Raw genomic sequence first — 72,089 nt, 5'->3', positions numbered from 1 at the left:
ATCACTAAATTGATCACTAACATTTTGCATGTGCTCTGCTGCTGCAGTACAGTCATATCTGACTAAGATCATAAAATGGTGTCAGAAGTACTTCAAACTCATTAAATACAATACAGGAGAGATTATTTAACATAAATAATAATGTTCCTTGAGATTTGTCTGAATTTAGTGACTAAAAGTAGTTAACAGCTAACTGCTCTCATGTCTCTTCATTGACGAGAGCTGCCTAAGCAGAGCCGTTGCTATGGATACTCACAGAGCCGCCATGAGCAAAGCGCATGCAGAGCGAGCTGCACGCAGGGAGTGAGTGACAGACAGACAGAGAGGAGCAGTAATTTCGGGTTTCGGGCAGGACCAGGCTTTAAATTTGTCAGAAGCAATCAGGCCTTGGTAGGGTAAGGCGTGAATGACTCGGGCATGGGTAGGGTAAGGCCTGAATGACTCAGGCATGGGTAGGGTAAGGCCTGAATGACTCAGACATGGGTAGGGTAAGGCCTGAATGACTCAGACATGGGTAGGGTAAGGCCTGAATGACTCAGGCATGGGTAGGGTAAGGCCTGAATGACTCAGACATGGGTAGGGTAAGGACTGAATGACTCGGGCATGGGTAGGTTAAGGCCGGAATGACTCAGGCATGGGTAGGTTAAGGCCTGAATGACTCAGACATGGGTAGGGTAAGGCCTGAATGACTCGGGCATGGGTAGGATAAGGACTGAATGACTCGGGCATGGGTAGGGTAAGGCCTGAATGACTCGGGCATGGGTAGGGTAGGGCCTGAATGACTCGGGCATGGGTAGGGTAAGGCCTGAATGACTCGGGCATGGGTAGGGTAATGCCTGAATGACTCGGGCATGGGTAGGGTAAGGCCTGAATGACTCGGGCATGGGTAGGGTATGACCTGAATGACTCGGGCATGGGTAGGGTAAGGCCTGAATGACTCGGGCATGGGTAGGGTAAGGCCTGAATGACTCGGGCATGGGTAGGGTAAGGCCTGAATGACTCGGGCATGGGTAGGGTAAGAGGCCTGAATGACTCGGGCATGGGTAGGTTAAGGCCTGAATGACTCGGGCATGGGTAGGGTAAGGCCTGAATGACTCGGGCATGGGTAGGGTAAGGCCTGAATGACTCGGGCATGGGTAGGGTAAGGCCTGAATGACTCGGGCATGGGTAGGGTAAGGCCTGAATGACTCGGGCATGGGTAGGCCTCATGCCCATGCAGGGCAGTAGATCAGAGAGTGTAGAGTCAGTAAGTAGGTTACTGTGGTTCTCTATCACCATTCAGTTGATCCAACATTGGAACATTTCATGATATACAACAAGCATATTAATGTCTATACTGTAGTTTTACAGAGAATCACATTTGGATTTGAACATTTGGATTGGTTTAGTCTTAATGTGCGGCAATATTCAAGTCAAATTTTCTGCATTTTGGCATGCTAAACTGCAAAGATCAAACATACAGTGTGTTACTCCACCACGGTCATTACTATTCTCTAAAATGGAACGTTAACTCATGTTGTAAATAGTCTGGATACATATTTAAATACCTTGGCTGTACATGTTCCATGTGCCCTAACTTTGACTTACAAATAACAAGCCCATGCTCACATACGCTCACACACACATCCCCCTGTCCCCTACAAAGTTTCTCCTACATATACACACACACACATATGTGAGAACAAAATGCACACACGCATGCACACACACACATACACACACACACACACACACACAAACACACACACACACACACACACAAATGAGTCTCTCATGTTTGGAGTATGTTAAAGGGATACTTCAGGATGTTGGCAATGAGAGCCTTTATTTACTTCCCCAGAGTCAGATGAACTCGTGGATACCATTTATATATCTCTGCGTGCAGTCTGAAGGAAGTTGCTAAGTAGTGCAATTGCTTGCAGATAGTGCAATGACTGAAAGTCTCTGGGTAATGCTAGTTAGCATTGGCTCACAATACAACCTCTAGCTTCATTCATACTGGACACAGAGACATAAAAATAGTATTCACAAAAATAGTATCCACAAGTTCATCTGACTCTGGGGAAGTAGATAAAAGGGCCTCATTTCCAAAATCCCGAAGTATCCCTTTAAGCGTTGTGACACAAGCCTGGCTACCGCCGCCGCCGTAGAGCTCTCCATGTGTATTTCATTACCAGTCCGGGCAAAATATTACAGGGATACAAAGGCATTACACGTTCTCCATCACAACCCAAAGCTTCTGTCTGGTCAATTACACTCAGGGCTCCCCATGCAAGGCAGAGCAGTAGGGTTGAGGGTACAGGGGCTGGATAGAATAGGAGGAGGGCAATTGAAGATTGAAGACCAGACCTTATATCACTGAACCCGATATTTTAATCTTTTTCTTCTGGTAACGAGACGCATTGCAGTCAAGCCCTTTGATTTATAATACCTGCTAAAGCCAAACACTAATAATTTATTATATTCCCTGTGTGCCAAGACGCTTTCGCACAAAACGTCGGCGTATGATTAATCTTATGATATACATCTTAAGGTATTACTCTCAAGGTTTTTTAGAGCTTTGAACGTTAAACTCCGTGTTTGGACTTTCAACCACGTAGCCTGAGGAATATCCACATAGTGCTCTCTAGTGTGGCCAGTCAGTGTTTCTCCTAAATGTCTGCAGGAGACATAGAGTACAGTATACTGAACCTAAACAGCAGTATGTCTGGGGATCACATGACATCATGATAAGTTTAATCAAGTGCTGGGTTAGATCTAAAATATCTTCCACTGTGGGTTAACAGGAGCTGAGAAAACCCTGAATGGTTTGAGATACTCTTAGCCATTTGTGACATCTATAACTCACTCTACTTAACCAAGACCGTTACAAATATATATACTGTTTACAGAAATTGGGAAGAACATCCAACTGAGTTAAAGCAGGTCAGCAGAAATGTTTGCCGCAATAGAGATCATGATATGTACAGTGCCTTCAAAAAGTATTCAGACCCATTGCCTTTTCCACAATTTTGTTACGTTACAGCCTTATTCTAAAATTTATGAAATAACAAAAAATCCTCAGCAATCTACACAAAATAACCCAAAATGACAAAGCAAAAATAAAATAAAATAAAATAACTTATTTACTTAAGTATTCAGACAGTTTGCTATGAGATTCGAAATGGAGCTCAGGTTCATCCGGTTTCCATTGATCATCTTTGAGCTGTATCTACAACGTGATTGGAGTCCACCTGTGGTAAATTACATTGATTGGACATTATTTGGAAAGGCACACAATTATCTATATAAGGTTCCACAGTTGACAGTGCATGTCAGAGCATAAACCAAGCCGTGAGGTCAAAGGAATTGTCCGTAGAACTCCGAGACAACATTGTGTCCAGGTACAGATCTGGGGAAGGGTACTAAAAATGTTGAAGAACTTTGGAACCACCAAGACTCTTCCTAGAGCTGGCCACCCGGCCAAACTGAGCAATTGGGGAAGAAGGGCCTTGGTCAGGGAGGTGAACAAGAACCCAATGGCCACCCTGACAGAATTCTAGAGTTCCTCTGTGGAGATGGGAGAACATTCCAGAAGGACAACCATCTCTGCAGCACTCAACCACTCAGGCCTTTATGAGGAGTGGCCAGACGAGTGGCCAGACGAAAGCCACAGAATGGGAGAAACTCTCCAAAAACCGGTGTGCCAAGCATGTAGGGTCATACCCAAGAACAATTGATGCTGTAATCGCTGCCAAAGGTGCTTCAACAATGTACTGAGTATAGGGTCTGAATACTTACAGTACCAGTCAAAAGTTTGGACACACCTACTCAATCAAGGGTTTTTCTTAATTTTTTACTATTTTATACATTGTAGAATAATATTGAAGACATCAAAACTCTGAAATAACACATATGGAATCATGTAGTAACCAAAAAAGTGTTAACCAGCATGGCTACCACAGCATTCTACAGTGATACGCCATCCTATCTGGTTTTCCCTTAGTGGGATTATCATTTGTTTTTCAACAGGACAATGACCAAACACACCTCCGGGCTGTATAAAGGCTATTTGTCCAAGAAGGATTGTGTGCTGCATTGTGTGCTGCATCAGATGACCTGGCCTCCACAATCACCCAACCTCAAACCAATTGAGATGGTTTGGGATGAGTTAGACCGCAGAGTGAAAGAAAATCATCCAACAAGTGCTCAGCATATGTGGGAACTCCTTCAAGATTGTTGGAAAAGCATTCCAGGTGAAGCAGGTTGAGAGAATGCCAAGAGTGTGCAAAGCTGTCATCAAGGCAAAGGGTGGCTACTATGAAGAATGTAAAATCCCCAAAATATTTTGATTTGTTTAAGACTTTTTTGGTTGCTACATGATTCCATATGTGTTATTTCATAGTTTTGAAGTCTTCACTATAATTCTACAATGTAGAAAATAGTAAAAATAAAATAAAAACCCTTGAATCACTAGGTGTGTCCAAACCTTGACTTGTACTGTATGTAAATGTCAAATTCCAGTTTTGCATTCTAAAAAAACTGTTTTTCCTTTGTCATTATGGGGTTTTGTGTGTAAAGCTATGAGGGGGAAAAAAAACAATTGAATCAATTTTAGAATAAGTCTGTTACGTAACAAAATGTGGAAAAAGTTAAGGCGTCTGAATACTTTCCGAAGGCACTGTATATATGCCATTTAGCAGCCGCTTTTATCCATAGCGACTTACAGTAGTCACGTGTTCATGCATTATACGTATGGGTTGTATCAAACCTACTATCCTGGCGTTGCAAGCGCCAAGCTCTACCAACTGAGCTACAGATGATCACTATCACAAGTTATGTCAAACATGAGTCAGATAGATTGAGATGTGCCTCTTCTTTTATTGTGATAGAAAGTGACGAGTGATATAAAAAGCAGAGATCGCTTCCACAGATCACAAATGAACTGACAGAGCTTGCAAATGTCGCACAAAGCTTGCAATGTGTTCACGCACTTCTTGTCAGATCCATGACATGCAGTCATAATTGATGCAGTCATGAAGTGATGGTGAAAAAGCCACATGCCATTTTGGTTCCCGCTGTTCCATAAACAGGCTGTACTTGATCACAGTGGTGGTTCTTACTGGAGTTGTGGATGTGTGTGTTGGGTGTGTGTGTGTGCGTGCATATGTGCGCGAACGTGCATTTGTGTGTGTGTGTGTGTGTGCCAGCGTACCAGCATCTAGTACTATATGCACCCTAATCAGAACCAGCAAAATACCTCTTCTGTGTGTCTACAACATGGCAGTCTACAGCCAAACACACTCTGTGCCTCTCATACATACTGCTAGAAAACAACACATTTACATTTAAGTCATTTAGCAGACACTCTTATCCAGAGCAACTTACAATAGAGTGCATACATTTTTATTACATTTTTACATACTGGCCCCCCATGGGAATCAAACCCACAACCCTGGCATTGCAAGCACCATGCTCTACCAACTGAGCTACAGTGGGACACATTCCATCAGAGAACACTGGAATGCTTCTAGGTAAGTCCTCAAAACAAAGGGCAGCGAGGTCAAAGAGTCCAAGTATCACCTCATGAAAAAGAGGGCAGCGAGGTCAAAGAGTCCGAGTATCACCTCATGAAAAAGAGCGCAGTGAGGTCAAAGAGTCCAAGTATCACATCATGAAAAAGAGGGCAGCGAGGTCAAAGAGTCCGAGTATCACCTCATGAAAAAGAGCGCAGTGAGGTCAAAGAGTCCAAGTATCACCTCATGAAAAAGAGGGCAGCGAGGTCAAAGAGGGATAAAAGAGACACTCTCAATGAGAGAGGGTACGCGTCAATCGGACGTCCATCTGGGGCCATTGTGTGAACCGTTGACAGATACTGCTCAACATCATCGCAGTGGTTTCAAATAGGCTTATAAACAGTATATGAAATGCGGCGTGGCTTGGGAAGGACTTAATTAGGAATTAGTAGGGCCTCAGAGACCAAATCACTCAAAGGAACCGAGATTTTGTAATAATATTTTGGTTAATCAAACAAACAGTCAAATAGTCCAATCAAACGGCCACAAATCAAAAGACCCCTAATCAAAGCCACGTGTCATATCATTGATCATCTTAACCTTTTTTTTTCAACCTATCATTACATGGCCATACGGGCCTCTTTGTCTGCAGGTGTTGCTTCTCCTGTTATAGGTTACATGACTGAACCAATTGAAAAAACAATGAATCGCAATACGCCTAAGTGGCTTCCTTTCTATTGGCCCACCACCTTAACCTCACTCTACAGACTGGATAGTTACACTACCTTAACCTCACTCTACAGACTGGATAGATACACTACCTTAACCTCACTCTACAGACTGGATAGATACACTACCTTACCCTCAATCTACAGACTGGATAGATACACTACCTTAACCTCACTCTACAGACTGGATAGATACACTACCTTAACCTCACTCTACAGACTGGATAGATACACTACCTTAACCTCACTCTACAGACTGGATAGATACACTACCTTAACCTCACTCTACAGACTGGATAGATGCACAACCTTAACCTCACTCTACAGACTGGATAGAGGGACACTACCTTAACCTCACCCTACAGACTGGATAGAGGGACACTACCTTAACCTCACTCTACAGACTGGATAGAGATACACTACCTTAACCTCACTCTACAGACTGGATAGATATACACTACCTTAACCTCACACAACAGACTGGATAGATACACTACCTTAACCTCACTCTACAGACTGCATAGATACACTACCTTAACCTCACTCTACAGACTGGATAGAGGGACACTACCTTAACCTCACTCTACAGACTGGATAGAGATACACTACCTTAACCTCACTCTACAGACTGGATAGATATACACTACCTTAACCTCACACTACAGACCGGATAGATACACTACCTTAACCTCACTCTACAGAATGGATACAGGGACACTACCTTAACCTCACTCTACAGACTGGATAGATACACTACCTTAACCTCACTCTACAGACTGGATAGATACACTACCTTAACCTCACTCTACAGACTGGATAGATACACTACCTTAACCTCACTCTACAGACTGGATAGATACACTACCTTAACCTCACTCTACAGACTGGATAGATACACTACCTTAACCTCACTCTAAAGACTGGATAGATACACCACCTTAACCTCACTCTAGAGATTGGATAGATACACTACCTTAACCTCACCCTACAGACTGGATAGATACACTACCTTAACCTCACTCTACAGACTGGATAGATACACTACCTTAACCTCACTCTACAGACTGGATAGATACACTACCTTAACCTCACTCTACAGACTGGATAGATACACTACCTTAACCTCACTCTAGAGACTGGATAGATACACTACCTTAACCTCAAACTACAGAGTGGATAGATACACTACCTTAACCTCACTCTACAGACTGGATAGATACTCTAGCTTAACCTCACTCTAAAGACTGGATAGATACACCACCTTAACCTCACTCTAGAGATTGGATAGATACACTACCTTACCCTCACTCTACAGACTGGATAGATACACTACCTTAACCTCACTCTACAGACTGGATAGAGGGACACTACCTTAACCTCACTCTACAGACTGGATAGATACACTACCTTAACCTCAGTCTACAGACTGGATAGATACACTACCTTAACCTCACTCTACAGACTGGATAGATACACTACCTTAACCTCACTCTACAGACTGGATAGATACACCACCTTAACCTCACTCTACAGACTGGATAGATACACTACCTTAACCTCACTCTACAGACTGGATAGAGGGACAATACCTTAACCTCACTCTACAGACTGGATAGATACACTACCTTAACCTCACTCTACAGACTGGATAGATACACCACCTTAACCTCACTCTACAGACTGGATAGATACACTACCTTAACCTCACTCTACAGACTGGATAGATACAATACCTTAACCTCACTCTACAGACTGGATAGATACAGTAGCTTAACCTCACTCTACAGACTGGATAGATACACTACCTTAACCTCACTCTACAGACTGGATAGATACACTAACTTAACCTCACTCTACAGACTGGATAGATACACTACCTTAACCTCACTCTAAAGACTGGATAGAGGGACACTACCTTAACCTCACTCTACAGACTGGATAGAGATACACTACCTTAACCTCACACTACAGACTGGATAGATACACTACCTTAACCTCACTCTACAGACTGGATACAGGTACACTACCTTAACCTCACACTACAGACTGGATAGATACACTACCTTAACCTCACTCTACAGACTGGATAGATACACTACCTTAACCTCACTCTACAGACTGGATAGATACACTACCTTAACCTCACTCTACAGACTGGATACAGGGACACTACCTTAACCTCACACTACAGACTGGATACAGGGACACTACCTTAACCTCACTCTACAGACTGGATAGATACACTACCTTAACCTCACTCTACAGACTGGATAGATACACTACCTTAACCTCACTCTACAGACTGGATAGATACACTACCTTAACCTCACTCTAGAGACTGGATAGATACACTACCTTAACCTCACTCTACAGACTGGATAGATACACTACCTTAACCTCACTCTACAGACTGGATAGAGATACACTACCTTAACCTCACTCTACAGACTGGATAGATATACACTACCTTAACCTCACTCTACAGACTGGATAGATACACTACCTTAACCTCACTCTACAGACTGGATAGATACACTACCTTAATCTCACTCTACAGACTGGATAGATTCACTACCTTAACCTCACTCTCAAGACTGGATAGATACACCACCTTAACCTCACTCTACAGACTGGATAGAGGGACACTACCTTAACCTCACTCTACAGACTGGATAGATACACTACCTTAACCTCACTCTACAGACTGGATAGATACACTACCTTAACCTCACTCTACAGACTGGATAGATACACTACCTTAACCTCAATCTACAGACTGGATACAGGGACACTACCTTAACCTCACACTACAGACTGGATACAGGGACACTACCTTAACCTCACTCTACAGACTGGATACAGGGACACTACCTTAACCTCACTCTACAGACTGGATAGATACACTACCTTAACCTCACTCTACAGACTGGATAGATACACTACCTTAACCTCACTCTACAGACTGGATAGATACACTACCTTAACCTCACTCTAGAGACTGGATAGATACACTACCTTAACCTCACTCTACAGACTGGATAGATACACTACCTTAACCTCACTCTACAGACTGGATAGAGATACACTACCTTAACCTCACTCTACAGACTGGATAGATATACACTACCTTAACCTCACTCTACAGACTGGATAGATACACTACCTTAACCTCACTCTACAGACTGGATAGATACACTACCTTAATCTCACTCTACAGACTGGATAGATTCACTACCTTAACCTCACTCTCAAGACTGGATAGATACACCACCTTAACCTCACTCTACAGACTGGATAGAGGGACACTACCTTAACCTCACTCTACAGACTGGATAGATACACTACCTTAACCTCACTCTACAGACTGGATAGATACACTACCTTAACCTCACTCGAAAGTCCGGATAGAGGGACACTACCTTAACCTCACTCTACAGACTGGATAGATATACACTACCTTAACCTCACTCTACAGACTGGATAGATACACTACCTTAACCTCACTCTACAGACTGGATAGATATACACTACCTTAACCTCACTCTACAGACTGGATAGATACACTACCTTAACCTCACTCTACAGACTGGATAGAGGGACACTACCTTAACCTCACTCTACAGACTGGATAGAGGGACACTACCTTAACCTCACTCTACAGACTGGATAGATATACACTACCTTAACCTCACTCTACAGACTGGATAGATACACTACCTTAACCTCACTCTACAGACTGGATAGATACACTACCTTAACCTCACTCTAGAGACTGGATAGATACACTACCTTAACCTCACTCTACAGACTGGATAGATACACTACCTTAACCTCACTCTACAGACTGGATAGAGATACACTACCTTAACCTCACTCTACAGACTGGATAGATATACACTACCTTAACCTCACTCTACAGACTGGATAGAGGGACACTACCTTAACCTCACTCTACAGACTGGATAGATACACCACCTTAACCTCACTCTACAGACTGGATAGAGGGACACTACCTTAACCTCACTCTACAGACTGGATAGATACACTACCTTAACCTCACTCTACAGACTGGATAGATACACTACCTTAACCTCACTCTACAGACTGGATAGATACACTACCTTAACCTCACTCTACAGACTGGATACAGGGACACTACCTTAACCTCACACTACAGACTGGATACAGGGACACTACCTTAACCTCACTCTACAGACTGGATACAGGGACACTACCTTAACCTCACTCTACAGACTGGATAGATACACTACCTTAACCTCACTCTACAGACTGGATAGATACACTACCTTAACCTCACTCTACAGACTGGATAGATACACTACCTTAACCTCACTCTAGAGACTGGATAGATACACTACCTTAACCTCACTCTACAGACTGGATAGATACACTACCTTAACCTCACTCTACAGACTGGATAGAGATACACTACCTTAACCTCACTCTACAGACTGGATAGATATACACTACCTTAACCTCACTCTACAGACTGGATAGATACACTACCTTAACCTCACTCTACAGACTGGATAGATACACTACCTTAACCTCACTCTACAGACTGGATAGATTCACTACCTTAACCTCACTCTAGAGACTGGATAGATACACTACCTTAACCTCACTCTACAGACTGGATAGAGGGACACTACCTTAACCTCACTCTACAGACTGGATAGAGATACACTACCTTAACCTCACTCTACAGACTGGATAGATACACTACCTTAACCTCACTCGAAAGTCCGGATAGAGGGACACTACCTTAACCTCACTCTACAGACTGGATAGATATACACTACCTTAACCTCACTCTACAGACTGGATAGATACACTACCTTAACCTCACTCTACAGACTGGATAGATTCACCACCTTAACCTCACTCTCCAGACTGGATAGATACACTACCTTAACCTCACTCTACAGACTGGATAGAGGGACACTACCTTAACCTCACTCTACAGACTGGATAGATACACTACCTTAACCTCACTCTACAGACTGGATAGATACACTACCTTAACCTCACTCGAAAGTCCGGATAGAGGGACACTACCTTAACCTCACTCTACAGACTGGATAGATATACACTACCTTAACCTCACTCTACAGACTGGATAGATACACTACCTTAACCTCACTCTACAGACTGGATAGATATACACTACCTTAACCTCACTCTACAGACTGGATAGATACACTACCTTAACCTCACTCTACAGACTGGATAGAGGGACACTACCTTAACCTCACTCTACAGACTGGATAGAGGGACACTACCTTAACCTCACTCTACAGACTGGATAGATATACACTACCTTAACCTCACTCTACAGACTGGATAGATACACTACCTTAACCTCACTCTACAGACTGGATAGATATACACTACCTTAACCTCACTCTACAGACTGGATAGATATACACTACCTTAACCTCACTCTACAGACTGGATACAGGGACACTACCTTAACCTCACTCTACAGACTGGATAGATACACTACCTTAACCTCACTCTACAGACTGGATAGATACACTACCTTAACCTCACTCTACAGACTGGATAGATACACTACCTTAACCTCACTCTAGAGACTGGATAGATACACTACCTTAACCTCACTCTACAGACTGGATAGATACACTACCTTAACCTCACTCTACAGACTGGATAGAGATACACTACCTTAACCTCACTCTACAGACTGGATAGATATACACTACCTTAACCTCACTCTACAGACTGGATAGATACACTACCTTAACCTCACTCTACAGACTGGATAGATACACTACCTTAACCTCACTCTACAGACTGGATAGAGGGACACTACCTTAACCTCACTCTACAGACTGGATAGATACACTACCTTAACCTCACTCTACAGACTGGATAGATACACTACCTTAACCTCACTCGAAAGTCCGGATAGAGGGACACTACCTTAACCTCACTCTACAGACTGGATAGATATACACTACCTTAACCTCACTCTACAGACTGGATAGATACACTACCTTAACCTCACTCTACAGACTGGATAGATATACACTACCTTAACCTCACTCTACAGACTGGATAGATACACTACCTTAACCTCACTCTACAGACTGGATAGAGGGACACTACCTTAACCTCACTCTACAGACTGGATAGAGGGACACTACCTTAACCTCACTCTACAGACTGGATAGATATACACTACCTTAACCTCACTCTACAGACTGGATAGATACACTACCTTAACCTCACTCTACAGACTGGATAGATATACACTACCTTAACCTCACTCTACAGACTGGATAGATATACACTACCTTAACCTCACTCTACAGACTGGATAGAGGGACAATACCTTAACCTCACTCTACAGACTGGATAGATACACTACCTTAACCTCACTCTACAGACTGGATAGGTACACCACCTTAACCTCACTCTACAGACTGGATAGAGATACACTACCTTAACCTCACTCTACAGACTGGATAGATACACTACCTTAACCTCACTCTACAGACTGGATAGATACACTACCTTAACCTCACTCTACAGACTGGATAGAGGGACACTACCTTAACCTCACTCTACAGACTGGATAGATATACACTACCTTAACCTCACTCTACAGACTGGATAGATACACTACCTTAACCTCACTCTACAGACTGGATAGATACACTACCTTAACCTCACTCTACAGACTGGATAGATACACTACCTTAACCTCACTTTACAGACTGGATAGATACACTACCTTAACCTTATGGATTACGGACGTCTCAAGAACAGACTGTCAAAACTAACATAGAAAAAAGGAAAGATATTAAGAATGTAATTAAGAAAAAAATGAGGCAGAAGGTTCATCTCATTTTTCTCAAAATCCTTCCTTGAATAAACCTGCTTGAACCTCATCATCCAACATATTTTGGACAGTTCCTGAGAGCTTAAATATTTAGGGAGAAAGACGGCTGTTAAGTGGTCATGACATGCTATTCTTGGTTGCGCTCCCATGTCTGATCATTTTGATTTAATGATAGCTAAATTGAATCTTATTTATACTGCGTCCCTGCGCCACAATTCATTCTAACATGTTTCTTTGTAATGATCCTGTATGATAAAATGCAATCTCCCATGTAGACACACTCCAGAGAAATCTTCCTTGAAATTTCACAAGGAGTCAAGGCCCTTAAAAGCCTGCTGCGATAGACCATTTTAATAAAACTTCATTTAGAACTGTCGGAATCTCTGGTTTCATTGGATAATTGCCTATGGGACAAAACGAGCACTCTCTGGAAGACTCTGAAGACCATGCTGTAAAGTGTACGCTCTAGCTTCAATGACCCCCACACCCCCCCCCCCCCATGTGTGCTCCTGCCCCCCCCCCCCGTGTGCTCCTGCCCCCCCCACGTGTGCTCCTGCCCCCCCCCGTGTGCTCCTGCCCCCCTCCCCATGTGCTCCTGCCCCCCCCCGTGTGCTCCTGCCCCCCCCCGTGTGCTCCTGCCCCCCCCCGTGTGCTCCTGCATGTAAGACATTTAATTAAAGATGAATACTTTCAACAATGCATCAGAGTATTCTCCAAATTCCTTCTTTGAACCTTTAATTTGAAACGAGTTCTCTGTGGAAGCTAATACGTACTGAGATGTTTAAATGTGGACATGCTCCTTTCATATTCATTCTGTTCATTCCTTTTTCCCGAAAAAAAATAGACAAGAGTGAACAGTTACAATGCTTTTCCTTTATCCCTCCAAATCATCACAGAAAGACCTCCTATGAAATAATGATTCATAAGACAGCTGCATCTGCTGGAAACATTGAAAAGGATGTTGGTAGTAGTATCCGGTGGGTCATAACTTCTGAAGCCAATACAACTCAATAGTACTATCTGCACATGTACCTGTACAGCCCAGAACAGCCCAGTACGGTCCAGCACAGAACAGCACGGTCCAGCACGGTCCAGCACAGAACAGCACAGAACAACACGGTCCAGCAAGGTCCAGCACAGAACAGCACGGTCCAGCAAGGTCCAGCAAGGTCCAGCAAGGTCCAGCACAGCTCAGCACGGTCCAGCACAGAACAGCACGGTCCAGCAAGGTCCAGCAAGGTCCAGCAAGGTCCAGCACAGCTCAGCACGGTCCAGCACGGTCCAGCACAGAACAGCACGGTCCAGCACGGTCCAGCAAGGTCCAGCAAGGTCCAGCAAGGTCCAGCACGGTCCAGCACAGAACAGCACTGTCCAGCACGGTCCAGCACAGAACAGCACGGTCCAGTAGAGCCCAGCACGGTCCAGCACAGAACAGCACAGTCCAGCACGGTCCAGCACAGAACAGCCCAGCACGGTCCAGCACGGTCCAGCAAGGTCCAGCACAGAACAGCACTGTCCAGCACGGTCCAGCACAGAACAGCCCAGCACGGTCCAGCACGGTCCAGCACAGAACAGCACGGTCCAGCAAGGTCCAGCACAGAACAGCACTGTCCAGCACGGTCCAGCACAGAACAGCATGGTCCAGCACGGTCCAGCACAGAACAGCCCAGCACGGTCCAGCACAGAAGAGCCCAGTACAGCCCAGTACAGCCCAGCCCAGTACAATCATTTCAGTTTTAGTTAACAAGCCAAACCAATTTACAAATCAATTTATGTCGGTCCCGTAAAAGCAATAGGGTAATTCTATCTCAGCTAATTTAATCAATCTTTTGAATTGATTTTGAACCTCAAATCTAATCATGGTAGCTCCTGGTAAGGATATATCCAGGTATATTCAGGAGTGATAATGTCAACATAGAAGGGCACTTTGTTCCCACTTACCAAACCATTAGCGCACATGCTAGTTCACATAAAGCACAAAGGCTTCTGGTTTTATAATGTTCACACACTGAAAATGTTCAGAAAGCCCCCTTTCCACAACATGATAAACACACACACAGACACACACACACACACACACACACACACACACACACACACACACACACACACACACACACACACACACACACACACACACACACACACAGCTGAAATACTCATCAACGGGTCCCCAATGACCAACAAGATATCACAGTCTCACTTCAGTATTCAACATTTGTCCATGGGGGGGGGGGGGGGGGGGGGGGGGGGGGGGGGTTCCTTTTGAATTAATGGTATGTCCAAACTTGATGGTTAAGTTTAAGGTGTTACAGTTATTTTTTTTCTCATTTCTTTGCTGTTATAGCACAGTCTCTCTAGCTCTCTCTCGCTCTAGCTCTCTCTCTCTAGCTCTCTCTCTCTAGCTCTCTCTCTCTCTAGCTCTCTCTCTCTCTAGCTTTCTCTCTAGCTCTCTCTCTCTAGCTCTCTCTCGCTCTAGCTCTCTCTCTAGCTCTCTCTCTCTAGCTCTCTCTCTCTCTAGCTCTCTCTCTAGCTCTCTCTCTCTAGCTCTCTCTCTCTAGCTCTCTCTCTAGCTCTCTCTCTCTAGCTCTCTCTCTAGCTCTCTCTCTCTCTAGCTCTCTCTCACAAGCTCTCTCTAGCTCTCTCTAGCTCTCTCTCTCTCTAGCTCTCTCTCTCTAGCTCTCTCTCTCTAGCTCTCTCTCTCTCCCTTTCTCTAGCTCTCTCTAGCTCTTTCTCGCTCTCTCTAGCTCTCTCTCTAGCTCTCTCTTTCTCTCTCTCTCTAGCTCTCTCTCTTTCTTTCTCTCTCTCTCTCTCTAGCTCTCTCTCTTTCTCTCTCTCTCTCTCTCTCTCTCTCTCTCTAGCTCTCTCAATCTTTTTTCAATTCAATTCAATTCACTTTATTGGCATGTCGTAACAATGTACACATTGCCAAAGCTTATTTTGGATATTTACAATATAAAAATAAATAAAAATGAGAATCAAAATTGTCAACGAGACAACAGTAACAACAATAACCAAGGGTCAAAATAACCATACATTTAACAATAACAATAAGCATACAGTTGAGGACATGTGCAGGTTGACTGGTCTGTCAGACACTGTCCCTCACCTTATGGCAGGCAGCAATGTGGTGCGCTGCCAACCCACAGCTCTCTGTGTCCTCCCCCAACAGGACGGGTAGCCTATCCTCATCAGAGAGGTCTTTGAAACCTTGAATAAGGGTTTCAAATTTGGGAAAATGACACTCTCTAATTGTTTTATATTTTTGACATTTTGTCAGGAAATGCAGCTCCGTCTCAGGTTCTGCTGTTGTGCAGTGGTTGCACAGCCTTTCCTCTACAGGAAGTCAGGTTTTTCTGTGTCTACCCTTCTCAATGGCAAGGCTGTGCTCACTGAGCCTGTACTTTGTCAAAGCTTTTCTAAGATTTTGATCAGTAACCATGGTCAAGTAGTTTGCCACGATGTACTGTCGATTTAGGGCCAGATAACACTGCATTTTGCCTTGTGTTTGTGCTTGTGTTTCCCAATAAGCAATGTAGTTTTGTTTTGACTGTTGTAATTTGGTTTATTCTGATTGATTGGATGTTCTGGTCCTGAGGCTTCAGTGTGTTAGTAGAACAGGTTTGTGAACTCAGCACCAGGACCAGCTGGATGAGGGGACTCTTTTCTTTGCTCAGCTCTTGGCATTGCAGGGCTTGGTAATGATATGAGAGGGGATCACTGTATTTTAGATGTTTCCAAAACTTAATTGCTCTTTTTTTAGTTTTTATTATTAGTGGATATTGGCCTAATTCTGACCTGCATGCATTGTTTGTAGTTTTCCTCTGGACATGTAGGAGAATCTTACAGAACTCTGCATGCAGGGTTTCAATGAGGTGTTTGTCCCATTTGATGAAATCTTGTGTTGCAAGTGGACCCCACACCTCGCTGCCATAAAGTGCAATTGGTTCAACGACATATTCAATTAGTTTTAGCCAAATTTTAATATGTATTTCACTTTGAATTTGGCTCTCTTTGTCTCTCTCTCTCTCTCTCTCTCTCTCTCTCTCTCTCTCTCTCTCTCTCTCTCTCTCTCTCTCTCTCTCTCTCTAGCTCTCTCTCTGTCTCTCTCTAGCTCTCTCTCTCTAGTTCTCTCTCTCTCTAGCTCTCTCTCTCTCTAGCTCTCTCTCTCTAGTTCTCTCTCTCTCTCTAGCTCTCTCTCTCTCTCTCTAGCTCTCTCTCTCTAGCTCTCTCACTCTCTCTCTAGCTCTCTCTCTCTCTAGCTCTCTCTCTCTAGTTCTCTCTCTCTCTCTAGCTCTCTCTCTCTCTCTCTAGCTCTCTCTCTCTAGCTCTCTCACTCTCTCTCTAGCTCTCTCTCTCTCTTTCTAGCTCTCTCTCTAGCTCTCTCTCTCTTTCTAGCTCTCTCTCTCTCTTTCTCTCTAGCTCTCTCTCTAGCTCACTCTCTCTCTAGCTCTCTCTCTAGCTCTCTCTCTTTCTCTCTCTCTTTCTCTCTAGCTCTCTCTCTAGCTCTCTCTCTAGCTCTCTCTCTAGCTCTCTCTCTCTCTCCAGCTCTCTCTCTAGCTCTCTCTAGCTCTCTCTCTCTCCAGCTCTCTCTCTAGCTCTCTCTCTAGCTCTCTCTCTCACACACACAAAAACACACACATATATATATATATATATATATAATACACCACACCAACACCACTTCTGCAAAATAGCAACGCCAACACATTAACATATTTGTTTCATGACATTGTTCTTGTGGAGAAATTGACACTGAATCTGACTTATAAGTGCCAGGGAGCTAAAATAACACTTCTCCCCCTCCAAGAGCCTGCTTCAGAGCTAATTCGTTTATAGTCCGCAGTCATGATCAAGTCCTCCTATAATCTAATCATGAACTTGTTTTGGGAGGTGGGTGGGTGGGGGGAGAAAGCTAAGAACGCTACACCATAAAGGATTTGTTGGATTCCGTTACACTGGAGCACCATGGGAAGCAGCACAGGCCTACAATTGAACCTTTTTCAAAAAAATGTTTTTACTTTAATCATATTTGAATTGCTTGATAATTTAATTGTATCAGGCTGCGATTAGGGTTATTCGGTTATTAACATAGACTAATCCTTGTTCAGCTTGCTTTCAACGATGGCAGCAGACCTTACGGCTTGAGCATTTCTGATATGATCAAACATTTGTTTTATGACCACACATCACATGTAATAAAGACATTCACAGTAGACATGGATGGAAGTTGAAATTTACATTCCTGGTGAAATGTTTATCATGGTTGACCAGGGGTGTTCATCATGGTTGACCAGGGGTGTTTATCATGGTTGACCAGGGGTGTTCATCATGGTTGACCAGGGGGGTTTATCATGGTTGACCTGGGGTGTTCATCATGGTTGACCAGGGGTGTTCATCATGGTTGACCAGGGGTGTTTATCATGGTTGACCAGGGGTGTTCATCATGGTTGACCAGGGGGGTTTATCATGGTTGACCTGGGGTGTTCATCATGGTTGACCAGGGGTGTTCATCATGGTTGACCAGGGGTGTTCATCATGGTTGACCAGGGGTGTTCATCATGGTTGACCAGGGGGGTTTATCATGGTTGACCTGGGGTGTTCATCATGGTTGACCAGGGGTGTTCATCATGGTTGACCAGGGGTGTTTATCATGGTTGACCAGGGGTGTTTATCATGGTTGACCAGGGGTGTTCATCATGGTTGACCAGGGGGGTTTATCATGGTTGACCTGGGGTGTTCATCATGGTTGACCAGGGGTGTTCATCATGGTTGACCAGGGGTGTTTATCATGGTTGACCAGGGGTGTTCATCATGGTTGACCAGGGGTGTTTATCATGGTTGACCAGGGGTGTTCATCATGGTTGACCAGGGGTGTTCATCATGGTTGACCAGGGGTGTTCATCATGGTTGACCAGGGGTGTTCATCATGGTTGACCAGGGGTGTTCATCATGGTTGACCAGGGGTGTTCATCATGGTTGACCAGGGGTGTTTATCATGGTTGACCTGGGGTGTTTATCATGGTTGACCTGGGGTGTTCATCATGGTTGACCAGGGGGGTTTATCATGGTTGACCAGGGGTGTTCATCATGGTTGACCAGGGGTGTTTATCATGGTTGACCAGGGGTGTTCATCATGGTTGACCAGGGGTGTTTATCATGGTTGACCAGGGGTGTTTATCATAGTTGACCTGGGGTGTTCATCATGGTTGACCAGGGGGGTTTATCATGGTTGACCAGGGGTGTTCATCATGGTTGACCAGGGGTGTTTATCATGGTTGACCAGGGGTTTTTATCATGGTTGACCAGGGGTGTTCATCATGGTTGACCAGGGGTGTTTATCATGGTTGACCAGGGGTGTTTATCATGGTTGACCAGGGGTGTTCATCATGGTTGACCAGGGGTGTTTATCATGGTTGACCAGGGGTGTTCATCATGGTTTACCAGGGGTGTTTATCATGGTTGACCAGGGGTGTTCATCATGGTTGACCAGGGGTGTTCATCATGGTTGACCAGGGGTGTTCATCATGGTTGACCAGGGGTGTTCATCATGGTTGACCAGAGGTGTTTATCATGGTTGACCAGGGGGGTTCATCATTTACATGTACATTTAAGTCATTTAGCAGATGCTCTTATCCAGAGCGACTTACAAATTGGTGGATTCACCTTATGATATCCAGTGGAACAACCACGTTACAATAGTGCATCTACATCTTTTAAGGGGGGGGGGGGGGGGTTTAGAAGGATTACTTTATCCTATCCTAGGTATTCCTTAAAGAGGTGGGGTTTCAGGTGTCTCCGGAGGGTGGTGATTGACTCCGCTGTCCTGGCGTCGTGAGGGAGCTTGTTCCACCATTGGGGTGCCAGAGCAGCGAACAGTTTTGACTGGGCTGAGCGGGAACTGTGCTTCCTCAGAGGTAGGGAGGCGAGCAGGCCAGAGGTGGATGAACGCAGTGCCCTTGTTTGGGTGTAGGGCCTGATCAGAGCCTGAAGGTACGGAGGTGCCGTTCCCCTCACAGCTCCGTAGGCAAGCACCATGGTCTTGTAGTGGATGCGAGCTTCAACAGGAAGCCAGTGGAGAGAGCGGAGGAGCGGGGTGACGTGAGAGAACTTGGGAAGGTTGAACACCAGACGGGCTGCGGCGTTCTGGTTCAGTTGTAGGGGTTTAATGTCACAGGCAGGGAGCCCAGCCAACAGCGAGTTGCAGTAATCCAGACGGGAGATGACAAGTGCCTGGATTAGGACCTGCGCCGCTTCCTGTGTGAGGCAGGGTCGTACTCTGCGAATGTTGTAAAGCATGAACCTACAGGATCGGGTCACCTCCTTGATGTTAGTAGAGAACGACAGGGCGTTGTCCAGGGTCACGCCAAGGTTCTTAGCACTCTGGGAGGAGGACACAATGGAGTTATCAACCGTGATGGCGAGATCATGGAACGGGCAGTCCTTCCCCGGGAGGAAGAGCAGCTCCGTCTTGCCGAGGTTCAGCTTGAGGTGGTGATCCGTCATCCACACTGATATGTCTGCCAGACATGCAGAGATGCGATTCGCCACCTGGTTATCAGAAGGGGGAAAGGAGAAGATTAATTGTGTGTCGTCTGCATAGCAATGATAGGAGAGACCATGTGAGGATATGACAGAGCCAAGTGACTTGGTGTATAGCGAGAATAGGAGAGGGCCTAGAACAGAGCCCTGGGGGACACCAGTGGTGAGAGCACGTAGTGCGGAGACAGATTCTCGCCACGCCACCTGGTAGGAGCGACCTGTCAGGTAGGACGCAATCCAAGCGTGGGCCGCGCCGGAGATGCCCAACTCGGAGAGGGTGGAGAGGAGGATCTGATGGTTCACCGTATCAAAGGCAGCAGATAGGTCTAGGAGGATGAGAGCAGAGGAGAGAGAGTTATCTTTAGCAGTGCGGAGAGCCTCCGTGACACAGAGAAGAGCAGTCTCAGTTGAATGACCAGCCTTGAAACCTGACTGATTTGGATCGAGAAGGTCATTCTGAGAGAGATAGCAGGAGAGCTGGCCAAGGATGGCACGTTCAAGAGTTTTGGAGAGAAAAGAAAGAAGGGATACTGGTCTGTAGTTGTTGACTTCGGAGGGATCGAGTGTAGGTTTTTTCAGAAGGGGTGCAACTCTCGCTCTCTTGAAGACGGAAGGGACGTAGCCAGCGGTCAAGTATGAGTTGATGAGCGAGGTGAGGTAAGGGAGAAGGTCTCCGGAAATGGTCTGGAGAAGAGAGGAGGGGATAGGGTCAAGCGGGCAGGTTGTTGGGCGGCCGGCCGTCACAAGACGCGAGATTTCATCTGGAGAGAGAGGGGAGAAAGAGGTCAAAGCACAGGGTAGGGCAGTGTGAGCAGGACCAGCGGTGTCGTTTGACTTAGCAAACGAGGATCGGATGTCGTCAACCTTCTTTTCAAAATGGTTGACGAAGTCATCCGCAGAGAGGGAGGAGGGGGGGAGGGGGAGGAGGATTCAGGAGGGAGGAGAAGGTGGCAAAGAGCTTCCTAGGGTTAGAGGCAGATGCTTGGAATTTAGAGTGGTAGAAAGTGGCTTTAGTAGCAGAGACAGAAGAGGAAAATGTAGAGAGGAGGGAGTGAAAGGACGCCAGGTCCGCAGGGAGGCGAGTTTTCCTCCATTTCCGCTCGGCTGCCCGGAGCCCTGTTCTGTGAGCTCGCAATGAGTCGTCGAGCCACGGAGCAGGAGGGGAGGACCGAGCCGGCCTGGAGGATAGGAGACATAGAGAATCAAAGGATGCAGAAAGGGGGGAGAGGAGGGTTGAGGAAGCAGAATCAGGGGATAGGTTGGAGAAGGTTTGAGCAGAGGGAAGAGATGATAGGATGGAAGAGGAGAGAGTAGCGGGAGAGAGAGAGCGAAGGTTGGGACGGCGCAATACCATCCGAGTAGGGGCAGAGTGAGAAGTGTTGGATGAGAGCGAGAGGGAAAAGGATACAAGGTAGTGGTCGGAGACTTGGAGGGGAGTTGCAATGAGATTAGTGGACGAACAGCATCTAGTAAAGATGAGGTCAAGTGTATTGCCTGCCTTGTGAGTAGGGGGGGAAGGTGAGAGGGTGAGGTCAAAAGACTAGAGGAGTGGAAAGAAGGAGGCAGAGAGGAATGAGTCAAAGGTAGACGTGGGGAGGTTAAAGTCACCCAGAACTGTGAGAGGTGAGCCATCCTCAGGGAAGGAACTTATCAAGACGTCAAGCTCATTGATGAACTCTCCAAGGGAACCTGGAGGGCGATAAATGATAAGGATGTTAAGCTTGAAAGGGCTGGTAACTGTGACAGCATGGAATTCAAATGAGGAGATAGACAGATGGGTCAGGGGAGAAAGAGAGAATGTCCACTTGGGAGAGATGAGGATTCCACTGCCACCACCCCGCTGGCCAGATGCTCTCGGGGTATGCGAGAACACGTGGGCAGACGAGGAGAGAGCAATAGGAGTAGCAGTGTTATCTGTGGTAATCCATGTTTCCGTCAGTGCCAAGAAGTCGAGGTGCTGGAGGGTAGCATAGGCTGAGATGAACTCTGCCTTGTTGGCCGCAGACCGGCAGTTCCAGAGGCTGCCGGAGACCTGGAACTCCACGTGGGTCGTGCGCGCTGGGACCACCAGGTTGGAGTGGCAGCGGCCACGCGGTGTGAAGCGTTTGTGTGGCCTGTGCAGAGGGGAGAGAACAGGGATAGACAGACACATAGTTTACAGGCTACAGAAGAGGCTACGCTAATGCAAAGGAGATTGGAATGACAAGTGGACTACACTTCTGGAATGTTCAGAAAGTTAAGCTTACGTTGCAAAAATGTTATTGACTAAAAATGACGAAGATGATACAGTACTGCTGGCTGGTGACGTAGGCTAGCTAGCAGTGGCTGCGTTGTTGACTTTGTTTGAATGTGTAACTGGCTAGGTAACCTATTTTCGTCGCGGGGGACGAAAATAGCTGGCTAGCTAACCTCGATAATTACTCCAAACTACTCCAAACTACACAATTATCAAACTATGACAAAGTCAACTAACACTGCACTAGTCAAATCGTTCCATTGTAATGTATTCGTTTCTACAGTGCCGCTAGTCAGTAAAGGTTGGCTAGCTAGCAGTGGGTTTGATGATGACTAGGTGTGTTGACTAAGTCTGGACAACGGCGTCGCGTCACGGCTGGCTAGCTAACCTCGATAATTACTCTAAACTACTCTAAACTACACAATTATCTTATATATAAAGACAGCAAAGACAGCAAAGACAGCTATGTAGCTATGTAGCTAGCTAGCACTACACTAATCAAGTCGTTCCATTGTAATGTAATAGTTTCTACAGTGCTGCTAGTCAGTAAAGGTTGGCTAGCTAGCAGTGGGTTTGATGATGATGACTAGGTGTGTTGACTAAGTCTGGACAACAGCGTCGCGTCGCGGCGCGGCTGGCTAGCTAACCTCGATAATTACTCTAAACTACACAATTATCTTATATACAAAGACAGCAAAGACAGCTATGTAGCTAGCTAGCACTACACTAATCAAGTCGTTCCGTTGTAATGTAATAGTTTCTACAGTGCTGCTAGTCAGTAGAAGTTGGCTAGTTGGCTAGCTAGCAGTGTTGACTAAGTTAGGAGGACGAAAACAGCTGGCTGGCTAGCTAACCTCGATAATTACTCTAAACTACACAATTATCTTTGATACAAAGACGGCTATGTAGCTAGCTAAGAAAAAATTGCTCAGATCAAACAAATCAAACCGTTGTAATGTAATGAAATGTAATATTACCTGTGGAGCGAAGCGAAGTGCGACTACCTTCTCCAAACCCGGAAGTGGTTTATCATGGTTGACCAGGGGTGTTTATCACAGTTGACCAGGGGTGTTTATCATGGTTGACCAGGGGTGTTCATCATGGTTGACCAGGGAGGTTTATCATGGTTGACCAGGGGTGTTCATCATGGTTGACCAGGGGTGTTTATCATGGTTGACCAGGGGTGTTCGTCATGGTTGACCAGGGGTGTTCATCATGGTTGACCAGGGAGGTTTATCATGGTTGACCAGGGGTGTTCATCATGGTTGACCAGGGGTGTTCATCATGGTTGACCAGGGGGGTTTATCATGGTTGACCAGGGGTGTTTATCATAGTTGACCAGGGGGGTTTATCATGGTTGACCTGGGGTGTTTGTCATTAATATTACGATAGCTCTTTGCCTTTTCATATTTCATCCAGTTGAAATATTTCAGGATTGCAGTGTCCATGTTAGGACAGCCGACACCAACTCCTGTCAACTCTTACAGCAACTCCGTGTGGCGCTGACAAGTCCGAGTGACTCTGAGGCTGTCCGTTCCCAATAGCTTACCATAAATACCATTAAATAAAGCCATACAGTTCCCTCACTATTGTACTATGTCCTAACCCTGTCTGTCTGTCTGTCTGTCTGTCTGTCTGTCTGTCTGTCTGTCTGTCTGTCTGTCTGTCTGTCTGTCTGTCTGTCTGTCTGTCTGTCTGTCTGTCTGTCTGTCTGTCTGTCTGTCTGTCTGTCTGTCTGTCTGTCTGTCTGTCTGTCTGTCTGCTGGAGGTGGAGGAGCTGAGCCTGAGCACGTCAGAGCATCTATCAAAACCTCATGAAAGGAAGGAGGGAAACTGTCCTCATGTTAGGGGGTTAAGGTTAGGGTTGATATATGGAAACTGTCCTAGTGTTAGGGGTTAGTCACAAGGGTTAGGGTTAAAAGGGGAACTGTCCAATTGTTAGGGGGTTAGGGTTAGGGTTAAAAGGGTAACTGTCCTAATGTTAGGGGGTTAGGGTTAAAAGGGTAACTGTCCTAATGTTAGGGGTTAGGGTTAGGGTTGAAAGGGGAACTGTCCTAATGTTAGGGGGTTAGGGTTAAAAGGGTAACTGTCCTAATCTTAGGGGGTTAGGGTTAAAAGGGGAACTGTCCTAATGTTAGGGGGTTAGGGTTAAAAGGGGAACTGTCCTAATGTTAGGGGGTTAGGGTTAGGGTTGAAAGGGGAACTGTCCTAATGTTAGGGGGTTAGGGTTAAAAGGGTAACTGTCCTAATCTTAGGGGGTTAGGGTTAAAAGGGGAACTGTCCTAATGTTAGGGGGTTAGGGTTAAAAGGGGAACTGTCCTAATGTTAGGGGGTTAGGGTTAGGGTTGAAAGGGGAACTGTCCTAATGTTAGGGGGTTAGGGTTAGGGTTGAAAGGGTAACTGTCCTAATGTTAGGGGGTTAGGGTTAGGGTTGAAAGGGGAACTGTCCTAATGTTAGGGGGTTAGGGTTAGGGTTGAAAGGGGAACTGTCCTAATGTTAGGGGGTTAGGGTTAGGGTTGAAAGGGTAACTGTCCTAATGTTAGGGGGTTAGGGTTAGGGTTGAAAGGGGAACTGTCCTAATGTTAGGGGGTTAGGGTTAGGGTTGAAAGGGGAACTGTCCTAATGTTAGGGGGTTAGGGTTAGGGTTGAAAGGGGAACTGTCCTAATGTTAGTTTAGAAAACAGCATCAACAGCATGTATTCTGTCACTAGGAAAAACAGGCACTAATCTATAATTACACAATGAAGCATGTCACAGGTAGTAATTTTCCAATCGCTTTTTCAATTGCATCAAAAGTTATAAGCTAACCACAGGAGGCTGGTGAGGGGAGGACAGCTCATAGTAATGTCTGGAACGGAGCTAATGGAATTTGATACTATGGATCATTTAGCTATTTGATTTAGAATTTTAGGACCCATTTAGGTATAAAAGAATATACACTACTGTTCAAAAGTTTGGGGTCACTTAGAAATGTCCTTGTTTTTGAAAGAAAAGCTCATTTTTGGTCCATTAAAATAACATCAAATTGATCAGAAATACAGTGTAGACATTCTTAAATTACTATTGTAACTGGAAACAGCTGATTTTTTATGGAATATCTACGTAGGCGTATACAGAGGCCCATTATCAGCAACCATCACTCCTGTGTTCCAATGGCACGTTGTGTTAGCTAATCCAAGTTTATGATTTTAAAAGGCTAATTGATCATTAGAAAACCCTTTTGCAATTATGTTACCACAGCTGAAAACTGTTGTTCTAATGAAAGAAGCAATAAAACTGGCCTTCTTTAGACTAGTTGAGTGTCTGGAGCATCAGCATTTGTGGGTTCGATTACAGGCTCAAAATGGACAGAAACAAAGAACTTTCTTCTGAAACTCGTCAGTCTATTCTTGTTCTGAGAAATGAAGACTATTTCATGCGAAAAATTGCCAAAAAACTGAAGGTCTCGTACAATGCTGTGTACTACTCCCTTCACAGAACAGTGCAAACTGGCGCTAACCAGAATATAAAGAGGAGTGGGAGGCCCCAGTGCACAACTGAGCAAGGGGACAAGTACATCAGAGTAAAGTCTAGTTTGAGAAACAGACGCTTCACAAGTCCTCAACAGGCAGTTGATGGTTGCTGATAATGGGCCTCTGTATGCCTATGTAGATATTCCATAAAAAAGCAGCCGTTTCCAGCTACAATAGTCATTTACAACACTGTATTTCTGATAATTTTCATGTTATTTTAATGGACAAAACAAAAGTTTTTCTTTCAATAACAAGGACATTTCTAAGTGACCATAAACTTTTGAACAGTAGTGTAAATAAAAAAATGATTTGATAAAATATTGAATTTAGCCTTTACTACTAAAGCCTATAGAAACGCATTGAATAAAACCTCCATAAATAGCAAAAAATACAGAAAGTAAATTAATCATAAGCAATATGGTCTTGAAGTGTCTGTCCTATATCTAGGAGATATACAAAATCTCAGGAAATGTATATAATAAAATATATATATATTTAACCCCTTATATTTGTTTGCACAAAACGACCTCCATACTTCTATTCATTAGTATGGGTTACCTTCAGACGAGTCCCGTGACACTTGTGAGGGTTGTAGAGCAAAACAGAATTCCTATTCCAAAACAGAGTTTGTAGCCCAAACGGTTCGGACGCTACAGACAGAAGTAGGCACATTAGCGTTACCGACAGTCGTGTTTGTGACAGTCTACTCTTTACATAGAGTTGTATATTAGTTTTTAGGCCAAACCGTTCGGACGCTACAGACGTTGTCATGAGAAAACCGATTTTTGGGATGTCTCATGGTTTGACAAACACCTCTGAGGCTCGGCCCTTGCACCGCAGATGCGAAAGACCGACATAGACGGAATGCAATGGATTGAGACTCAGCCCATGTAAAAAATAAAAAATATCTCTTGCTTAAATTGACGGATTTTGATGGGAATTTTTGCATTATGCTACTTAGATTGACGCGGATGTGCGTCAATACACTCTTAGGTGACAAATAAACAATGATACATCCTTAATCATCAGACATCCTTGCAGTCTGAGAATTCAAAGAATTGCCATGTATAAGAAAGGCAATAAACACTGGCAACCATTTTGAATCTGCTGCTGCTCTGGACAATGCCGTCATATAATATCGTCTCCTCAACGATATAAAAACATACCCCGAGTCAATCAAAAGTTCTTGGAATCACAATTTATTACCTTCTCTGTAAATTGCAACACTCACACAGAAACATACATCACAATCATTATTAATCTAAACACCAACAATAATATTAAAGTTAATAGCCTGAAACGTCCCATAGCAGCCATGAGTTCATCATCTAGCACCACGTATTGGTAGTAGGAGAAACGGCCACTTTCCAACCCCCTTTATTAGTTATTACGGGTCTATTATTTTTGCAATACAAACTAGTGACCTTAAAGGGCAACATTGAAGTCCATAGGGCTCCTATGACTTTGAGTATACCTCGATGACATCAACGAGCCGTGACTGACCCACCCCTTTTGTTCTTTCCTTATAATGAACCTCCAACAGATATATGGCCAAATGTAATTGGTTTTATTAAAATGGGAATACACATTTGAATGTACGCTGATTCGAGATCACTTTCATCTTGTGTTTTGAGTTATTGGAAGTAACAATATAAGAGAATTAGAGGGGGAATAATTCAACCGCATTGAAAGGTGGGGGGGGGGGGGGTCTCAGAAGATATCGTTAGCTCTGAACACAACGTTGTTTCTCTAACCTTGAGGATGGTTGTAATGGGCGGCGGAGGAAGGAAACATAGCAATAATGATCTAGACCAATCATGGGTTCCTATTTCCTCATGCACCTGAAAATAGCACAGGCTTTTAATCATATCCGTTGCATGGCAACTGCCTGATTGATAAGCTCCCAATACATAGATCCATGACTACATGGAACTCTATTCCACATCAAGTAACTCATGCGAGCAGTAAAATGTAATTGAAAAAACAGGATAGAAATACCCCTAGTGTTTTAAAATTGTATAACTGCCTTAACTGGATCCAAGGAAGAGTAGCTGCTGCCTTGGCAGGAACTAACGGGGATCCATAATAAACCCCAGGAAGAGTAGCTGCTGCCTTGGCAGGAACTAACGGGGATCCATAATAAACCCCAGGAAGAGTAGCTGCTGCCTTGGCAGGAACTAACGGGGATCCATAATAAACCCCAGGGAGAGTAGCTGCTACCTTGGCAGGAACTAACGGGGATCCATAATAAACCCCAGGAAGAGTAGCTGCTGCCTTGGTAGGAACTAATGGGGATCCATAATAAACCCCAGGAAGAGTAGCTGCTGCCTTGGAAGGAACTAACGGGGATCCATAATAAACCCCAGGGAGAGTAGCTGCTGCCTTGGCAGGAACCATAATAAATACACATACAAATACAACATACACTTCATTGGATGATCGATCACAAACATGACTTATTTTCACAAATGTATGTGGAGCATATCTTTAATAACAATAGAACAAAGCAGAGGCAAATGAAGGCAGAACATTTCTAAAAGCGTCGTTGTAGCCAATTAGAAAGGAACTATTTGTTAATTTTCTACTTGTTTGCAAACTGTGGGGGTGGGTATTGGCAAATGTAAATTCCACTGAGTCATTTCCAAGGTCCCTCAATGTGTTTTTTTGTTTTATAAACTTATAACTCAACCCTAAATTTAAATAATCACAATTCTTACCTAAACTTAACCAAACCTCCAACCCTAACCCTAACCAACTGGAATTACATACCTAAACAAAACCTAAACTACCAATCACATTGCTTGCTTGATAGCAACAATCAGCAGTAGAAACAATAACAAAGTGTTTTCCTTGCCTCTGTTTCGGTAAAAAGCTGAGGGATGGGCTGGAGAAATGTAACCACTCTCAAATTCATAGACAGAGCTATGGATGCAAGGACTGACCATCCATGTTATCAAAATGTACGTTTTAACCATGTTTTGAGGCCATATAGTGTATGTTGCATGTACTTTGTTTGCAAACACTAGAGTAAAACAAGCTTATATTTTAGGTTCTCGTGGAGTGTGACAGTTGAACTGAGCTCAGCAGGCATTTCTAAGTTATATTCTTCCAGAATCATTGGATATATATCATTAACTCAAACAATGGATGTGGCAACTGCTGACTTCCCCTTTAACTTAACCAATTACATTCATTTCTGTGCTCGAGGCAGAGCTGCCCATAGAACAAGATGGAATAAGGAACACTTAAAGCTGCTTTTAAAGCCTGCATTTAAAGTTAAGAAAGGTTATGACAGATGACACAACAGCAACATCTCAGACAAAACATAGTTAATCTCTCTGTTTGGATTCAGGCACTGGTGGAATGTTTTACGTTGGAAATACGAACGAGTTATTTTGTTTAGTTAAACTCATTCTCAAGACAAGCTGCAAGTATCTGTGGTGATGGCTAAATGCTATCTACACATGGCTGGCTGGTAGCTAAATGCTATCTACACATGGCTGGCTGGTAGCTAAATGCTATCTACACATGGCTGGCTGGTAGCTAAATGCTATCTACACATGGCTGGCTGGTAGCTAAATGCTGTCTACACATGGCTGGCTGGTAGCTAAATGCTATCTACACATGGCTGGCTGGTAGCTAAATGCTATCTACACATGGCTGGCTGGTAGCTAAAGGCTGTCTACACATGGCTGGCTGGTAGCTAAATGCTATCTACACATGGCTGGCTGGTAGCTAAATGCTATCTACACATGGCTGGCTGGTAGCTAAATGCTATCTACACATGGCTGGCTGGTAGCTAAATGCTATCTACACATGGCTGGCTGGTAGCTAAATGCTGTCTACACATGGCTGGCTGGTAGCTAAATGCTATCTACACATGGCTGGCTGGTAGCTAAACGCTGTCTACACATGGCTGGCTGGTAGCTAAATGCTATCTACACATGGCTGGCTGGTAGCTAAATGCTATCTACACATGGCTGGCTGGTAGCTAAATGCTATCTACACATGGCTGGCTGGTAGCTAAATGCTGTCTACACATGGCTGGCTGGTAGCTAAATGCTATCTACACATGGCTGGCTGGTAGCTAAATGCTATCTACACATGGCTGGCTGGTAGCTAAATGCTGTCTACACATGGCTGGCTGGTAGCTAAATAATATCTACACATGGCTGGCTGGTAGCTAAATGCTATCTACACATGGCTGGCTGGTAGCTAAATGCTGTCTACACATGGCTGGCTGGTAGCTAAATGCTATCTACAGTACACTTGGCTGGCTCCTAGCTAAATGCTATATACACATGGCTGGCTGCTGGCTAAATGCTGTCTATACATGGCTGGCTGGTAGCTAAATGCTGTCTACACATGGCTGGCTGGTAGCTAAATGCTATCTACAGTACACTTGGCTGGCTCCCAGCTAAATGCTATATACACATGGCTGGCTGCTGGCTAAATGCTATCTACACATGGCTGGCTGGTAGCTAAATGCTGTCTACACATGGCTGGCTGGTAGCTAAATGCTATCTACAGTACACTTGGCTGGCTACTAGCTAAATGCTATATACACATGGCTGGCTGCTGGCTAAATAATATCTACACATGCACTCTTTCGCTTGGCATGGAGACCTGGCTTCGATCACACTGAAGACCGTGTACTCAGCCTCCTTGCAGCTCGCCATTATTCATGTTGTCAGTCAGAAAGGGAAGGATGTAAAACTAACCATTACCACATGGAGATGGAGTATAGACAAGACCGGACCTTAGAGTTCAAAACCCTGGTGCAGGAGTTTGGTCTAGCAGTATAATGCAGCCAATTGTGGACTACGCATGCCCGGTGAGAGACCGGGGTGTCGACCTCTTCAACTCTAAACACTGCATCTGTCTTCTCATCTCACGTCATCTATATATGGCAGGTAGCCTAGTGGTTAGAGCGTTGGGCCAGTAACTGAAAGGTTGCTGGATCTAATCCCTGAGCTGACAAGGTAAAAATCTGTCGTTCTGCCCCTGAGCAAGGCAGTTAACCCGCTGTTCCCTGGGTGCTGTGGATGTTGATTAAGGCAGCACTCCTGCACCTCTTTGATTCAGAAGGGTTGTGTTAAATGCAAAATACACATTTCAGTTGAAGGCATTGAGTTGTACAACTGACTAGGTATCCCCTTTCTCTTACAATCCAAATAAAACAACAAGGGGTGTGGAATTCCCCTCCCCTTAAAACGGGTAAAAACATAATTCCCTGATGCAACATGTTACAATAACACAACATCTTGTGTGCACTGGACACTTCTCCAGCTGTGAACTGTGTTTTATGAAATTGCAGCCGCCCCCAACATACCACAGGAGTCAGTCTGTAGCTAATGTCTCCATCCTCCAGCTTCTGTAAACAAAGACATCCTCTCCATCTGCATGCAGCCGATCAGGGAGAGACATGTTTGAATTCTATGAAAGGCCAATGGACTTGAGATTCATTGGAGGACAGCTGACATCTTGCATAGATTTTAGGCCTATAGATTTTTTCTAAAGCCCTTTATATGTCTAATAGATCTGCAGATGTTGTCAATATCATCTTCTAGAAGAGTGTACGGATTGATAGCTATATGCATTGGAAAACACGTCACTTGAGCATTAATTATTAATAGGCTACATATGAAGCATGGACATTGTATGTCATGTTCACCTTAAATTCCCAGCTAGGCTCCAGTCACTGTGCCTGTACTGATCCAATGATCCAAAGGTCACAAACGTTGTTACTTCCCACAAAAGCCTTCCAATACACTCTACTATGACTCACTCATGCAGTAAGCTGTCTGGATTTGACTAAGCTGACATGGAGACCACAAGTCCTTTGCCTTAAGTGTTTGTAAATAGTTGGTATAAAATATGCAAGTGATCTGTAAACATAATTTCTGAGGGAGGGGAAAGGGGGTATAGTGGACAGTGTGGTACCAGAGCCCTCTGAGTGTGCTAAACACACTCAGAGGGCTCTAGTACCACTCAGAGGGCTCTAGTACCACTCAGAGGGCTCCAGTACCAATCAGAGGGCTCCAGTACCACTCAGAGGGCTCTAGTACCACTCAGAGGGCTCCAGTACCACTCAGAGGGCTCTAGTACCACTCAGAGGGCTCCACTACCACTCAGAGGGCTCTAGTACCATACAGCAGGCTCTAGTACCACTCAGAGGGCTCCAGTACCACTCAGAGGGCTCTAGTACCATACAGCAGGCTCTAGTACCACTCAGCAGGCTCTAGTACCACTCAGAGGGCTCTAGTACCACTCAGAGGGCTCTAGTACCACTCAGAGGGCTCTAGTACTACTCAGAGGGCTCCACTACCACTCAGAGGGCTCTAGTACCATACAGCAGGCTCTAGTACCACTCAGAGGGCTCCACTACCACTCAGAGGGCTCTAGTACCACTCAGAGGGTTCTAGTACCACTCAGCAGGCTCTGGTACAACTCAGAGGACTCTAGTACCACTCAGAGGACTCTAGTACCACTCAGAGGGCTCTAGTACCACTCAGAGGGCTCTAGTACCACACAGAAGGCTCTAGTACCACTCAGAGGGCTCCAGTACCATTCAGAGGGCTCTAGTAGCATACAGCAGGCTCTAGTACCACTCAGCAGGCTCTAGTACCACTCAGAGGGCTCTAGTACCACTCAGAGGGCTCTAGTACCACTCGGAGGGTTCTAGTACCACTCAGCAGGCTCTGGTACCACTCAGAGGGCTCTATTACCACTCAGAGGACTCTAGTACCACTCAGAGGGCTCTAGTACCAATCAGAGGGCTCTAGTACCACTCAGAGGGCTCTAGTACCACTCAGAAGGCTCTAGTACCACTCAGAGGGCTCCAGTACCACTCAGAAGGCTCTAGTACCACTCAGAGGGCTCCAGTACCACTCAGAAGGCTCTAGTACCACTCAGCAGGCTCTAGTACCACTCTAAGGGGCTCTAGTACAACTCAGAGGGCTCTAGTACCACTAAGAGGGCTCTAGTACCACTCAGGGAGCTCTAGTACCACTCAGGGGGCTCTAGTACCACTCAGAGGGCTCTAGTACCACTCAGTGGGCTCTAGTACCACTCAGCGGGCTCTGGTACCACTCAGAGGGCTCTAGTACCACTCAGAGGGCTCTAGTACCACTTAGCGGGCTCTAGTACCCCTCAGAGGGCTCTAGTGCCCCCTCAGCGGGCTCTAGTACCCCTCAGCGGCTTTGGTACCACTCAGCGGGCTCTGGTACCACTCAGCGGGCTCTGGCACCACTCAGAGGGCTCTAGTACCACTCAGAGGGCTCTAGTACCACTCAGAGGGTTCTAGTACCACTCCACAGGCTCTGGTACCACTCAGAGGACTCTAGTACCACTCAGAGGACTCTAGTACAACTCAGAGGGCTCTAGTACCACTCAGAGGGCTCCAGTACCACTCAGAGGGCTCTAGTACCACTCAGCGGACTTTAGTACCACTCAGAGGGCTCTAGTACCACTCAGCGGGCTCTAGTACCACTCAGAGGGCTCTGGTACCATTCAGAGGGCTCTGGTACCATTCAGCAGGCTCTAGTACCACTCAGAGGGCTCTAGTACCACTCAGCGGGCTCTAGTACCACTCAGAGGGCTCTGGTACCATTCAGAGGGCTCTAGTACCACTCAGCAGGCTCTAGTACCACTCAGAGGGCTCTAGTACCACTCAGAGGGCTCTAGTACCACTCAGAGGGCTTTAGTACCACTCAGCAGGCTCTGGTACCACTCAGAGGGCTCTATTACCACTCAGAGGACTCTAGTACCACTCAGAGGGCTCTAGTACCAATCAGAGGGCTCTAGTACCACTCAGAGGGCTCTAGTACCACTCAGAGGGCTCTAGTACCACTCAGAGGGCTCCAGTACCACTCAGAAGGCTCTAGTACCACTCAGAGGGCTCCAGTACCACTCAGAAGGCTCTAGTACCACTCAGCAGGCTCTAGTACCACTCTAAGGGGCTCTAGTACAACTCAGAGGGCTCTAGTACCACTAAGAGGGCTCTAGTACCACTCAGGGAGCTCTAGTACCACTCAGGGGGCTCTAGTACCACTCAGAGGGCTCTAGTACCATACAGCAGGCTCTAGTACCACTCAGAGGGCTCCAGTACCACTCAGAGGGCTCTAGTACCATACAGCAGGCTCTAGTACCACTCAGCAGGCTCTAGTACCACTCAGAGGGCTCTAGTACCACTCAGAGGGCTCTAGTACCACTCAGAGGGCTCCACTACCACTCAGAGGGCTCTAGTACCATACAGCAGGCTCTAGTACCACTCAGAGGACTCTAGTACCACTCAGAGGACTCTAGTACCACTCAGAGGGCTCTAGTACCACCCAGAGGGCTCTAGTACCACTCAGAGGGCTCTAGTACCACACAGAAGGCTCTAGTACCACTCAGAGGGCTCCAGTACCATTCAGAGGGCTCTAGTAGCATACAGCAGGCTCTAGTACCACTCAGCAGGCTCTAGTACCACTCAGAGGGCTCTAGTACCACTCAGAGGGCTCTAGTACCACTCGGAGGGTTCTAGTACCACTCAGCAGGCTCTGGTACCACTCAGAGGGCTCTATTACCACTCAGAGGACTCTAGTACCACTCAGAGGGCTCTAGTACCAATCAGAGGGCTCTAGTACCACTCAGAGGGCTCTAGTACCACTCAGAAAGCTCTAGTACCACTCAGAGGGCTCCAGTACCACTCAGAAGGCTCTAGTACCACTCAGAGGGCTCCACTACCACTCAGAAGGCTCTAGTACCACTCAGCAGGCTCTAGTACCACTCTAAGGGGCTCTAGTACAACTCAGAGGGCTCTAGTACCACTAAGAGGGCTCTAGTACCACTCAGGGAGCTCTAGTACCACTCAGGGGGCTCTAGTACCACTCAGAGGGCTCTAGTACCACTCAGTGGGCTCTAGTACCACTCAGCGGGCTCTGGTACCACTCAGAGGGCTCTAGTACCACTCAGAGGGCTCTAGTACCACTTAGCGGGCTCTAGTACCCCTCAGAGGGCTCTAGTACCCCCTCAGCGGGCTCTAGTACCCCTCAGCGGCTTTGGTACCACTCAGCGGGCTCTGGTACCACTCAGCGGGCTCTGGCACCACTCAGAGGGCTCTAGTACCACTCAGAGGGCTCTAGTACCACTCAGAGGGTTCTAGTACCACTCCGCAGGCTCTGGTACCACTCAGAGGACTCTAGTACCACTCAGAGGACTCTAGTACCACTCAGAAGGCTCTAGTACCACTCAGAGGGCTCCAGTACCACTCAGAGGGCTCTAGTACCACTCAGCGGACTTTAGTACCACTCAGAGGGCTCTAGTACCACTCAGCGGGCTCTAGTACCACTCAGAGGGCTCTGGTACCATTCAGAGGGCTCTGGTACCATTCAGCAGGCTCTAGTACCACTCAGAGGGCTCTAGTACCACTCAGCGGGCTCTAGTACCACTCAGAGGGCTCTGGTACCATTCAGAGGGCTCTAGTACCACTCAGCAGGCTCTAGTACCACTCAGAGGGCTCTAGTACCACTCAGAGGGCTCTAGTACCACTCAGAGGGCTTTAGTACCACTCAGCAGGCTCTGGTACCACTCAGAGGGCTCTATTACCACTCAGAGGACTCTAGTACCACTCAGAGGGCTCTAGTACCAATCAGAGGGCTCTAGTACCACTCAGAGGGCTCTAGTACCACTCAGAGGGCTCTAGTACCACTCAGAGGGCTCCAGTACCACTCAGAAGGCTCTAGTACCACTCAGAGGGCTCCAGTACCACTCAGAAGGCTCTAGTACCACTCAGCAGGCTCTAGTACCACTCTAAGGGGCTCTAGTACAACTCAGAGGGCTCTAGTACCACTAAGAGGGCTCTAGTACCACTCAGGGAGCTCTAGTACCACTCAGGGGGCTCTAGTACCACTCAGAGGGCTCTAGTACCACTCAGTGGGCTCTAGTACCACTCAGCAGGCTCTGGTACCACTCAGAGGGCTCTAGTACCACTCAGAGGGCTCTAGTACCACTTAGCGGGCTCTAGTACCCCTCAGAGGGCTCTAGTACCCCCTCAGCGGGCTCTAGTACCCCTCAGCGGGCTTTGGTACCACTCAGCGGGCTCTGGTACCACTCAGCGGGCTCTGGCACCACTCAGATGGCTCTAGTACCACTCAGAGGGCTCTAGTACCACTCAGAGGGTTCTAGTACCACTCCGCAGGCTCTGGTACCACTCAGAGGACTCTAGTACCACTCAGAGGACTCTAGTACCACTCAGAGGGCTCTAGTACCACTCAGAGGGCTCCAGTACCACTCAGAGGGCTCTAGTACCACTCAGCGGACTTTAGTACCACTCAGAGGGCTCTAGTACCACTCAGCGGGCTCTAGTACCACTCAGAGGGCTCTGGTACCATTCAGAGGGCTCTGGTACCATTCTGCAGGCTCTAGTACCACTCAGAGGGCTCTAGTACCACTCAGCGGGCTCTAGTACCACTCAGAGGGCTCTGGTACCATTCAGAGGGCTCTAGTACCACTCAGCAGGCTCTAGTACCACTCAGAGGGCTCTAGTACCACTCAGAGGGCTCTAGTACCACTCAGAGGGCTTTAGTACCACTCAGCAAGCTCTAGTACCACTCAGCAGGCTCTAGTACCACTCAGAGGACTCTAGTACCACTCAGAGGGCTCTAGTACCACTCAGCAGGCTCTAGTACCACTCAGTGGGCTCTAGTACCACTCAGAGGGCTCTAGTACCACTCAGCGGACTCTGGTACCACTCAGCGGGCTCTGGTACCACTCAGGGGGCTCTGGCACCACTCAGCAGGCTCTAGTACCACTCAGAGGGCTCTAGTACCACTCAGTGGGCTCTAGTACCACTCAGAGGGCTCTATTGCCACTCAGCTGGCTCTAGTACCACTCAGAGGGCTCTGGTACTACTCAGAGGGCTCTGGTACTACTCAGAGGGCTCTGGTACTACTCAGAGGGCTCTAGTACCACTCAGAGGGCTCTAGTACCACTCAGCGGGCTCTGGTACCACTCAGAGGGCTCTAGTACCACTCAGAGGGCTCTGGTACCACTCAGAGGGTTCTGGTACCACTCAGAGGGTTCTAGTACCACTCTGTGGGCTCTAGTACCACTCAGCGGGCTCGAGTACCACTTAGAGGGCTCTGGTACCATTCAGAGGGCTCTATTACCACTCAGCAGTACCACTCTCTAGTACGACCCAGCGGAATCTAGTACCGCTCAGCGGGCGCTAGTAGGTAGCCTAGTGGTTCGAGCGTTAGGTCAGTAATCGAGCAAGGCAGTTAACCCACTGTTTCTTGGGCACCGAAGACGTGGATGACGATTAAGGTAGCCCTCTGCAACTCTCTGATTCAGATGGGTTTGGTTAAATGCGGAAGACACATTTCAGTTGTAGGCATTCAGTTGTACAACTGACTAGGTATCCCCCTAGTACCACTCAGAGGACTCTAGTACCACTCAGAGGGCTCTAGTACCACTACCTTAGAAAAAAATTACAATTATGTCTCGTCAGTGTTTTTTATTACACACAGACTTTGCTATTCAATGTGCTTCTGTGGCAGCATTGATGATAGATTCCTGAGGTCACCACTCTTGAACTTGGCTCAGTGAGTCTTGACAAAATGTGCTCATAAAATAAACATTTCAGACTCTTTCATGACACTTAGGAACAGTTTCAATCACCACATCGCATCTTTGCCTTTAGGTTGTGAAATATTTTTGTCAATCAAAATATGCAGTATTTGCCTTAAAAAAAAAGCGATTTCAATAGCAGAATGAAATCTGTCTTTGCAACATTGCATAGACTTTTGAATAGTTTTGATAGTTTCTTTAGAAACTATCCCTGCAACAGAATGACATATTTAAAAAAAACATTATATATTACGCTGTACTAAGGTGCATCTAGTAGTGGCTACTCTCACCATTTTAAATTATTATATAAATGTCATATCATTTTCTTAGCATATCATTTTTTTGCAAGCATTTTTTTTTTTTTACATTCTGATACTTTTCTGTCACAATATTACCAAAATAAAATTGATAATATTACAACAAGAAAAGTTATTGATTTGGGTTGATGTTAGACAATAAGGTTATGGCTCTGGGCCTACCCATCATGTATTTTTGTCTGTAACGGATGAACGCAGGAGTAATGACTAACATGGTAATGGTTTGTCCAGCAGGTGGCGGGTTTTGTACACCATAGCACCACCGCAAGGTGTTGCTTATCGACACTTAACCAAGACAACTCAGGTGCCCTGGAAATGCGAGCAGGAGAAAAAAATAACATCTCGACCACAGGAGCACGAGCACCTTGTCAGTGTAACGATAACGATGTAGCGCGAGCTGCATATTTGTGGCGCATGTTGTTTTTTATATCAATCACACATATTAGGTTCATGTATTCATAAAAAAATGTTTAACAAATAGCTGGTTTTTCAACAAAATCATAGCTATTCATTCCTAATTTTGAGTGTTTCGTGTTCCCTGCCCTGCCTCATGTGAGATTGGTATGACTTCAGATATTTTACTTATGACATAAATGGACTGGAAATACCTCACCTCTTTCCTTCTTAGAAAGAAAGGTGTTTTCTCCTGCAATTTAAATTAAAGGCTTGAGATGCGTATTCATTTTTCCGTGCAGCGTGACCAATTGAATAATGGTTTTAAGGGGGTTAAATACACGTGTGCCATTTCTTTCCCTCCAGATCTCAAGTTAAAGTGACAGTTGTATATTTTCTTTAATTAGGAGAAAGTGAAAATGTATTTGTTAGTCGTTCCACCTCGTACAGAAGCTTATTCTAAACAGGAAGAGCCGGAAGCCTTATGGAATTATTTTTAAAAGAGCAATTTGTTTTTAATCCCATGAATATAATAATCAAATTAATTTGTTTGGGGGGGATTTTTGCCCTTCGGATTATGTTGCTTCCACATTGTTGCTTCCACTAATAATACCAACCTTATGGAAATACTTAGTAACATTAATATTAATACTAGGATGATAACAACAAAAAGGATAATAATAATGTGGGTGATACTTTAATTTGTTGCGTTTGAAGCCATCAATTAAATTCATAGAGCGTGAATTGCCAAACCATGAACCCTTGATATGTTACCCTTATATGCAATGTTGTAGGCAATCAATATGCCGTCTCAGCATTACCATCCACTGAGGAAAAAAATGCATCACAAAAATCAAATGCTCCTATGAATTTTAGCTGCCAGGTTATTTCCCAATATGGGCAAGGGTGAGCTATTAGAATTCGTTTTTTTATGACATGCATATTTTTATAGTCTTATAGGCCTAGACAGGCTAAAAAAGAATCCTGCATTTTCAAATATGGGCCGGGCAAAATGACAAATGTATGTGTTCAGTGGTTGTAAACAGCCTATTGGAATTAGGCATCGCAGGCTCTCTAAAAAGAAACAAGAGAGTACAGTTGACACTATGCTACAACTATATTCAGGCCATCACTAGAATGTTAAACGTATAATGAAAAAAAGAGAAACTTGAGTTTACAGTAAGGAGCTCCCTGAAATTTGTATGGGGGCTGGCTAAATGACGCGCATGTGCGAGTAAAGGGTTTGGTTGTAATAAAGAGGCGGTTTGAGTGCAGACCGCAGGACAGTAACAGAAGGCGTCTTCACCAGAGTCACTACAGAAGTTCTGCACACAACTATTTTGGACAGCTGTTGAACTACACGCGCGTACAATCTAAACTCGATGTGAACATGTCGGGCAAGTTGTCTTACGAAGCCCAAAACTTTCTCTGAACGACATTAAACTTTGAACGTTTTTTTCCAAGACGTTTTGCTTCGGACCATCCGCAGGTTTTCAACTCCAGGACCACTCCGGATCCATAGGACCGACCTTGCGTCTGAGCTGGTAACTATTTCACCGTATTACATTTTCTCTGTGATTTTTCTCTGAGCCATCAGTCAGAATACGACGTGTAAAATGTATTTATGGTCAGGCTTCTTGCGGGGAATGACAACGCGAGGCACAATACACAAAGTTGTAAACTTTACCACAACTGATTTGAGAGTTGAGTTATTTAACATAACTGGTCCATTCGAAGTGAATAGATGTGTTATTACAATAGCCTAGTAACAATATTCAGTTTTTGCCTTTTTTGACCTGTTTAATGCTTAAGTTAACATCTTCGACAGTGTCTTGAGCTTGCATGAGAGAGAGAGAGAGAGCGAGAGAGAGAGAGAGAGACAGAGTCACGACTGTGAGCCTTCTGAGTTAGATGCGCGAAGAGAGTGTGAAACAGGTGGGATCTTTCAGAGGTAAACGCATTCCAGCACGTTGGAGTAAAATCAACAAGGACCTAAGTGAAAATAACGACATAATTCCATGCAATAACGTACATTTCGTTGAATTGCATGATACATTACGTGGTTTGAGTTAACATGAGGAAGATGTGCGCGTTCGATGATGAGGAGGAACATTTATTTTAAAGGGTATCCCCCAATTCATTTATCCAAACTTTGGTACCTAACGAAACTATACCTTTTTATGTTGTTTATATATATATATATTTTTTTTTTAAATGTATTTTGTGGCATATTAAAGGTACTTCGAAATATTTGTTAAATGTCGATTTAATCAATTCAATATAGCTGGAGTGGTAAGGGTAATTGTTATGATCATTATTCGTTTTAAGTGTCTCTCATAATAAAAATGACTTAAACGAATTTTACTAGGTCCACAAAAAAAATAAAAAATACATAGCCTACATTTAATAATTGATTAAACATGAAACGGTCTTCGTTACAGGTGAATTACATTCAATCAAAAGTTAAATATTTAGAGTTAAACCAGTGTTCTGGAATATAACGACAGGCTACGCTTTAGTGTACTTTACATAGAAACATGGATTAGGCTTATGATAGGCTTACTTTACTTAATTGTATTTCTTTTTCTTTTTTTACATGAAAACACTTTATTTGATCGGGAATTGCAATAATCGGAATTAAAACAGTGGACAACGTATTGTGCTAATTGTTATGGACAAAATCATGGTTTTATGGTATCAGATATGATCTGGAACTATTGGCTTGAATTGAAATCATTCTTAGGCATATGCATGTTTTATTTGCGATTGTCAGAGAACTGTTTCCCACTTTGCTTGGGTGCACACGTCTGTATTTTATTGCGCTCATATCCTCTCGTGTTCTGCATCAACACACGGCTAAAAACATGTGTCCCTGGTATTTGCTGCACAATTGACCAAAGCATCTGTATTAACGTAAGAACTCTGAAGTTGCTGTACAATACACACAATGTCACCATTCCTCTTTTTTATATATATATTTTTTATTTATTTAACAATAGATGTTTATTAGATAGATGTTTTGCACTTGAATCCCGCTTTCAAAAAGAAAACTAAATAAATGAAGTCCAGGTTTATGAAAGATAATCTATAGCCGCAGTAGACTAGTGAGTTTGTGGATATGGATTTAATTAGATTGAGTCCTAGCCTGTATTCCTTAACCCAAAACCAATGCAATGTATTACAATGTAATGCTTGCTGTAGCCTTTTCAAATGCAAATGAAGTAGGTCCAGCCAACATGTATGCCTCTGTGCTTATGTACATCCTGAAAGAGGTAAACTCCCTCTAAATCATGACATGTAATGTTGTAGGCCCATGTCTGGAGGCTACAAGAGCGCGCAAAAATCCAAAGTAATCCGATTTTTTTTCTCAGCTCAGATAAATTGGTGGAAAAGCTGCCCTGATTTTGATTGGTTTTGGCTTGTGGGGACCTGAATGTGAATGCTGGTGTGACTTTTCTTACCAACACCAACGTAACGTTCTCCTAATTATATAACAATGTCTTGGGAAAATGTAATGAAGGTTTACCTCGGGTCACCTTTTAATCCATAGGATGTTGTATCTTGTGTTAAACCATTATTTGATTTCTAAATGTCCTACCTATAATATGTTTTAGAGTTAGAGTGAGCACATTCTTTAACCTATACTGGCGTGATATGTGTGGGGGAACATGATAATTCGATCATGCCTTGCGTTATCTTATCTCAAATCTCATAAAAAGTCTGCTGTGTGATCGAGGCGTGGAATTGGAACAGTTGGCCAGTCACGTCCAACGGGGAAACGGGATTTAGCAGTGTTTAGCTTGATTGTTGAGTCGTTAGAGATGGTATGTAGACATCAAAGGGTTTTAAGGATATGAGACCACTCGGGAGAAACCGCTGATCGCCCCTAATGACATCGTAAGTAAAAGTAAATTACTTCTGCGTCCTGATCAGAAAGGAGAAATCCCCCGGGGGACGTTTGAGCTTCATTCTAATTAACACTATTTTACTTTTATTTACTGCAGAATAGCCATGTCTCTCACTCAATCCACACTTTTTTTTAACAGCCGGGCCTTTATTCACCAATATGATCAATGGGTAATTTTCTCCAATAGGCCTATCTATACCCATATATAGCCTATTCATATCTACAATATATATTGATTTGGCCATATTGTAGGGTTTCCTTATGTAATGATGACATAACCCATGACCACGTTTAACAATTACATTTGAATTCTTAATCCCACATGAATTAATATAAACCTGTAGTAGAATAATGAGTAAATCATATTTTCAGAACGGTAAAATCGGAGGATTACACACAATTCCCTATGACTAACAGAATCAAACAAAGCGAACGGCATGGCTTAGGGGGTAATGCTTTTTTTCTGGAACGCTAAATCATATCACAATGGAAAGGTGCGGCTTGGGAGCTCTACTTAGACTAAAACAGAAACGACACAGGGTAACTGTGTCATACAGCCTGACCATCAAATATGCTCAGAAACAAAGAGGCTTTATATTCCTTTGTTATTTCCTCTTATTAAACCTGAATAAACAGCTCACTGAGGTATTCCGCCTCAGTGAATGGTGTCATTCTATTTACCTGAGTCTTAACAGCCCGGGCATGTTTTCTGGGAACGGGAAACACCCACACCAAACACATCCCAGTGTCTGTGTGTCAGCACTGGAAATTGTTTTGTTTTCTCACACCTTCTCTTCTCTGACATATATCCTAAGCACGTTCCACACACACACACACACACACACACACACACACACACACACACACACACACACACACACACACACACACACACACACACACACACACACACTACAGGCTCTCATCACTCGTCGTGTGCCTTGCAGACAATACATGATTCAAGGTGTGCGTGTGCGTGTGTGTGCGTGTGCGTGTGCGTGTGTGTGTGTGTGTGTGTTGGCCCACATGTTGAGCTGGTAGTTCCTGTGGCATGGAGGTCTGGTTCAGACAGCTCTTATCACTCTCTAAGGTGGCAAAGGGACTCTCCCTAGAGAGAAAAAAAACATCCCTTTTGTCTCAGTGGAAAAAGGAGACATTCACATGTATCACCTTAATCCACTGATAATGAGGCCTCTTGAAAAGCAACTAGATAATCAAGCTGGACCGCTTGTGTATTGGCCTGGCATTGAGGTGGTTGTGTTGGGGTGTGAGGGGACAGGGGCTGTGGGGGGGGGGGGAAACAGGGTGAAGACACCAGGAGGACCCAGAACAAGGGGGGTAAACTCAAAGCCTGTTGGAAGTGCAGGAAATACTTAGTTAGAATTTTTTTTTTATTCATTATCAAATATCACGATTATGCTTGTTTCATTATGGAATATTATGATCAATATTGTCATTATTTGTAGTTTCGGTTGTTGTCGTTTTAGTTGTTGTAATGGTATCAGGGGTTTGTTCAACTTTTATAACAAATAATGACTTATACGAGTATTAAACGAGTACAGTTCTGTTGTGTTATCAATATGACCTAGCCTTTTTCATGTGTTGCTTTTCCAGAGGGAATCCCATTGCGATTCGAGTGATCAGTAGTGACACCAATCATGGGCAGCAAAACTCTTCCAGCCCCGGTCCCCCTCCACCCCTCCCTGCAGCTGGCCAACTACTCCTTCCTCCAGGCCTCCAATGGCTTCCAGCTGCCCACGGACCAGGTCCCTGGCATCTATAGCTTCAGCGCCCTGCACGCCATCCACCTCCACCAGTGGACCCTGGGCTACCCTCCCTTTGGTGTCCCCCGCTGCACTTTCTCCAAGCTCCCAGCCCTGATGGATGGCCGCTTCCCCGGCTTGCCTTCCATCCCTATTTTCCCCCACCTGGTCCAGCACAAGGACCAGGCCACTGCGGCCGCCACAGCAGCTACCTCCATGAATCTCCTTCAGGGCTCCAAGAACAAGCCCCAGCCACGCTTTGACTTCGCCAACCTGGCCACCGCCGCCACGCAGGAGGACCCGCTGAAGGCAGAGGACCTGAGCATAACAGGGGCAGCCGCCACCACTTCTCCTCGCCATGGCGGTCTAGGCTGTCTCATAGATGTAGCCAAGCTGTCGTCGCCCGAGCGCAAGCCTAGCCGTGGCCGCCTTCCCTCCAAGACCAAGAAGGAGTTTGTGTGCAAGTTCTGCGGCCGCCACTTCACCAAGTCCTACAACCTGCTTATCCACGAGCGGACACACACGGACGAGAGGCCGTACACCTGTGACATCTGCCACAAGGCTTTCCGGAGGCAGGACCACCTCCGAGACCACAGGTGAGACCTGCACTTTTCTATTTTCGATGAAGCTTTATTTAATGAACGTGGCGAATGAAGATAGATTGCTGCCAAAATGTTGTAAATGAATAAATCATGTTTTATTGCATACTTTATTTATTGGCCACAGAACCTTCAACAAAAAAGCCCAGAACCCCATTCAGTTACACTGCTGTATAAGGCCTCTACATAAGAACAGCACAGGATATTAATACAAAATATATATTTTAAACTGTTTCTTAAAAGGTCATATGTGCTATTGATTGATCATGTTGTGCTCCCTGACAGTGTCATGCATCAGGGTTGAGGCCTGTTCCATTTGAATTCATTCCAGTCAAAGAAATGGAACAGCCCCAAATGTAATGGGTCACAAACCTGTTATGCATTGCTTTTGAATGTGTTATGTTGAATGGATTTCTAATCAAACTTCTAATTTCCCCAAGAGCGACAGACCAATTAAACGTAACGATAACGCGATTATATTTGATGCTGAATCGGTATTCAGGATCAGTATGTGGAAAAAGTATCATATGAGATGGTTTAGTGGCCCAGTCAGTATCACCATAACTCTCATATGAGATGGTTTAGCGGGCCAGTCAGTAACACCATACCTCTCATATGAGATGGTTTAGTGGCCCAGTCAGTATCACCATACCTCTCATATGAGATGGTTTAGTGGTCCAGTCAGTATCACCATACCTCTCATATGAGATGGTTTAGTGGCCCAGTCAGTATCACCATACCTCTCATATGAGATGGTTTAGTGGGCCAGTCAGTAACACCATACCTTTCATATAAGATGGTATAGTGGGCCAGTCAGTAACACCATACCTCTCATATGAGATGGTTTAGTGGCCCAGTCAGTAACACCATACCTCTCATATGAGATGGTTTAGTGGGCCAGTCAGTATCACCATTCCTCTCATATGAGATGGTTTAGTGGCCCAGTCAGTAACACCATACCTCTCATATGAGATGGTTTAGTGGCCCAATCAGTAACACCATACCTCTCATATGAGATGGTTTAGTGGCCCAGTCAGTATCACCATACCTCTCATATGAGATGGTTTAGTGGGCCAGTCAGTAACACCATACCTCTCATATGAGATGGTTTAGTGGCCCAGTCAGTAACACCATACCTCTCATATGAGATGGTTTTAGTGGGCCAGTCAGTATCACCATACCTCTCATATGAGTTGGTTTAGTGGGCCAGTCAGTAACACCATACCTCTCATATGAGATGGTTTAGTGGGCCAGTCAGTATCACCATACCTCTCATATGAGATGGTTTAGTGGGCCAGTCAGTATCACCATACCTCTCATATGAGATGGTTTAGTGGCCCAGTCAGTATCACCATACCTCTCATATGAGTTGGTTTAGTGGGCCAGTCAGTAACACCATACCTCTCATATGAGATGGTTTAGTGGGCCAGTCAGTATCACCATACCTCTCATATGAGATGGTTTAGTGGGCCAGTCAGTATCATCATACCTCTCATTAGAGATTGTTTAGTGGGCCAGTCAGTATCATCATACCTCTCATTAGAGATTGTTTAGTGGGCCAGTCAACCTCTCAACTCCCTTTTCCTTTGTTATTTCTTTATCGTCTCCTATTCATTTGCAGCTATAGGTTGATAGCTGTGTTTGTGTGTTTGTTATGTTTCCTTACTCAACCCGGACTCTGTTTTTGTTCTGCTCTGCCCTGCAGGTACATCCATTCCAAAGAGAAGCCCTTCAAGTGCCAGGAGTGTGGAAAGGGATTTTGTCAGTCCAGAACTCTAGCTGTCCACAAAACGCTGCACATGCAGGTGAAGGAACTAAAGCCATCCAAGATTAAGTGATGTCAATACATTAAAAAAAGAGACTAGGGGACACTGGAAACAATAAGAGTGAAGACTAAAAAGGAGAACAAGACAAAATGACCAAAGACGGGGGACATTGTGGAGCTGACCAAATATAGGGGACTTTGTGGGGCTGACCAAAGACGGGGGGACATTGTGGAGCTGACCAAAGACAGAGTTTGTGGAGCTGACCAAAGACAGGGGGACATTGTGGAGCTGACCAAAGACAGGGGACATTGTGGAGCTGACCAAAGACAGGGGACATTGTGGAGCTGACCAAAGACAGGGGGACATTGTGGAGCTGACCAAAGACGGGACATTGTGGAGCTGACCAAAGACAGGGGGACATTGTGGAGCTGACCAAAGACGGGACTTTGTGGAGCTGACCAAAGACAGGGGGACATTGTGGAGCTGACCAAAGACAGGGGGACATTGTGGAGCTGACCAAAGACGGGACTTTGTGGAGCTGACGAAAGACAGGGGACATTGTGGAGCTGACCAAAGACGGGACTTTGTGGAGCTGACGAAAGACAGGGGGACATTGTGGAGCTGACCAAAGACAGGGGGGCATTGTGGAGCTGACCAAAGACGGGACTTTGTGGAGCTGACCAAAGACAGGGGACATTGTGGAGCTGACCAAAGACAGGGGACATTGTGGAGCTCAAGTGCCTGGAACATAGAATGAGTAGAACATCTCTGAACTTGAACAAACTGAAGTTCTCTGAACAGAAGAAAAGTTATAGAAAAAGTTAAATGTTCACCAACAATTCACCAGCCAAGGAAGGAAGCCGTTGTGCTCATCGTGGGGAACGATTCTTCAGAGAGATGTGAAAATCCTGGATCTCTATGATGTATCCAGACAATATCCAGGAGCACCTTGTACCAGATCTAAGTGGTTTCTCCACATTTAGTTAAGAGATAATTAGGCTTAATGACTTTGAGGCAGTGTATTGGTTGGGCATGATGAAGCCCAATGGGGCGAATGGATCATACATCATAGATGTATGGAATGTTATCTTGACCTCTCTGACAAAGTTGACCTCTCAGACATTCCGAAAGACTCAAAATTACATTTTTTTGAAAGGGACATTTACGAGTCTAAAGCAGTCTTTGTAAAAAACAAAACAAACCAAAAAACAACTAAATTGGTTAAAGTCATGTCAGCATAACGTTATTCCTCTTCCAAAGCTTACATTCCAATGTTATTTTTTTGTATAATTGTATTTTTTGCACTTTAACCTGATTATTGATTATTTACATATATCACTGGATTCCTAAAACTTATTTTGAGAAAATAAATAGTAATTTTCTAAACAAAATCTATATTCTATTGTTGATTCTGGCTTCTTGTGAGAGGAATACTATCAAATACTTTTCCCATTTTTAATAATTGCCTTAGCATCTTTTAATGTTTTGAAATGGAAATCAACTGTAAAAAATGTTTTGTTTTCTCATTTCCTGTAGTTGACACAGGACTTCTGTTATTGTGGTTTCCTTGTTACCAAAGTAGATTCCCTTTAAATTACAACACCTAATAGGACCATTACATAAAGAGTATGGAGAGGGTTCCAGTGTGCATGCATGTGTATTGTGAGGTGTTGTAGTGGTCCTCATCCGAATGACAGCATTTAGAAGTGGATTTAACACCTGTCAACGTGACTTTGGTGGCTGATAGCTAACACTGTCAACATTAGGTGTTAACAGGACCATCAGACATGTATATTGTGAACATGAAAGAACAGGTACAAACAGATTAGGTGAAACCTTAGCATTTACTCTGCACCCTCTCCCTCGCTCATCCCTTTGGAAACTCTCACAAGTTGTAACTTACAACTATGTGAAAGATAGAATGAACAACACTAAAATATCATTCATGTGATCCTAATTACATCTCAGTAGATGATCAAATTCCGCAAAATGTTTCCCTCGTTGTAGAAATCAAGTGCATGACACCCATTGACTGTATGTGATATGACAGCACAGCTAACAGACATGCCCCCAAATGTAATGGAACTTTACCAGAAATATTCAGACTGTATAAAATCAGTATCAAAGTGCTGAAAAGGTTGCTTGATTTTTCCAGGCATGTTCTTGAAAGGAATGTTCTCAGATCATTTTCAAAACCGGATAAACAATGTTAGAGAAGAAAGACAACCTGTAATCTACCAGAACTGTTTCTGGGGAACAGCAACTGTCCTCTGAAACATTGTTTCCTTGTTCCAGGTTAGACAGAAAAGTGATCTGTCCAAGCATTTTGTAAGTTGAAAGGCATGTACAGACAGAAGGCAGCCAAATATTACTTTCAGTCTAGGGGCCAGGGGTTGGATTGGCCATCTGGCAATTCTGGCAAATGCCAGATGGACTGGACTCTTTTTTTTAGTTGGGTGGGCTGGTTGAAATTGACACAGACACAAAATATTTTTTTTATATATACAAATAAGGCAATGAAAAAGGTAACATAGCCGGCGGTCCATCCCACTGGGCACACACTGGTTGAATCAACATTCTTTCCATGTCATTTCAATTAAATTACGTTGAACCAACGTGAAAAAGATGTTGAATTGATGTCTGTGCCCAGTGGGATGGGCCTGTTAAGATTTTTAAAGAAGACGTTTGCCAATTACTCTATTATACTAATCTTAATGAGCCTTTGGCGGATTAGTGAGCAACTGCTGGCCCCCTACCAGGATGGGCCCCTACCAGGATGGGCCCTTACCAGGATTGGCCCCTACCATGATGGGCCCCTATCAGGCTGTATTAATGAACTCTTAGGGTGGGTGATGATTCAGGGGAACATGTTAGTCTGGAGCCCTGTAATCGTAATGAACACTTAGGGTAGGTGGTTATTCAGGGGAACAAGTTAGTCTGGAACCCTGTAATAGTAATGAACACTTATGGTAGGTGATGATTCAGGGGAACACATATTACATGAACTCATTTTCAATATAGCCTATGTCATTAGTTTTGCTTTTATAACCTATAAGACTTAAGCAGACAGACAGACAGACAGACAGACAGACAGACAGACAGACAGACAGACAGACAGACAGACAGACAGACAGACAGACAGACAGACAGACAGACAGACAGACAGACAGACAGACAGACAGACAGACAGACAGACAGACAGACAGACAGACAGACAGACAGACAGACAGACAGACAGACAGACAGACAGACAGCAAAGAAGAAGAAGAAGCAGAGTGACAGCAGAGAAGATGCTGAGACAGACAGACAGCACAACTGGGAGGCAAACCAAATGGCTAGACAGAGGAACAGTTATAGTAGTGAGTTGTATCTCCAGACAGAGGAACAGTTATAGTGGTGAGTTGTATCTCCAGACAGAGGAACAGTTATAGTGGTGAGTTGTATCTCCAGAGGAACAGTTATAGTGGTGAGTTGTATCTCCAGAGGAACAGTTATAGTGGTGAGTTGTATCTCCAGACAGAGGAACAGTTATAGTGGTGAGTTGTATCTCCAGACAGAGGAACAGTTATAGTGGTGAGTTGTATCTCCAGACAGAGGACAGTTATAGTGGTGAGTTGTATCTCCAGACAGAGGAACAGTTATAGTGGTGAGTTGTATCTCCAGACAGAGGAACAGTTATAGTGGTGAGTTGTATCTCCAGACAGAGGAACAGTTATAGTGGTGAGTTGTATCTCCAGACAGAGGAACAGTTATAGTGGTGAGATGTATCTCCAGAGGAACAGTTATAGTGGTGAGTTGTATCTCCAGAGGAACAGTTATAGTGGTGAGTTGTATCTCCAGACAGAGAAACATAGTGCTGAGTTGTATCTCTAGACAGTTATAGTTATAGTGGTAGAAGGTGCAACCTATGATAACAGTATGGTCTGGTGGTATGAAATCAATTGAAGTTGCACTGCAAACCATGCCTAAATTCCCCTGTTTCTGAAACAATAAGACAATTCAACACTAGCTCGTAAATCCCTAGAAACGGTACAGTATGCTACGGTGCTACCTCTTGGGGATTTGAAGCAAAAGCGTATCTCAACCATATGCGTGCAAAGACCTTTATTGCTTTACTCAGCGCCTCCTTGGAGACCTAAACCTACACTACACTGATGTTTCGTTGGGGATTCTAACCTGCAACTGGTTTGTTCTAAAGTGCGTCCCAAATGGTGCCCTATTCCCTATTTAGTGCACCTCTTTTGACCAGGGCTCCGTTGTGCTCCATTTGTGACGCTGCCCTAGACGCCCCCCCCCCCCCCTTCACTGACCCGCCACACTGTCGTCACATGATCTCCAACACACTGGGACTGTTTGGAACGTGCCTGCAGTGAACCTTCTCAATCTATGTGTTGGAGTTATCCTGGGTCCGATGGTACTGATTAGGAAAAATGATGATCCAAATCTAAGTTATTATGAAGATCTAAACATACCCCATTTATAACCATATACCTTCAATCATACAGCCACATCTAGAAGAAGTACCTTCAATCATACAGCCACATCTAGAAGAAGTACCTTCAATCATACAGCCATATCTAGAATAAGTACCTTCAATCATACAGCCACACCTAGAATAAGTACCTTCAATCATACAGCCACATCTAGAAGAAGTACCTTCAATCATACAGCCACATCTAGAAGAAGTACCTTCAATCATACAGCCATATCTAGAATAAGTACCTTCAATCATACAGCCATATCTAGAATAAGTACCTTCAATCATACAGCCATATCTAGAATAAGTACCTTCAATCATATAGCCACATCTAGAAGAAGTACCTTCAATCATACAGCCATATCTAGAATAAGTACCTTCAATCATACAGCCACACCTAGAATAAGTACCTTCAATCATACAGCCACATCTAGAAGAAGTACCTTCAATCATACAGCCACATCTAGAAGAAGTACCTTCAATCATACAGCCATATCTAGAATAAGTACCTTCAATCATACAGCCATATCTAGAATAAGTACCTTCAATCATACAGCCATATCTAGAATAAGTACCTTCAATCATACAGCCATATCTAGAAGTACCTTCAATCATACAGCCACATCTAGAAGAAGTATCTTCAATCATACAGCCATATCTAGAATAAGTACCTTCAATCATACAGCCATATCTAGAAGAAGTACCTTCAATCATACAGCCATATCTAGAAGTACCTTCAATCATACAGCCACATCTAGAAGAAGTACCTTCAATCATACAGCCACATCTAGAATAAGTACCTTCAATCATACAGCCATATCTAGAAGTACCTTCAATCATACAGCCACATCTAGAAGAAGTACCTTCAATCATACAGCCATATCTAGAAGTAACTTCAATCATACAGCCACATCTAGAATAAGTACCTTCAATCATACAGCCATATCTAGAAGTACCTTCAATCATACAGCCACATCTAGAAGAAGTACCTTCAATCATACAGCCACATCTAGAAGAAGTACCTTCAATCATACAGCCATATCTAGAAGTAACTTCAATCATACAGCCACAGCTAGAAGAAGTACCTTCAATCATACAGCCATATCTAGAAGTAACTTCAATCATACAGCCACATCTAGAAGAAGTACCTTCAATCATACAGCCACAGCTAGAAGAAGTACCTTCAATCATACAGCCACAGCTAGAAGAAGTACCTTCAATCATACAGCCATATCTAGAATAAGTACCTTCAATCATACAGCCATATCTAGAATAAGTACCTTCAATCATACAGCCACATCTAGAATAAGTACCTTCAATCATACAGCCATATCTAGAAGTACCTTCAATCATACAGCCACATCTAGAAGAAGTACCTTCAATCATACAGCCATATCTAGAAGTAACTTCAATCATACAGCCACATCTAGAATAAGTACCTTCAATCATACAGCCATATCTAGAAGTACCTTCAATCATACAGCCACATCTAGAAGAAGTACCTTCAATCATACAGCCACATCTAGAAGAAGTACCTTCAATCATACAGCCATATCTAGAAGTAACTTCAATCATACAGCCACATCTAGAAGAAGTACCTTCAATCATACAGCCACAGCTAGAAGAAGTACCTTCAATCATACAGCCATATCTAGAAGTAACTTCAATCATACAGCCACATCTAGAAGAAGTACCTTCAATCATACAGCCACAGCTAGAAGAAGTACCTTCAATCATACAGCCACAGCTAGAAGAAGTACCTTCAATCATACAGCCATATCTAGAATAAGTACCTTCAATCATACAGCCATATCTAGAATAAGTACCTTCAATCATACAGCCACATCTAGAAGAAGTATCTTCAATCATACAGCCATATCTAGAATAAGTACCTTCAATCATACAGCCATATCTAGAAGTACCTTCAATCATACAGCCACAGCTAGAAGAAGTACCTTCAATCATACAGCCACATCTAGAATAAGTACCTTCAATCATACAGCCATATCTAGAATAAGTACCTTCAATCATACAGCCACACCTAGAATAAGTACCTTCAATCATACAGCCACAGCTAGAATAAGTACCTTCAATCATACAGCCACAGCTAGAATAAGTACCTTCAATCATACAGCCACAGCTAGAATAAGTACCTTCAATCATACAGCCACACCTAGAATAAGTACCTTCAATCATACAGCCATATCTAGAAGTAACTTCAATCATACAGCCATATCTAGAAGAAATCATGGGCGAAAATATTTAACACTTAAGGTAAAACACACCCATAACTGTCACTAGCCAGGTAGCTGGAAGCTAACGTGAATATTCAGTTCTCAGGAAAGGTTACTAACGCGAGTGTAGTTCACCAAACCACCATTAATACTCGTTACATCAACATAACATAGACATATCGAGCATTATAAAGCTTCATGTTATTTCCAACGTGGATGTAACTGCCAAAATAAAGGAAACACTTGAGTAAATGAGGGATGCAAAGCATATTGAAAGCAGGTTGTTCCACGCAGGTATGATCCCTGAGTTAATTAAGCAATTAACATCCCATCATGCTTAGGGCCATGTATAAAAATGTCCAGTTACCCATTAAAAGAGCTCAGTGACTTTGAAAGAGGGATCTCAAAGGAGCATAGGGGGTTTGAAAGGGGTGTGTGTGTGTGTGTGTGTGTGTGTGTGTGTGTGTGTGTGTGTGTGGTGTTTGTGTGTTTGTGTGTGTGTGTGTGTGTTTGTGTGTGTGTGTGTGTGTGTGTCACTCAGTCACCAGATCTCAACCCAATTGAACACTTCTGGGAGATTCTGGAGTGGTGTCTAAGACAACATTTTCCACCTCCATCAACAAAACATCCAAATTATGGAATTTCTCGTGGAAGAATGTTGTAACATACCTTCAATAGAGTTCCAGAAACGTATAAAATCTATGCTAAGGAGCACTGAAGCTGTTCTTGCGACTTGTGGCGGTCCAGCGCCCTGTTAAGACACTTTATATTGGTGTTTCCTTTATTTTGGCAATTACCTGTATATTATAGTGCAATTATGTCAGAAATGCAATGAACAATTTTACAAGATCCGCACAAAGAAAATGTTGCATGTTGTTCATCAAATGAGCTATACTGAACAAAAAAAAACAAACACAACATGTAAAGTGGCTCACGTTTCATGAGTTGAAATAAAAGATCCCAGAAATGTTCCATACGCACAAAAAAGCGTATTTCTCAAAAATGTTGTACACACATTTGTTTACATCTCTGTTCGTGAGCATTTCACCTTTGCCAAGATAACCCATCCACCTGACAGGAGTGGCATATCAAGAAGCTAATTAAACAGTATGATCATTACACAGGTGCACCTTGTGCTGGGGACAATAAAAGGCCACTTTAAAATGTGCAATTGTGTCACACAACACAATGCCACAGATGTCTCATGTTTTGAGCGAGCGTGCAATTGGCATGCTGACTGCAGGAATGTCCACCAGAGCTGTTGCCAGATAATTTGATGTTAATTTCTATACCATAAGCCTCCTCCAACGTCATTTTAGAGAAATTGGCAGTACGTCCAACCAGCCTCACAACCGTAGACCACATGTAACCACGCCAGCCCAGGACCTCCATATCCGGCTTCATATGTGGGATCTTCTGAGACCAGCACCGGGACAGCTGATGAAACTGGATTTGCACAACCAAAGAATTTCTGCACAAACTGTCAGAAACCGTCTCAGGGAAGCTCATCTGCGTGCTCATCGTCCTTACCAGGGTCTTGACCTGACTGCAGTTCGGCGTCGTGACCGACTTCAGTGGGCAAATGCTCACTTTTGATGGCCACTGGCACACTGGAGAAGGGTGCTCTTCACAAATTAATCCCGGTATGGCGTCGTGTGGGCGAGCGGGTTGGCTGATGTTAATGTTGTGAACAGAATTCCCCATGGTGGCGGTGGGGTTATGATATGAGCAGGCATAAGCTACGGACAATGAACACAATTGCATTTTATTGATGGCAATTTGAATCCACAGAGATACCATGATGAGATCCTGAGGACCATTGTCGTGTCATTCATCTGCTGCCATCACCTCATGTTTCAGCATGATAATGGTCGGTCCCACGTCGTAAGGATCTGTATACAATTCTTGGAAGCTGAAAATGTCCCAATTCTTCCATGGCCTGCATACTCACCAGACATGTCACCCATTGAGCATGTTTGGGATGCTCTGTATCGACGTGTATGACAGCGTGTTCCTGTTCCCGCCAATATCCAGAAAATTCGCACACAGCCATTGAAGAGGAATGGAACAGCATTCCACAGGCCACAATCAACAGCCTGATCAACTTTATGTGAAGTAGATGTGTTGCGCTGCATGAGGCAAATGGTGGTCACACCAGATACTGACTGGTTTTCTGATCCACGCCCCTACCTTTTTCTTTTAAGGTATCTGGGACCAACAGATGCATATCTTTATTCCCAGACATGTGAAATGCATAGACTAGGGCCTAATCAATTTATTTCAATTGACTAATTTTCTTGTACTTTATGAACTGTAACTGAGTAAAATCTTCGAAATTGTTGTGTTGCATGTTGCATTTTATTTGTGTTCAGTGTAGATTTTTCCTATAGGGTAGTTTAAAATCAGTTTCATATGACGTCAACACTACATGTCAAGTGTGCTTTAATGCTTTAAACATGCTCTAGGAAGCTGTTACGAATGAGCTGGTTGTGTCATGAATACATTTTAGTAAATAAAGTGTACATTTTTGCCTATGTAGACATGGATACATTCGTTTAGAGCATTTCTTAGGAATCTAAATCTTTGCACATTATAGTTCCCACCTTGAAATCATACCACGTAATGATGTGCATACATATAGAACCATTGTGATTCTTGAAATTCAAAATATTCCAATCCAGAGACAATTTTGGTTAACTTTGTGTCAATTCAGTATTCATTATTGCACACTGTACTGTTTGCTATCAGTTCAGTTTGCTTTGAGCACACTACTTTGCTGTGTTCTCATAATTGCGTTGTTTGGTTTCAAAACCGTGGCATTGAAGCGTTTGACTTCAATTGTCACGGCTGTCAGAAGGAGCGGACCAAGGTGCAGCGTGTTTGTAGTTCCACATTATTATTTATTCGTGAAACGTAATGCAATACACTAAATAACTGAATATACAAAAACAACAAACCGTGACGCAGAGAGAAACAAACACTACTCAAAAAATAATAACCCACAAAACAGGAAGCGAAAAACCGTTACATAAATATGATCTCTAATCAGAGACAACGAGGATCAGCTGCCTCCAATTAGAGATCAACCCAAACAATCCCAACATAGAAATAGAAAAACTAGAACTTAAACATAGAAATAGAAAACATAGAACAACCCAAAACACCCCCTGTCACGCCCTGACCTACTCTACCATAGAAAATAACCACTTACTATGGTCAGGACGTGACATCAATCAATTCAGTCGTTGTTGTTCTGAACATGCCCACCCACATAATCTTTACATGACATTGCACAACATTCATGAACATTTGTCTTATGCAGTGCAGTACATTATGCTGTTATCACAGTGCAATAAGTACAGTGGGCATGTACAGTGTGTTGGATAATTACATCTGTATGAATAGTATTAAACTAACGGATTGAGTCCACTAATCTGCGTTTTTAAAGACCATTGGAATGTCTTCAACAAGTGTTTTTTGACTATTATATTGGTCCTGGTGACTGTTGAAGAAACTACCATAGGACAGATCGGGCAAATGCCAGACGGCCTGGTCTATCTTCAGCCCAATGGGCCTATCTAAATATTCGGGTTTTTTTGTGCAAAAAAAAAAAAAAGAAGTTCATTATTTGACTAGTGGTGGGGCAGTGTGTTGGAAATGCCCGGGCCGATTTCTGGTCCCAGTCTGTCCCTGAATCCAGACCCATATGGAATGTTCTGAGCTCCAGTATTACATCTTAACATTGCATTGTGTAGCAACATGAAAAGCTCTGGCAGTTCCATTAAAACGCTGGCTAGGCAAAAGTGAGTGATGGAGAGGCAACACACACACTGTATATATATATATATACACAACACATACGTCAATATAAAAGTATGTTGAGTGTTACGCCCCTGAATTATTACAAAGGCTGAGAATATATATTTAACTTCTATGGCTGATGTAGTTGATGACATCATAGTATACGTTTCAGAGAGAGTGAGCATTTTGTTAAACACACAATCATGGAAACTACATACAAAATTGCTAGCTATCCAAATAGCTTTAAAATATATCTGTCTCTTTGTCCCTACAACAGTGCAATACTAAGACTGTAAATATAATGAACAAAAATATAAATGCAACATGGAACAATTTCAAAGATTCGTATTGAGTTACAGTTCATACAAGGAAATCAGTCAATTGAAATGAATTCATTAGGCCCTAATCTATGGATTTAGCATGACTGGGAATACAGATATTCATCTGTTGGTCACAGATACTTTAAAAAACCATGGGCCTCACAACGGGCCTCACAACGGACCTCACGGCACGCGTCATAGTATCCCTCTGCATTCAAATTGCCGTTGATAAAATGCAATTGTGTTCATTGTGGTTTAAACCTGCCCATAACATAACTCCGCCCCCACCGTGGGGTACTCTGTTCACAACGTTGACATTAGTAAAACGCTCTCCCACACGATGCCTTACACAAGGTCTGGTGTTGTGAGGTTTGTTGGACGTACTGCCAAATTCTCCAAAACAACGATGGAGGCAGATTATGGTAGAGAAATAAACATTTGTGCCAATTACACGCTCCCTCAAAACTTGGGATGTCTGTAGCATTGTGTTGTGTGACAAAACTGCACATTTTAGAGTGGCCTTTTATTGTCCCCCAGCACAAGGTGCACCTATGTAACGATCATGATGTTTAATCAGCTTCTTGATATGCCACACCTGTCAGGTGGATGGATTATTTTGGCTAAGGATAAATAATTACTAACAGGGATTTAATCAAATTTGTGCACAACATTTGGGAGAAATAAGCTTTTTGTGTATATGAAACATTTCTGGGATCTTTTATTTCAGCTCATGAAACATAAGACTAACACTTTACATGTTGCGTTTATATTGTTGTTCAGTGTAAGTAGTAGGATTACAAGGTGGGAACTATAATGTGGATTTAGGATTTAGATTCTTAGGAAATGTTCTAAACACATGTATCCATGTCTACATCGGCAGAAATGTGCACTTTATTTACCAAAAATTACTCATGACACAACCAGCACATCCATAACAGCTCCCTAGAGCATATTTAAAGCATTAAAGCACACTTGACATGTCGTGTGTATGTCAAAGGGAACTAAATTAAACTACCCTATAGGAAAGATCTATGTTACATCATTACATGTGCATGAAGCCTTTTCCTGAAGTTCACCTTTTCTGTCAATGGGGACACTGCAGCGCTACCATGCTCTTTCCGTTTCTCCCAGGCAGCGCAAGTAGTTTAGAGTGAGGCTTTTTCATCCTTACAAATAAGTAACTTGAAGTGAGGATTTTTAATCCTTACAAACAAGTAGGTTAAAATCTGTCTTTACTCATTATATTTTTCAGTACAGCTCATCATCCAAACAACAAATGCATGTATTGAAAAACTGTAGCTTTTCCTATATCTGGCACCAGAGGACAGTTTCTGCAGCTACCCGTCTGTGGTCGTTCCACTAACTCAGCAGGGGACTTTAGTATAGCAAGCTACCGTAGGCCTTTGGGGTTGATATATAGCTTTCGTTTATATACCCAGTGCAGTCCTTACGGCAACAGGAGGTACAGTTTCTCACTACATCACTACAACACAATAACATTATTAGATGTAAAACCATATAGATTACATAGGGGCGTACCTAGTCAGTTGTACAACTGAATGAATTCAACAACATTTAACCCAACCCCTCTGATATGTCTCCTGTTGTTCACCCTGTTGCTCACCCTTTAGTTAACCCAGTTATTCACCCTGTTGTTCACCCTGTTGCTCACCCTTTAGTTAACCCAGTTATTCACCCTGTTGTTCACCCTGTTGCTCACCCTTTAGTTAACCCAGTTATTCACCCTGTTGTTCACCCTGTTGCTCACCCTTTAGTTAACCCAGTTATTCACCCTGTTGTTCACCCTGTTGCTCACCCTTTAGTTAACCCAGTTATTCACCCTGTTGTTCACCCTGTTGCTCACCCTTTAGTTAACCCAGTTATTCACCCTGTTGTTCACCCTGTTGCTCACCCTTTAGTTAACCCAGTTATTTACCCTGTTGTTCACCCTGTTGCTCACCCTTTAGTTAACCCAGTTATTCACCCTGTTGTTCACCCTGTTGCTCACCCTTTAGTTAACCCAGTTATTCACCCTGTTGTTCACCCTATTGCTCACCCTTTAGTTAACCCAGTTATTCACCCTGTTGTTCACCCTATTGCTCACCCTTTAGTTAACCCAGTTATTCACCCTGTTGTTCACCCTATTGCTCACCCTTTAGTTAACCCAGTTATTCACCCTGTTGTTCACCCTATTGCTCACCCTTTAGTTAACCCAGTTATTCACCCTGTTGTTCACCCTATTGCTCACCCTTTAGTTAACCCAGTTATTCACCCTGTTGTTCACCCTATTGCTCACCCTTTAGTTAACCCAGTTATTCACCCTGTTGTTCACCCTGTTGCTCACCCTTTAGTTAACCCAGTTATTCACCCTGTTGTTCACCCTGTTGCTCACCCTTTAGTTAACCCAGTTATTTACCCTGTTGTTCACCCTGTTGCTCACCCTTTAGTTAACCCAGTTATTCACTCTGTTATTTACCCTGTTGTTCACCCTTTAGTTAACCCAGTTATTCACCCTGTTGTTCACCCTATTGCTCACCCTTTAGTTAACCCAGTTATTCACCCTGTTGTTCACCCTATTGCTCACCCTTTAGTTAACCCAGTTATTCACCCTGTTGTTCACCCTGTTGCTCACCCTTTAGTTAAACCAGTTATTCACTCTGTTATTTACCCTGTTGTTCCCTATGTTGTTCATCCTGTTGTTCCGTCTGTTATTCACCCTGTTGTCCACCCTGTTGTCCACCCTGTTAATCACCCTGTTCATCACCCCGTTGACCACCCTGTTATTTTCCCTGTTATTCACCCTGTTATTCACCCTGTTATTTTCCCTGTTATTCACCCTGTTATTCACCCTGTTGTTTACCCTGTTATTCACCCTGTTATTCACCCTGTTATTCACCCTGTTATTTTCCCTGTTATTCACCCTGTTATTCACCCTGTTGTTTACCCTGTTATTCACCCTGTTGCTCAGCGCTCCTCCAGCCGCCAAGAACTCATCAGTCCGTCAACATCTCTCTGTCTGACCCTCCGGTGTGACAAGCCAGGGACACATACTGTACTGTACTGCCATCCACACCAACACACACACACACACACACACACACACACACACACACACACACACACACACACACACACACACACACAAACACACACACACACACACACACACACACACACACACACACACACACACAAGCACACATACACACACATGCAAGCAGGCAGCGGCAGCCTTGGGACAGTGTACATGACACTTCCCTAGTCTGGCCTGCCATTGCAGGTGGCTGAGAGGACAAGGATGACACCGGTGCCCTTCATAACAAAGCCCTACTCCCTCCCTGCAAAGGGGTGGAATTGTACATTAAGGTGAGGTAGTCTCTTAAAATGTAGGGATCTACCACATTATGAAAAGGTTGTCAAGCTTTTCGATCAAATGTGACCTTTGTCAGACAATATCTGACTCCTATAGCCTCTTAGCAGCACTTTTACCTCTGTGGCTGACAGAGTTGTAATTCACAACTACTGTACAAATAGAATGATTTAGGGCAGGCTCCCAGAAGACTGTGCAAGGGGTCAATGTGTGTGTGTGTGTGTGTGTGTGTGTGTGTGTGTGTGTGTGTGTGTGTGTGTGTGTGTGTGTGTGTGTGTGTGTGTGTGTGTGCAGCAAAGATTGTATATTATATTGACAAGATATTCGAGTGACTGCTCTAAGAATGGAAATACATGTCCTCATAGATGGAAGGCAGACGAGAGGAGGCGAGACTAGGTGGGACCATTCAAGCCAATGAGAGAGCAGATACACGTGTGAACAACAGCCCATAGAGATAGATAGAGGACTCATCTTTGTATCTGTGCCATTATAGCATCTGTGACAGCACAGGCAGCGCCATCTCCATTTTAATATAGTAAATGTTCTTCTTCTTCATTCGCTGATTGCTCCCAACTCATAGGAATCCTCACCCAGTTTGACTACTTCAAAATTGTGGAAGCCCTTCAATGGCAATGTACATGCTAAAACGGGTTATACCATGAGGAGTCCTGTATCTATCTTTACAACTACAGGGACAGCTCCGATATAAAGTAGTTTTTTTTCTCAGTTTGCCGAAATGCCACGTGCATCCACGTATGCACTTATATCAGTGTATTCGTAACGCCTAACCATTACGAAACTTCTATTTGATCAAATAAGCCTCACGTAGCAAATTAACAATGACATTTTCTGTTGACGAAATTCGACACACTCTCATTGACCTCCATAATACAATTCCTCACTTCGTGGCCTAATTTTCGTGTACAGATTTTGGGAGGAGTTAAACATCTCGCTTTGCCTCTTCCTCTCTGGGGTCAGTGTTATGGGCAGCTGCATCCAGTAGACGGTGGCCTTTGTGATGACACGTTTAATGCCCCAGGCCGGGGAGTAAGGTAGAGGGCGGCAGGATGAGCGGACGAGGGACTGACAGACACAGCGGCCGAGGGGGAACAGTTCAGCCGCGACATGTCCGCCCTGGCTTCCTCCTGCAAGGAAAAGGGAAACCAGTGTGACACAGAAAAACTGCTCCCCTAATATAGAAAATAACAAGGGGAAGGCCAGGAAGGTGAAAGCGGGTCTCGATGAAAATCACTTCCTCTTGGTGTGTGGCCTCCTCACCTTTTTGAGAGAGACACAATAGCACTGGGTCCCATTCGACCATAGAGCTATATGTTAAGGCTGTTAGTCATAAGCCTATAGCTCGCTTAAGGGTGAATTAAAGGTGATGCGTGTGTAACTGTATGACCTAATACATATAAACACTGTCATATGACTAAGAGCATTTCCAAATGCCCATGTCAAAAGGAGACACATTTGCTGTGAATTTTTCAAGTGAGCCCCACAAAAAGGTGGTAAAACTCACAACGGATTTCAATTTCATATCACTCCTTTCTGACAGCCCAACGAGCCTCAAAAAAGTTAACGTTTTCTGGCTCTCTTTCAACAAGTAATCTGAATTTGATTTGACTTTTATTTCACAGAGGAGTAAGAATGCGAGCCCATTCCTCATTTACGATAACTATTTACCTCAACTACGATAACTCAACTACGATAACCTTTGCACCATATTATTTCTATTTTAACTTTAACTTTCTTCAAATTATAATTCTACCATTCCAGTGTTTTACTTGCTATACTTTATTTACTTTGCCACCATGGCCTTTTTTTGCCTTTACCTCCCTTATCTCACATCATTTGCTCACATTGTATATAGTCTTATTTTTGTCTACTGTATCATTGATTGTATGTTGTTTTACTCCATGTGTAACTCTGTGTTTTTGTATGTTGTCGAACTGCTTTGCTTTATCTTGGCCAGGTCGCAATTGTAAATGAGAACTTGTTCTCAACTCGCCTACCTGGTTAAATAAAGGTGAAATAAATAAATAAAATAAAAACTAGTCTGGGAAAAGGGAGCGAGTTAAGTTAATGTACGTGTAGTTCGCTATGTGCCTTATGAGACAATGGGCACTCAAACAATTCAATACATGTTTAGGGCTCATCATTAGTGTGTTAAAGGCCATGTGACTGCCTGTTTCTATCAGGCGTCAACTCCCTCTTTACAGGGTGCACTGCAATTCAAATCAAAAGCACTTACAAAAGTGTTACCCGAAAATCCATGATCCTCCTGAGACCCAGCAATTCATTTTGTCCGCTCGAATGGACATTGGCTTTTGGTCGGTATCATTGAGGCCATACATGCCACTGTGTTAAGACCTGTTGTACCTTTGAGAGGACATTCTGGGCTTTTCAATGATACCACATGACCTCGATAACTTTTTGTTCCTGGTTTTTCTAAATGGCTGCCAAACACAAAATAGCAATTGTGTGTAATTATACATTTTGTGAGTTTGATATTCAACATTGCTTCTAGTAAGTATCTCAGGAAAAGTTTGGTGAATTTTCAGAGCAGTGTACTTTTTTTCACATTAAATATTTAACTAGGCAAGTCAGTTAAGAACAAAATCTTACTTACGGCTTACCCCAGATGACACTGGGCCAATTGTGCACGGCCCTTTGACATTCCCAATCACAGCCGGATGTGATACAGTCTGGATTTGAACCAGGGACTGTAGTGACACCTTTTTCACTGAGATGTAGTGCCTTAGACCCCTGCGCCACTCGGGAGCTCTAGTGAGTAGGAGCTACAGTAAATAATACATGCCTCTGTAGTGGGCATCAGCTTGTTAATAAATGTCCACTGTATTGTATTATCAACCATATTCCTTATGTCCACTGCAGTACACGTACAATACAAATGTTTTAATATATATTTTTCACAATTCTTAAAAAAAACAATAAACAAACACCTATGTGATGTAAAGAAAATGACATTCCCAAAATGTTTTATTGTTGTTGTTGTTGTTGTTGTTGTTGTTGTTGTTGTTGGCTGGGTCCCAGGAGACTATGTGCAATTGAGTGAATTGAGAGAGAGGAAAGGAAATTGAGCAATTTTGAGCATAAACATGGAGTAAACTTGGTTTGGCCTTGGAAGAATGACAAAGCATACTTTATGACGCTATTACAATTAAGGATACATAAAGGTTCACCTAGCAAACCTTCAATAGCTCTACTGTACAAGACAGTGGTAAAGAAAAAAAAAACGTATTGAGCAATTTTTGGTGAGTTCAAAGTCAGAATTATATCTAATGGTCGATTAAACCAATGGCTGGACTATGGGAAAATGTCAGAGTAAGGACAAAAGAGAAAAATAAAACATTGTGGAAGGAGAAAGTCAGATTGTACACATTATCTAAGCACAGCCTGGATTCTACTTTTTAGACCCTAAAAATAACAGGAAGTGATTATCTATCCCGATGGAGCGATTTATTTTCTCCAGACAATCAATCCGTCCATTTGAAACAATAAGGCAGTAACAAGTAACTGTGATCTGACTGTATGGAAGGGTGCCCAGTAGGGCCTGCCTCATCAAGTGATATCCAACAACACCAAAAAGCTCATAAAGTTAGCCTTGAGTTAACACTTAGTGAATCAGCGTGATCCTCTACCAGATCAGTCCATTACTTTAAGCTTTGACAGGCCCAGAGCAAAACTGTTCCTATGCCCAAAATGCTGATTTATTTCGTAAAATACAAATTTATGGCCGTTAAACAACTCCATTATGTAATTGAAAGCAACAAGCTAAAAAATATAATTCAAAGATAATTTCAGTGTGCCTAAGGCACTAAAAATGCAGGCTGATGCCAAAGGGTGGGAGAGCAATTACACTTTCAACTATAATAGGTGATAGTGGTCAAATACTGTGCAAGAGAGAAAAATCCCTGCATGTAATTTGTTTGGAGTTTTCACATTTTAAATCACAAGGGTATAGCTGGATTCTTGTCTGAAATAAACGTATCCTTTTTCTCAGTAAGCTGTACTGTACATGCATAAATCATCTTAAGAACATACAAGATTTCAAGTTAAAGGCGCACTTTGGAAGTTAAGTTGCTAATTGTTTACTGCACATTTTTTCTTGAGTATTGACCGTGGAGTCAACCTTAGTTTTAGGCTAACAAACTGACTTTGCAATATAAGTTTCTTCTTTTTTATGGGCGTGGGAGAAGTGTCGCTTTCTGTCCAATGAGGTCATTTCTGGACATTTCTTCTGGCCGTTCAGGGGCAATGTCTGTCGCAAGAGTACCGCCAAATCTTCTGTGATGTAACTTTAACAAAAATGCATCAATGCAACTCTTGAATATCATTGAAAATATTAAAGTAAGGCAACTTTTGAACAGGGTCTGGGTTATGGCAGTTCTCCATCTGTAGAACAGGGTCTGGGTTATGGCAGTTCTCCATCTGTAGAACAGGGTCTGGGTTATGGCAGTTCTCCATCTTTAGAACAAGGTCTGGGTTATGGCAGTTCTCCATCTTTAGAACAGGGTCTGAGTTATGGCAGTTCTCCATCTGTAGAACAGGGTCTGAGTTATGGCAGTTCTCCATCTGTAGAACAGGGTCTGGGTTATGGCAGTTCTCCATCTGTAGAACAGGGTCTGAGTTATGGCAGTTCTCCATCTGTAGAACAGGGTCTGGGTTATGGCAGTTCTCCATCTGTAGAACAGGGTCTGAGTTATGGCAGTTCTCCATCTGTAGAACAGGGTCTGGGTTATGGCAGTTCTCCATCTGTAGAACAGGGTCTGAGTTATGGCAGTTCTCCATCTGTAGAACAGGGTCTGTGTTATGGCAGTTCTCCATCTTTAGAACAAGGTCTGGGTTATGGCAGTTCTCCATCTGTAGAACAGGGTCTGGGTTATGGCAGTTCTCCATCTTTAGAACAGGGTCTGGGTTATGGCAGTTCTCCATCTGTAGAACAGGGTCTGTGTTATGGCAGTTCTCCATCTGTAGAACAGGGTCTGAGTTATGGCAGTTCTCCATCTGTAGAACAGGGTCTGTGTTATGGCAGTTCTCCATCTGTAGAACAGGGTCTGGGTTATGGCAGTTCTCCATCTGTAGAACAGGGTCTGGGTTATGGCAGTTCTCCATCTTTAGAACAAGGTCTGGGTTATGGCAGTTCTCCATCTTTAGAACAGGGTCTGGGTTATGGCAGTTCTCCATCTGTAGAACAGGGTCTGGGTTATGGCAGTTCTCCATCTGTAGAACAGGGTCTGTGTTATGGCAGTTCTCCATCTTTAGAACAGGGTCTGGGTTATGGCAGTTCTCCATCTGTAGAACAGGGTCTGAGTTATGGCAGTTCTCCATCTGTAGAACAGGGTCTGGGTTATGGCAGTTCTCCATCTGTAGAACAGGGTCTGGGTTATGGCAGTTCTCCATCTGTAGAACAGGGTCTGAGTTATGGCAGTTCTCCATCTTTAGAACAGGGTCTGGGTTATGGCAGTTCTCCATCTTTAGAACAAGGTCTGGGTTATGGCAGTTCTCCATCTGTAGAACAGGGTCTGGGTTATGGCAGTTCTCCATCTTTAGAACAGGGTCTGGGTTATGGCAGTTCTCCATCTGTAGAACAGGGTCTGGGTTATGGCAGTTCTCCATCTTTAGAACAGGGTCTGGGTTATGGCAGTTCTCCATCTTTAGAACAGGGTCTGGGTTATGGCAGTTCTCCATCTGTAGAACAGGGTCTGAGTTATGGCAGTTCTCCATCTTTAGAACAGGGTCTGGGTTATGGCAGTTCTCCATCTGTAGAACAGGGTCTGGGTTATGGCAGTTCTCCATCTGTAGAACAGGGTCTGAGTTATGGCAGTTCTCCATCTTTAGAACAGGGTCTGGGTTATGGCAGTTCTCCATCTGTAGAACAGGGTCTGGGTTATGGCAGTTCTCCATCTGTAGAACAGGGTCTGGGTTATGGCAGTTCTCCATCTGTAGAACAGGGTCTGGGTTATGGCAGTTCTCCATCTGTAGAACAGGGTCTGAGTTATGGCAGTTCTCCATCTTTAGAACAGGGTCTGGGTTATGGCAGTTCTCCATCTGTAGAACAGGGTCTGGGTTATGGCAGTTCTCCATCTGTAGAACAGGGTCTGGGTTATGGCAGTTCTCCATCTTTAGAACAGGGTCTGGGTTATGGCAGTTCTCCATCTGTAGAACAGGGTCTGGGTTATGGCAGTTCTCCATCTGTAGAACAGGGTCTGGGTTATGGCAGTTCTCCATCTGTAGAACAGGGTCTGAGTTATGGCAGTTCTCCATCTGTAGAACAGGGTCTGAGTTATGGCAGTTCTCCATCTTTAGAACAGGGTCTGGGTTATGGCAGTTCTCCATCTGTAGAACAGGGTCTGGGTTATGGCAGTTCTCCATCTGTAGAACAGGGTCTGGGTTATGGCAGTTCTCCATCTGTAGAACAGGGTCTGGGTTATGGCAGTTCTCCATCTGTAGAACAGGGTCTGAGTTATGGCAGTTCTCCATCTTTAGAACAGGGTCTGGGTTATGGCAGTTCTCCATCTGTAGAACAGTGTCTGAGTTATGGCAGTTCTCCATCTGTAGAACAGGGTCTGGGTTATGGCAGTTCTCCATCTGTAGAACAGGGTCTGGGTTATGGCAGTTCTCCATCTGTAGAACAGGGTCTGGGTTATGGCAGTTCTCCATCTGTAGAACAGGGTCTGAGTTATGGCAGTTCTCCATCTTTAGAACAGGGTCTGGGTTATGGCAGTTCTCCATCTGTAGAACAGGGTCTGGGTTATGGCAGTTCTCCATCTGTAGAACAGGGTCTGGGTTATGGCAGTTCGCCACCGTGCCTTTCAGGCTATGCAATTCCCCTGCTACATTAAAAAGACTGGTGGAGAAAGTGCTGTCTGGTGTCCCTGCAAAGAGGCTCCTGCTGTATCTACAGACGATCCTCTGAAACTGTAACTCTCTCTCCATATTCACTTTGATTTGATATGCACATTTGACATGTTATTCTATGGTCTACAGAAAGAGCTTACATGGAATGCTGAGATAAAGTGAAAGACGTAGGGTGATATTTTCCAGCATTTTTCCAGTGGCAGCTTTTTACGAACTGCCAATGTAAAAATCTTTCCACTAAGATTGTTTGCTGTACAATAATATTGTTCCCCTATGATACACTGCAAACTTTGAAGAATAAATATTAAGCCGTAACCAAATACAAACATTTAGATATGACTTTTGAGCAACAGGCCTCAAAACAAAGCCTCAACACATGGATCACACTGTGATGACTCACCAAATAATTAACTCATAAATACAAGGTGCACAATTAAAAGGAGAAAAATGTCACTCTCAATCGCAGTGGAAGAATGCCCGATACCCGAAATCATATTTATTGGCTGTTACAGTCAGCCTGTGTGGTATTATGTGTCGTAGTTCCTGAAATCATTTGTTGGAGAATAAATGCAATTTTTTACAGTTGTGAAATAAAAAGGCACGTCAAGTTCCGTCATGTATTCCAGGTTCTTTCCGCTGAACCCAGAAAGCCTTGTGTGACTCCTTTGAATATGGATTCGACTGAATCCCCACCCTCCCTTAGTACCCTACATCTCGCCAGTTCCCCAACCCCTGGAAAGACCCTCCGGTGTCCGCCACCTCTAACAAATCATTATAGCCCAGTCTGCGCTGGCAACACACATTACTGTTTGGCAACCGGAATAGAAGTTAGAAAACTAGGCCTGTAAACCGAGGCCGTTGGCTACTTCTAACACAATGCTAATGAGGCGTGCTAGGGATTTTGTAGCCTTCACCCTCTGGAGCAAAAGTCCACTCTCAAAATACTCCCTTATTGCCATTAATTATGGCAAACATGGTAATTGGTAATATCCTTTTTACTGTTATGTATTATTTTGTTGATTGTCATTTTTACAAGGACAACAAATTGGTGGTGTTGGCTGCCATAGATTTCTGCAGATAGGTCCTGGGGGTACTTCTCCAGTCCTATAATATTAAGACAATATCAGGAGCAGGAAGATTTGACTGGGCCTGACTTTGATTGTTCATGGGAATAAAAATGTTGCATTTGGACTTTTTCAATTTGAGTATGTCTCTTTCTCAGGGTTTTGGATGTGGTAGCATATGTTAGTGGTTTGTATAATTCCCCACGTGTATCCCCCCCAGTCTCGACCCAAACAGAACCAAGTTGGCCTTTCATCAAAAATTGGTTCTGGTTTTTTCGAAGATGGTGCCCTCTCCAACAGACCAGACGTGTGTTTTGGTTGAGGGGAAAACGCCAGTCGCTGCACGGAAAAATCTGTGCACTCCTCTTTTAAGTGAAATGAGTTCTCCCAGTTTGTGGGTAGCTCCTCTGCTGGAGACTAACAAAGCTGTCTGAATCAAGTGCCTTGTCTTCTAGCCAGTGGTTCTGATGATTTGTCACAGAAGATTGGGTTACATGGTGGTGACAGCGAATTGAAAATCTCTGTGGTTGGTATTGCATTAGCATGACGCTAACAGGGGGGCAATGCCAATTACCTTAATCAGAAGGCTGGTTCAATTCCATCGGGCCCTCAAGGAGGTATGCAAGTCTACATGAACATTGATTCCTTGATCCTTGAGATGGCTCCTATTTACACAAAAAGTAAACAATATTTTCCTGTGTTCATGCTCATTTTCATTATTGGATAACGAGTACTACTAATAATGTTGAATTTAATCTATTTTCGAATATTGTTCCCCTTGGTAGTAAATACCCAGATCAAATTAAAGTTAATCTTTTCCCAACCCGCTGCTCAGACAAACAAATCAACTTTCTGTGGTGTTTAACAAGTTCTTAGAGATTAATTTATTCAGATGAACTCGGGGGAAAGGTAGCGAGCATGGCTACAGCTATAAGGGCTTCTCTCTGTACGTCCATTTTGTGATTTTGAGATAGGTGCACACACTGTATATAGATTTTTCTATTGTATTATTGACTGTACGTTTGTTTATGTGTAACTCTGTGTTGTTGTTTTTGTCGCACTGCTTTGCTTCATCTTGGCCAGGTCGCAGTCCATGTGTCACATCCTGACATCCTGCTGTTATTTTCTATGGTAGAGTTGGTCAGGGCGTGACAGGGGAGTTTATTCTATGTGTTCTATTTCTATGTTGTTAGGTTCTAGTTTTTGTATTTCTATGTTGGTATGTTTGGTATGATCTCCAATTAGAGGCAGTTGGTCCTCGTTGTCTCTAATTGGAGAGCATACTTAAGTAGAGGTTTTTCTACCTGGGTTTTGTGGGTGATTATTTTTGAGTAGTGTTTGTTTCACCTCTGTGTCACGCTTTGTTGTTTTTGTTTATTGAGTTTATTTCATGTATTGCATAGTTTCACAGAGTAAATAAAATGTGGAACGACACACACGCTGCACCTTGGTCCTCTTCTCCTTTTGACAACCGTGACAAAATGAGACCTTGTTCTCAAGTGGCCTACCTGGTTAAATAAAGGTGAAATAAAGACAATTTTAAAAAAGCTACCAAAATAGTCCACTTAACATTGTTTTCAATGTGTCCACTGTCACCAAAACATCAGCAAAGCGTTAATGGTATTGTACACAACCATGTCCATAACCACATGCTAAAAATCTCGGTATTATCTGTGGAAACAAACAACACTCGATTGGCCTCCCAGGCCTATTGAGTGTTCGGCATGTTGATGTGGAATTCTAACTTAGGCTTGGCTGCCTAAAAACTGTTTTGTATTTTGGCCCTTTAATGTAAAAAGGAAGTCTATATGGTGTTGTAAAATCCTGGGCCAAAATATATCAGAGGGGTTGCACAATAATGAAGGTATTCAAGCATTTTACAAGGATAAGAAGGTTCCAGACTTCTTTCTAATCAGAACACACTGAGGTATGCGCTCATCCATAGTCTTCTAGCTTCTGATTCCTTTGAATCACTAAACCACTGTGGTGGTTTACAGATACTGGCGTTGCTGTTATTGTTATCCAAAAAGCATTTTGGATAGTTTCAGGATTTGACACCACATAAATGACATCACACTGGTAGTAAAGGTATGAGAAGTCTGCTCTGACTACGGGGATAATCCTTTGGCTGTCGCAAATAAGGACATTTTCGATCATGATGGTGACATCTTGTGTCTTTGCCACATTCATGTCTTGGTATTGTAGCGACCTTAACCCAACACCTAGCAACCTCGCCAAGAAGTTCAGTTGACAGGCACTGGACCCGGGTTCGAGACCTAGTTGGCGCTACCCCCCCCAAATTCGCCACATTGGTGTCAGAAGTGAGATGGCGCCCTTGAGGCCATTGGAGACGTGTGAGGGACTTGGTGTAGAGAAGCGTGGGAACACATTCCCCCTGAAGGAAGGGGGGTAGTGTAGTGACCTTCACACAACCCCTAGCAACCTTGTCAAGAGATGTCTTGGTGTACCAGCGTTTGGTTGTCAGTCGCTGGACCCGGCTTCCAGTCTCAGTTGTTGATACCCTCTGAATTTGCTAAGGAATCTTTCATTATAACTCTGACTACATCCAGTTATTCATTATTCAGTCTATGGCTCTGACTTTGATAATTATCTTTAAGAACAGCTGGTATCGTAAAGGTACATTGTGGTATTTTAGTTTCTAATAGTGAACATGAAATTAATCTCAGATTTTAACTACAGTGGGGGGAAAAAAGTATTTGATCCCCTGCTGATTTTGTACGTTTGCCCACTTACAATAAATGATCAGTCTATCATTTTAATGGTAGGTTTATTTGAACAGTGAGAGACAGAATAACAACAAAAAAATCCATAAAAACGCATGTCAAAAATGTTATAAAATGATTTGCATTTTAATGAGGGAAATAAGTATTTGACCCCTCTGCAAAACATGACTTAGTACTTGGTGGCTGCAATCACAGAGGTCAGACGTTTCTTGTAGTTGGCCACCGGGTTTGCACACATCTCAGGAGGGATTTTGTCCCACTCCTCTTTGCAGATCTTCTCCAAGTCATTAAGGTTTCGAGGCTGACGTTTGGCAACTCGAACCTTCAGCTCCCTCCACAGATTTTCTATGGGATTAAGGTCTGGAGACTGGCTAGGCCACTCCAGGACCTTAATGTGCTTCTTCTTGAGCCACTCCTTTGTTGCCTTGGCCGT

General features: G+C 43.8%; 1 protein-coding gene across 1 annotated transcript; it reads left to right on the top strand.

Annotated features, from left to right (window-relative positions):
- The first annotated feature begins 40,007 nt into the window (after positions 1-40,007).
- LOC106608011 (odd-skipped related transcription factor 1) lies at positions 40,008-48,156 on the top strand. The gene is made up of 3 exons (XM_014205675.3): positions 40,008-40,270; positions 44,248-44,992; positions 46,701-48,156. The coding sequence occupies exons 2-3, from the start codon at positions 44,292-44,294 to the stop codon at positions 46,831-46,833; spliced, it is 834 nt and encodes a 277-aa protein (XP_014061150.1). The 5' UTR covers positions 40,008-40,270; positions 44,248-44,291; the 3' UTR covers positions 46,834-48,156.
- Positions 48,157-72,089: the final 23,933 nt, after the last annotated feature.

This window comes from Salmo salar, chromosome 01 (genome assembly GCF_965601325.2).
Source record: "Salmo salar chromosome 01, fSalSal1, whole genome shotgun sequence".
Classification (NCBI taxonomy): domain Eukaryota; kingdom Metazoa; phylum Chordata; class Actinopteri; order Salmoniformes; family Salmonidae; genus Salmo; species Salmo salar.
Note: the sequence above shows the minus strand (reverse complement) of the source record. Positions and strands in the feature narration are given on the sequence as shown.

Bases quoted from the DNA above. Each gene is read 5' to 3' on its own strand.
- LOC106608011 (XM_014205675.3), top strand. From the start codon at position 44,292: ATGGGCAGCAAAACTCTTCCAGCCCCGGTCCCCCTCCACCCCTCCCTG. The intron at 44,993-46,700 runs GTGAGACCTGCA...TCTGCCCTGCAG, and splicing joins GACCACCTCCGAGACCACAG to GTACATCCATTCCAAAGAGA.